Source organism: Halichoerus grypus, chromosome 9 (genome assembly GCF_964656455.1).
Source record: "Halichoerus grypus chromosome 9, mHalGry1.hap1.1, whole genome shotgun sequence".
NCBI lineage: Eukaryota > Metazoa > Chordata > Mammalia > Carnivora > Phocidae > Halichoerus > Halichoerus grypus.
Genome location: NC_135720.1, coordinates 90,368,381 through 90,440,469, shown reverse-complemented (window position 1 = coordinate 90,440,469; position 72,089 = coordinate 90,368,381). Strand labels below are relative to the sequence as shown.

Below are 72,089 nucleotides of genomic sequence, written 5' to 3'. Positions count from 1 at the left end.
TTCATACTTTTTTGAGATTGAGACAAAAAAAGAAGGTGGGAGGTGACATAGGTATCAGCATCCAAATTTTACATTATATTCGTTTACAAGTAAACGAATATAATGCTCAGAGATGCTAATTAACTTGACCAAGGTCACACAAGTTATTTGCGAGTCTCCAAACCAAGATTTGATTTTACATCTTTTTAACTCTATAGCTAGGGCTCTTTTCAGCAAGCCATTCAGCCTCCACCATGTACTAACAACAGTGAGGATAAAAGCAGGATTTTGCCTTTAATATTTGGAATAGTAATGCAGTAATCATGAATGTACCTGGGAAGTTGCAGAAAAGATTTTTTTTTAAAAAAACATTGAGAAATACTAAGAGATTTCAGATCAAAGAAAAGGTACTCTTCAGGCCCAACATGTTTGGGAATTCAGTATCTTTCAGATTTTAGAAAGAAAAAAGGGTATATATACCATATATTACAACACACTTCCAATAGGATCTAGATGGCACCCCATTATCAAACACATTAATATTTCTGTGGTAAAGCATATGAGTATTCACACTAAGTAGGATAAATAAAAGCTATAAAAGTCACATGTCGGTTCAGTAGTTTTCATTGCTCAGTGAGTTCAGGTCAGGTCAGGTTTTGAGTTCCTAAAATACTTCCTCTTTTCATTGCTTTTTGGATTTCCTAACCACAGGTAAGGGACATGGACTTATACTATGTCCTGTCTCACCAGGTGAGGGAAATACTCATGATAAACTGATTATCAGAACTGACCTTCCACTAACAGAGTGAAGACACCACATATGCCAAGTTTGTCCCATAGAGCTGGCACAAGCTTGTTTCCTGTTTGTGACTCCATTACAGTCCATTATGTGACTCAATTGAATTTAAAAGTAGGCCATGAAAATGAAATACAGGTCAGTCTACTAAAATCCAGGTAGGCTATTAAGTAATTCATGTGTGACTGTTCTAATTCAATGCTAAAACTATACTTAACTTCCAAGTTTTACACTTAACTTGCAAATAAACAATGGAGAAAATTAGGAAGTACTATACATAGATTATTAGTCCCTGAAATTCAATCATTAATGTACCATTAAGGTACATCCTGTTCAGATTAAAGACATTTGTTATATCATCCTTTACTTTGACAGATGGATATGAAATAAACATTCAGCATATTACAATTCAGCAAACAGGGAGCCTGGCTGGCTCAGTCAGTAGAGCATGCGACTCCTGATCTCAGGGTTGTAAATTCAAGCCCCACATTGGGTGTAGAGAGAACTTAAAATTAAAATCTCAAAAAAATTAAAATAAAAGGCGTTGATTAAAAAAACTAAATAAATACAAATAAAATAAAATTCAGCGATCATTTCTACCTTGTAACTGTGTAAACCTAGGGAGTGATTTAATGTGTTATCTGTCATTTGTTGAGGATCCTCTATATCTGGATCTAACATATTCTAAAACTACAGATAAATTTGCAAGTAAGCTTATAGTCACCAAAAAAATTAACCACTAACTATCTTACATCGTTACACTCTGGTATTGCATTGATATTTTTCTCTCCTGTTCTGTGTCTCTTTTTATCTTCAGTGTTCCTTGATTCTACAACTGAAACTATTTTCCATTAGATGTTGTATAATTCTTATTCTCAAATGTTGAAATACATTGGTCTTGATCCTCAGGAGATTTATCAATTAATATTGCAAAGAACTAGGAAAAAATAGTGAAATACTGAAAATGGACATAGACATCTAAAAATGATTTTGGCATAATTGTTTCCCTTAATAAATTTGTGGCCTGTGCTTATGGCATCATTGTCTGCTACTCTTTTTGATTTTTTGCCTTGTAAACAGATAGTAAAGAGACCACATAATTAGACCATGTGTTGTAGGAAGTATGCTGCATGAACAATCCGTTTTAAAACTGAATAAGAAATATAAATAAATAAATAAATAAATAAATAAATAAATAAATAAATAGCAAGAAAAGAAAAAACCAGAAAGTAATTTTTCAATTACTGCCTAGAAAGTAATTTCTGGCTTGTCATATCCTAACATAAAATAAATCATTTTTTTTATCGGTTCTCAATTCAATTTTTTCCCCAATCTAATTCTGTACTGCAGAAGCTCATGTGGCATCAGGAAGATGCAGCCGCCCTCCTGTGTAGAAATGCACAAAAGTAGCTAATTACATCAAAAACAGAAAGGACATAAACACCCCCCATAAAAAGGGCAAAAGACAGATGGCTAAATGCGATAACGAAGTTCTACAAATATTACCATTAATCACATTAGCCACCAAAATAATTTCTTTCCTAAGGGAACATCGTTTGGAAACAAATAGCATATATTTTAGAGAGTGCCCCTTGACCTGTATAAATTGAAAAATAAGCAGATGTGCCTGCCCTTTTGCTACCTCCCCGGCAGTAATTTATTAACAGTTTCAATTATGTTCACGCACTTTCTGGCTCCACAAAGCCTTTTGTTGCTTTTTCCAGTATCCGTACGCAGAACGAATTCCAAATAACCTTCACCAAATAAGTAACTCTAAAATTTATCTACACGGGTGTTTTGTGGAGCACATAGAGACAGCCAACGGGAATCTTATAATAAAATGTATTAATCCAATTCTCTGATTATTCAGATAAACTAAGTGGTCCCTGAAGAGTACTGAGCTGTCAAGGACAAACACTCCGTGAGTGGCGAACTCCAGACTAGAACTCTAGTCACTCCACTCCCCCTCCAGGGCTCTTTCCCACGGGCTCCCGCAGATCGTGTTTCATATTGGATCACAACAAGTGGGTAGAACCTTTTGTTAAAGAGGCAGTTAAGTCTTTGTCTTCCACACGGGGCTCTTCAGTTTCTTCATCACAATCCTACATTTATGCCTTTTTTTAATTTTATGGGGTTTTATATCACATTTTCTCCAAGGCATTTCAAGAGCTATACTGCAAATTTAAACTATTGTTTCTGTTATTGATTTGAGTTTAGCTGAATTATTTACATAATTATGAGTAGAAGAAGAGGTCCAGAAATCATATCCACCATACGAGTGGAATCACCACCACTTATCTGCTAAAAAAATTTTTTCATCAAAGAACAGTTATATATAATATTGTAGTAGTTTCAGGTGTTTAATATAATGATTCAACATTTATATACATTATTAAATGATCACCACAATAGTCTGGCTATCATCTGTCACCATACAAAGTTATTACAATATTATTGACTATATTCCCTATGCTGTATTTTACATCCCCATGACTTACTTTCTAACTGGAAGTTTATACCTCTTAATCTTATTCACCTATTTTGCCTACCCTGACTCTTCCTTTTCCTCTGGCAACCACCAGTTTGTTCTCTGTATTTATAAGTCTCTTTGTTTTGTTTGTTCATTTGTTTTGTTTTGTTTTTTAGATTATACTTATAAGTGAAATCATATGGTGTTTGTCTCTCTGACTGACTTATTTCACTTAGTATAATACCCTCTAGTTCCATCCATGTCATTGCAAACGGCAAGATTTCCTTTCTTTGATGGCAGTAATATTCCATTGTGTATATATACTACATCTTCTTTGTCCATTCATCTATTGACGGACACTTAGGTTGCTTCCATATCTTAGCAATCATAAATAATGCTGCTAGTGAGAGAAAAAAATGATAAACAATAAATCTGTGGGGTAGATCATTCTCATTAGGAGACCCTTGTTATAACTCGGATGAAATAAGCTGAGGTGTTGTCAAATGCCAGAGTTCTTTGTCACTCTCACCAAGACTGTTTCCATGACAAGCTTTTGATAAGAAAAGAGAACCGTGAGAAGCGCTTTCTCCTTGAGGTAGAAAAAGACTCTATAAATTGAGTATTCCCCCAAATTTACTACTTCTATTAGTTAAAAGAACACAATAGTACTATAAAGTAAAATAGTATAACAACCAGAAAACAAGTATTTGCTCATATATTTATTCAGAGTTGCTATTCCTTAGACAGTGGGAGCAATACCATAATACTGTTTGCTGTAGAAGATTCAGTGCAATGGGTCTGCTTCAATTGCCACATGGGGGGTTCAAACATAAAGGTAGTTACATGATCTCCTTTAGAAGAGAGAGTCAACTTTAAGAAACAGCCTTAAATAAGGGTCCAGGGTATTTATTTTATTTCACTGTTGATTATATGCTTTCTCAGGTATTATAAACAATACGATGTTTATAAGTGAAATCCCATATCAATCTGCAATAAGCCCCCTCGAAACAGGGCCAAGACATCTTATCTGCCTAGAGCATTCTTTGTCTGAATTTTTAGGGATCGTCCACTTCTAGCAAAAAATGTTTTGTTGTCATTCCCAAGTTTCCAAGATACGATTATAAAAATAGCAAAAATAAATTAAATACAGAAAAGGTAGAATTTTACCAGTAGGTTTTTATTTTGATTTACAAAGTACACAGAGGCCTGGGGGACATATTAACAATGTACATTCATATGAAAAGTGATTTCATATTCAAGCCCAGTACCTTCTGAAAACTGCCACAGCAGACGTATTCCTCTAAAAGGACATCAACTGTGGCCTTTGTTTTGCCTTGAGTTAATCAATGGGAAACTTTAAGGTACTATACGTAAAAATATTTTGAAAAACATAACCATTATAATTTTTATTATATTTATTTATGTCCTACCTGTCGCAAGAAAAATATAGGTGAGGTAACTCATAACTTTAAGAAATATAGGAACAAAATGATTAAGCAGAAGCCTTAGAAGCGATTACACTAAATGAGTTTCAGATTCCTGGCAGCCAAAGCAAAAGAGAAATTCAAGATGTTATTTTCTTTCCTTCCTTTTATCTGATAAGAGAAAGTATACAAGGATGCCTGGGTGGCTCAGTCGGTTAAGCGTCTGCCTTCGGCTCAGGTGATGATGCCAGGGTCCTGGGATCGAGTCCCGCATTGGGTTCCTGGCTCAGCGGGGAGTCTGCTTCTCCCTCTCCCTGCGGCTCCCCCTGCTTGTGCGCTCTCTCTCTCTCTCTGACAAATAAATAAAAAATCTTTTTAAAAAAAAGTATACAAATTCATGTGAAAAGATATATTTGTCTTATCCTGGTATTAAATCAGAGGAAGAATTATATACAAATGACAAAATAACAGATGTTGAATATTATAATGGACAAAACTCTCCATTGCAATTGTTACAGGTACCACAGAGGCACTTTCCATATTAGCATTTCTGAAAGTGGAAAAAAAAATCAAGATAGCGAGATTCATTTATGAAAGTATCATCTCAGAGAACTAAATTAGTGGAATTCAGCCTTTCACAATCTCTTGTCCTAACTTGATTCAAGGATTTGGCTTGGAAAATCAGCATAGAGCAGCATTTCTGAAAGCGTGATCTGAAGATCCCCTGAATCAGATAATTCCAGGTTCTTTTTCAAACGTGAAGATTTCTGGGCCACACTCTAACACGACAGAATCTCTGATTCTGGAATTCAGGAATCTCAATTGTAAGTAAGTTTTCCTAGTGAATTGTATCCTTGTAGTGTTTGGTTATTAAACATCTCTCAGGATCAAACCCACCCTTCTCTGTGCGGCTTTGCGATGCTGCAGCTGAGTCTCTGTAACCAAATTTCTTCTTTGCTACCTGGCTCGCTGTTAGGTTCTGCCGATAGGGGGCACTAGAGGGAGCACGGAAACCGGGTGCAAGGAGATAGACCTCGCTCCTAGTTTGCTTACTGTTCCCGTCGGTGTCACCTGGCTGCCGCCTTCCCCCCAGCAGTTCTCATTGTTTCCAGTAGAAGTTGGTTCCATTTTCCACTTCATTTCCATCTCACAGAACCAGGCCAGTGGTGCTCGTTTTGAGCACCAGCATCTTCTGAAGCTGGGTTCCAGCTCCACGGGGCTCTCTGAGTTCCTGAGGCACCAGCACCATCCAGGCAGCTTCCTCACCTCAGAAGTCTGGATTCCTCCTCCAAGCTTCTACGTCCTAGCAGCCCAACCTTTTCCCTTTGCTCCCTCAGGTCTAGTGGCGGCAACTGCTTCCTGCAATTACTGTTAGGTTTGTTCCTTTTCAACCTTTCAGTCCTCCAATACCTATATAACCAATTCCCTATATGAATTCTCTAAATAACCGGTAGGATTTGTTTTTCCTGAGTTGGACCCTGACGGATACCAATGTTAAAATTTGAGTTCTACCCTAGACCCAGGAATTGCGTTACTTTGGTATTTATCCAAAGGACACAAAAATACTGATTTGAAGGGGCACATGCACCCCAATGTTTATAGCAGCATTATCAACAATAGCCAAATTATGGAAAGGGCCCAAATGACCATCGACTCATGACTGGATAAAGAAAATATGGTACACACACACACACACACACACACACACACACACACATAGTGGAATATCACTCAGCCATCAAAAAGAATGAAATCTTGCCGTTTGCAACGATGTGGATGGAGCTGGAGTGTATTATGCTAAGCAAAATACGTCAGAGAAAGACAATGATTTCACTCATATGTGAAATTTAAAAAACAAAACAGATGAACATAGGGGAAGGGAAAAAAAAAGAGGGAGATAGAGAACAAACTGACAGTTACTGGAGGAAAGGTGGGCAGGGGATGGGCCAGATGGGTGATGGGCATTAAGGAGGGCACTTGTTGGGATGAGCACTGGGTGTTTGTATGTAAGTGATGAATCACTAAATTCTACTCCTGAAACCAATGTTACACTATATGTTAACTAACTTGAATTTAAATAAAAACTTGAAACAAAAAAAAATTTGAGTTCTTGTGACTTGAAGGATTAAGAAGGTGACAACATATCTCTTAGCCAAGAGATCTCTCACTTATCAATTGTTTAAACTCTTATTTTGGTAGCAGTAAATAAAAGACTAGTACCAAGAGCTTCAACTACTACATATTATTGCCTTAAGAAATTTCCAGAAGCTTTGGGTTCCAGATGAGCACATAAGAAAGTTGAAACTCTGTTATTAAAAATGAAAATCTCTCACACAATCTTTCCCAGATTCAGAGCTAATTCAGTTTTATATAGGAGTAGCCCACTTATGAGCCTCGGAGCAGGACAAAAATTTTTATCAAAAACAGATTTTTATTCTTCCTAAGGGCTTTCATAGGAAGCACTACTTGCATTATCTGCAAGACAAAGACCATATATTTAAAGCCACCCATGAAGTTATGCCTAGAAAATTCTTCAAACTCATTTCAATCATCTTTAGTAGGGTACTGCTTCCTCCTGAGCTTGTTGCTCCCTAACACACCTTATGTATGGATTTCCGCCTCCTACACTGGCTCAGGCAGTTTTCTCTGCCTGGAAGTCCTCACTGAATATACAGATATCTAGAGCAGTGTACATAATGGGAACTCAACACATGTTGGAAATGGCTTTCATTGCCTTCTTTCTACATTAAGCCTTCCTCAGGACTATTCTGTTTTGAACTGCCACGGCAGTTGCATTTCACACACAGCAAAGGTTATCTTTTGAATTGCTTGTAGACACGTACAATCTATACATTCTTCAAGAACGAAGCCGTATGTCATATATCCATGTATCCTTACAATGCCTCAAAGACATTGCATCGAATAGTGACTGATAACATTTGTTGAGTGAATAAATGAACCATAAATAGTCATCTACATTTTTAAGGAGCCAATCGTTTCTCCTGTACTATATGGTAGGTATCTCACATTCTTTTACAAATGCAGAAGATATAAGCAATATCCAATGTGTCTTATACTATGTCCACAGTGTTATAAAATAATTGTTCTCATTTGTCTAAATCTGCGTACATTAACTGTTTAAATTTGGGTGCCAATTCTGTGGACCTATTTCCAGTTTTAATCAAGGAAACTAAGGTTCTGAGAAGGTAAGTGACCTTGTCCAAGGTCATGCAACGAGACAGTGATATTCTTGGAATTTGACAAGGGCTCTTTTCACGCACATTACCCAGTCTCCTGGGAAGCTGGTGCTTAGACAGTCATGATGATGGTGAGGAGCTCACCTGACAGATTGTTCTTCCTCTGCGGAGACTCGCTTCAACACCAGGAACAACTTGAAAGGAATGACTCACAGTTCCCAGCAGCAGTGCCAGTTCATGTGCTAGGATTCTGACCACAAGTGTAATGATCAGGCCAGGGAGTCAGATTTCTGCTGGATTTAGAAAAGCATCTATGTGTTTATGAAAGGAACACAATGGGCTGGTGATAGTACTGCGGCTCTTGGAGGATCCCCATCTGCCTCTTCAGCCCAGCCAGGAGCATGGCTATGGGAGGACCAAGGCAGGCAGCAGAGAGGTAAGTGTGGCTCCCACGTCCTCCTCCCTCCCATCTTAAGCTAGAGTGGTTGTTGGGTAGCCCAGTCCTCTGTGTTGTTTCACAAAGTCTAGTGAGCCATTGAAATTCTTACTGGTCCATGAAATGTCAAACACACCAGCAACATAAAGGGACACAGTGCAGATAGTGCACACTGAATATATTTTCCTCTCCTGTTGAGCTCTCTGAAAAATAAGGTTAATATACACCTTTGGCAGCACTCTCAACGGAGGACTTGTAGTAAAGAACATGTTTTATAAAAACTGTGTTAATAACTTTACAGAGCTTTCAGATAATTTCAAAAGGTACCCACCCAGGTTCCCTGGAGTCTCAAAGAAATATTATAATCAGTATCTACTCTTCTTCTACAGAATATTTGATACATAAGATGGCCTTATTGCAAGACAAATATTAGATTAGAACAGCGATCAAACTGGGTAAAACTTAATTTCCGACATCATCAGTTCAAGTAGGCAATGTCTCTCAAACTCGTGTCAATTGCCCTGACAGTTTCACCTTTCTCACCCCTGCCCCTCCTTCACCTGCTCTTGCCTCTCTTTTCCTAACCACCCGGTCTTCCCTTTTTACCTTCCTCCCTTCTAATTCTCCCCTACTTCTTTCATTTTGTGGAGTAGGGACTTAACCTTAAAGAAATGGCTTTATTTCCTGCACTTTCTTTCAAGCCTGGTCTAAGCAGCCAGTCCTGTTTGCAGAAAATAAAAGTTAGAAAACTAAGTTTTGTGACCCAAGGGTGGAGGGGCGAGTTATGAATGCTACTGCACAGCCCATCGGCCCCGAGATCATGCCATCAGCAGAGAACTAGGTCCGGTTTTTCTGAGTAATCCCTCATCCACACACATCCTATATTGGTAAAATATGTGCTTCAGGGGAGTTGGCAGGATCTATCAGAGGGCTCAAAATTATAAATTAAGTGTAAAAATATGTTAGCAGTTACCAACAAGTTAGTGTTTCCACTCCTAGAGAAATATTATATTTTGCCATTATAAATAATTATGTACTTCGGCTTTTCACCATTATTTAGATGCCTTTATGGGATTATGAGCAATATTTCATTTTCTGACAAAGAGAAAATTAGAATCATGAAGATTAACTGTTGCTGGAGATCGGGCAAAGATAATAACAGTATAGATTCCTGAAAATGAGCAGATAGAAAATCAATGCAAACAAACTGGCAGAAGGAAGTCAAATTGGAATTATGCAAAATGATGTAACGATGAAGTGCGATCATTAAGATAGTCATGAGGTTAATTTACTTAACACTCTTTTTCATCCACGGGAGTCAGCAGATTATCCCAAGGTGAAGAAAAGATATAGGTGTAACCTTGTAAGAGGAGAGCTGTGGGACAAAGCTACAGACAAAACCAGCCTGAGAAAAAGGGCACAAAGGCTAAATATTGAATTTATATGGTGTTGCTGGAAGGCAGCCAGGAAAGGTTTGCCCTGCCTTTTATTACCGTCTAATAGTCTAAATGGATGGCCCAAGAAGATCCTACAGGTTACCTTGAAGACCTAGGCACCCAGACACAAGATTGCTTCATATGGGCACTCAGGCTGTTCACTGCACAACTCCAGGGGGCGCCATTCACATAGGCTACAATGTGAACAGAGGCCCCTGAATCTGTGAGATGTGGAGGCCCTTCTGTGATAACCTGCTGGAGTCATATAGAATAAGAGAAAAAAGTAGGATATAAAATCCTACATAAAATATGATAATAAGGGCACCTGGCGGGCTCAGTTGATGGAGAGTGTGACTCTTGATCTCGGGCTGTGAATTCAAGCCCCATATTGGGTATAGAGATTACTTAAAAATAAAGTATGATAGTGATTTTTTTTTCAAATAAAACATATACATAGAAAAATGACCAGAAACTATATCAAAATAATAAAATTTCTGGAGGTAGGCATGAATTCACTTTTTCTTATTCCTAATTTTCTGTATTTTCAAATTGACCAAATTAGCAGCTTTTTTTTTTTAAAGATTTTATTTATTTATTTATTTATTTGACAGAGAGAGAGAGCACAAGCAGGGGGAGTGGCAGGCAGAGGGAGAAGCAGGCTCCTGGCTGAGCAAAGAGCCTGATGCAGGACTCGATCCCAGGACTCTGGGATCACGACCTGAGCCAAAGGCAGACGCTTAACCGACTGAGCCACCCAGGCGCCCCAATTAGCAGCTTTTTTTTTTTTTTTTTTTTTAAGATTTTATTTATTTCCTTGACAGAGAGAGACACAGCGAGAGAGGGAACACAAGCAGGGGGAGTGGGAGAGGGAGAAGCAGGCTTCCCGCCGAGCAGGGAGCCCAATGTGAGGCTCGATCCCAGGACCCTGAGATCATGACCTGAGCCGAAGGCAGACGCTTAACGACTGAGCCACCCAGGCGCCCCCAATTAGCAGCTTTTTAATCAATTAACAACTTTTAATACATTAGGAGCTTAAAACATCCAAATTGATACTATTTATAGCTTCAATGTTATAAAGTGTCAAAGATGTAAGGATTAGAATGGTTTCCACACAGACGTAAAATCCTGTAGAAAAACTGGGCACTATTTTTCTACATGTGTTTACATTTTAACTAGTTTTGCATTTTACACTATTCAGTAAAATTTAAGGATCAGCTTTGCTTTTCAAAGCCCTGATTTTGAAATTTAAGGATTAGCTTTGCTTTTGAAAGTCCTGATTTTATTACAAATACTAGAGAGCCGGAATGCCGTACATCCAAAAACGAAAGGTTTGAAGCACAGTTCCCTCAGCTCCAGTGTTCTCTCAATGCTGCTTACCTCTTGGGTTGGCTTCAGTTCAGACCTCAGACCTCCCCCAGCAGCTGGGACCACATGATTCCTGATTCACAGCCAATGGAAAGAAAGACTGTCCATCCCTAAACCAATGACAACCAAGATGAGAGGATTGGCTTCAATTAATCAGGATTACCCTGCACCAGGGATCCTTAATATCACTGTTACACAGAGAGGAATGGGTGGTATTAAGGACAAATATAGGTTTTGTGAGGGTTAGAATTTATACACTCTAGGAGTTCTCGTTTAGTAAAAAAAAAAAATACAAATTCCGGGCACCTGGGTGGCTCAGCCGGTTACGCGTCTGCCTTCGGCTCAGGTCATGATCCCGGGGTCCTGTATCGAGCCCTGCATCAGGCTCCCTGCTCCACAGGAAACCTGCTTCTCCCTCTCCCACTCCCCCTGCTTGTGTTCCCTCTCTCGCCGTGTCTCTCTGTCAAATAAATAAATAAAATCTTTTTAAAAAATTTAAAAATACAAATTCATTATGAAAATGAACATTTATTTAGAATTTTAAAAATTGCAAATTTTTTAAATGCAAGGTGCCATGGACATCACCAAATCTAGAAAAGAGAACATAATTTTTTCATTAACTTCCTGACACATTTCCATTACACCTTTTTTACAATTTTTTGGCCACATACTGTTTGCCTCTTCCTATGACAAGTGTATAATAGTTCATAAAGAAAAAATAGAAATAGAATTCAATCTTTCCTCTGGCATATATAATTTGAAATTCCTTTCATATTGATAATTTCAATAACTTACTTCTAGCATCACAATTAGTTATCAGTGATGTTATACAAATTTTCAGGAACGTTATCAAACTTAGGTAGGCTTCTATCAAATTCTTTTTTTCATATATGGTTATAAAACTTGGAAGAATCTTTCACAGCCTAGCTTCTGGATTTGTACCTCTCAAATTTTAAATCTCCTCCACTACCCACACACTATCAGCACCAGGCACTACAGGACCTCCTCATGGTTCCATACAGACATCCTGTGCCTTGGGTGCACAATGGGTGATTTGTGGAAGCCATTTTTACACCAACACAGCTAACTGTTCATGGGAGTAATTGCAAACCAGGTAAATATGTGCCATTAAACCCAAATAAAAATATTCTATATTCACCATATCCTCGATTGGATCTCAGAAATGCCCTAGGCTACTGTGCATCACCCAACTGAAGGGCAAGTGTGATGGAGGGGAAGTTGGGAGAGTGAATCAAAAATCAGTCCTAACAGATGAGAGTTAACATGACCATGTTAAACCAGTATCCAGGTCCAATAACAATGCAATCTGTTTGAGAAGTGATAAAAAATATTGTCTAGGAAAAAAAAGTACACAATATGTTTTTTGTTATAATGATTAACTTACATGTGTTTCTTAGTTAACTAGTTAATAATTGATTAATGTATCACATTCCTGATGTGGTTTCCCATCCAATGGCATGAGGGAGGAGGAGATAGACATAGAAATATATCACCTTGACTTTGAAGAACTAGTGACCTGATAGGGGCATCAAAATTTACAAGCATTCATTTTCTGCTTTAAAATACTTGATAGATTAAAAATAAACAATAAAATAAATATATGTTGGCATTATGAATATCTTAATTTTATATTATACACATTAATTACATGAAAAAATAAAGGCTACTATACAACTATTTGAAAATGAGTTTGGTTGGAGATTCACACTGACGTTGTGGAAGAACAGTGCCTACCCAACTTTAGTGTGCATTGTTTCATCTTGGATTCAAAGCTATTTAACATTTTCATCACTTGTGTGGTTGATGGACTAGAGCGCATGATGATTAAATTTACAGATAATAGCAAATTGGAATAAGTGGTTATTACTTTGGAGGACAGGATTAGAATTCTAAATGACCTTGCAAAGCTGGAAAGTGGAGTCATATAAATAGACTGATGAGCAATTGTGTTGAGAAATGTGTGAGGAAGTACACTTAGGATTTTTTTTAACTACACAAACAAAATGTACCAATTTCTTGAACAATCATTTTTTAAATGCAGAAACCACTATCCGTCACAAATTGAATACACATCAGTAAGTATCGCAATTCCATTTTTAAAATGCTTCATTTTGGAGGTGGTTTAACAACAGTGTAATTGGAAGGGAACAGAAAATAATATATTTTCCCTATACATCTGCTACCATGCAATCTCTCATGGGTCAAGGTTTACTTCAATTCAGGAGAAAATGATTTTCTAAGGGCATTTGACTACAGAGCTTCTGCATCTCTTAGATTTCTCCACTGGGGGGACGGAATGTCGGAGTAGTGTCAAGGGGGCCTAAAATTGGGGTCTGTTCAATCCGTACTTATAAAACATTTATACATAACATTGTACCAAGTACTATAGGCAATAAGATACATAGGGCATATTGTCTCTGGGCAAAGGAGGATTTGAAAGGATTAAAAACACAGTAATAATATGCATTTTCTTCCTTAATTAAATAGTAAATAAATTTCACTTATTCCATAATTAAAATTGGTGGCATTTGTCAGTTATATCTGTCATTACGATTTCTCCAAAGTTAATGTTATGAGATCAATTGGATGTTATACAAATAACTATAGAAATATTTATAAAAATAAGTCTGATACCCAGAGCAACATCACAAACAGACTTAGAGTAGCTTTGATGAGTTATCACAAGGACTGTGCCCCACACATATCAAAGGATCAGAACGCTGACAGACTCCAAAACATTATGGTGAGTTAAAAATCAATACATGTTTATTTTTGGCACAAGTCATTTTATTACTCTGCTTTGCTGGTATTTGAAAGTCAGTCGCAAAAGTTTAAGGATGTCTCATTAACTTTGCTGAGAGAGTGAAATACACACAAAAAAAATTGGTTTACAACAGTGGAATTAGAAAATATCTGAATCCAGGAACCCCATAGGAAACAAATCACTGTTTATATTTTATCCACATCATTTTATCCAGTTTTAAGCTATGAATGATTTACAACGTTCCCCCCTGTAACATATATGTTTGCTGTGTTTTATCCTCAAGGATAAAAATGCCCTAAAGAAATTTTCTACTTTTGGGTGCCTGGGTGGCTCAAGTCAGTTAAGCATCTGCCTTTGGCTCGGGTCATGATCCTGAGGTCCTGGGATCGAATCCCGCTGCCTCTCTCTCTGTCTCTCATGAATAAATAAATAAAATCTTAAAAAAAAAAAAAAATGTTTTCTACTCTCTACAAAATAAGCATCAAGAAAAAGCAACTGCAAGAAAAAGCAACTGTAATTTTTATTATATTACTTATATACCTTTTTTTAAGTCATAATAATAAATTTGAAGTTTGGGGTGTACAGTTTTTAATAGTCTTAGCTATCTGTACAGGGTCCTTCTGTAACTTGAAGTCCCCCCCAGAGCACTCCAGATTTTAAATTCTCCTCTGAGCAAACTCTGTGACTATAACTCTCAGGATTGGTGTTACTACTTCAAATGGCATTTTTAAAGATTGTATTTCTACGTTATTACAAAAGGTCGCATATCAATGAGTTAGTGGGAGTGCCTTCGGTGAAGGAGGAAGGAATGGGAGTAAGAATTGCAAATTAAGGTAAAAAGTTTAAAAACTAAAATGAGAGGAGCTTTCATGGACTGATGATGAAAAAGTGGAAGGAAGTATGGAGAATAATGTTCTTAATCATTCTAAAGTTTAAAGAGTATTTCTTTAGGGGCGCCTGGGTGGCTCAGTTGGTTAAGCGACTGCCTTCAGCTCAGGTCATGATCCTGGAGTCCCTGGATCGAGTCCCGCATCGGGCTCCCTGCTCGGCAGGGAGTCTGACCCTCCCCCCTCTCATGTACTCACTCTCTCTCATTCTCTCTCTCAAATAAATAAAATCTTTAAAAAAAAAAAAAGAGTATTTCTTTAAACATTTTATTTATTTATTTGAGAGAGAGAGTACACAAGGGGGGGAGGGGCAGAGGGAGAAGCAGACTCCCTGCTGAGCAGGAAGCCCAACGGACAGATCCCAGGACCCTGGGACCATGACCTGAGCCGAAGGCAGACGCTCACCCAACTGAGGCACCCAGGCACCCCTAAAAAGTGTTTTTTAAAGGGAGGGTGGCATTTCATGGGTGAGACAAACATTATCTAACAGCAGTTTTCAAGTTTTCACTAGGGAAGTGGTTCTCAGAATGTGGTCCCTGGACCAGCAGAATCAGCATCCCCTGGAAACTTTTAGAATTGTAAATTATCAGGCCCTATCCCAGACCTACTGAACCAGCAACTAAGGGGTGGGGCCCACTAAACAAGTTTTGACAAAGCTCTAGAAGTGATTCTATGCATGATAAAGGTAGAGAATCATATTAGTAACACCTGAGAGCTTTTAAAACTACCAATACCCAGGCCCCTTCCCAGACCAACTATACCAAAATCTTCAGGGATGGGGCCTTGGCATCAATGTGGTTTTCAACACTCCCCGCATGCTTCCAATGTTGGGTAGAGAATCTGCCTTAGAGAGCCCTTCTTCAACCCCAGAGAAAGGAGCCAACTGGCTGAACTCCAAAACTAACCCTCCTTCAACAAGATTAGTCAAATCTTGAACCCGTTTACTTCTTTTTCAATGACATGTTCTTAAAAGAAATTTGAAAACCACAGGTTGAACAGAGTCAGGATTGATTCATTCTATTAAAATCCATTAACATCTTTGTCAGTAGATCCTAACCCCAACAAAATAAGGACACTGCAGCTTCATTTCATGAAAGGAAGAGAGGAAGATGACCATCCTGACCCATGGGGTGCAGTGAGGACACCTCAACAGCCAAGAATCTGGAGAAAGGGCCACAGCCCTAGTAGAGGGGAAGGTAGGAGAGATTCCTACCATAGGAGTATGAGCAGGCCCAGACAAGGATTTAAAAGAATAAAAAGCAGATAGGGTGTCACACACAAATCTCATTGGCGTCAATCAGAGTTTGCCTGAGGCTAGCCTTGTACAGCCAAATGGAGATTAGTCAGATACAAAGATAAATTAGCTCTGAAATTATTTTGCAAATAGTGGGGAAACTTTTTAAAATTTCCTGACATTAAATATACATGCAAATTCCAGGCACTATCTCAGCAGAACTGTGCCCAATCATCTCCATTAAAGGTTCCTCAGAACAGGAGCTGGGGTGTTTACTAATGAAATGATAGATTTTTCAAGAGATACTGTTTGTGGGACGCCTGGGTGGCTCAGTCAGTTAAGCATCTGACTTTGGCACAGGTCATGATCCCAGCGTCCTGGGATTGAACCTCATGTCGGGCTTCGCACTCAGCGGGGACTCTGCTGCTACCCTCTCCCCTGCCCTCCCCCCAACCCCCCTCCCCAACACTTGTGCTCTCTCTCTCTCAAGTAAATGGATAAAATCTTTAAAAAAGAGAGAGAGAGAGAGAGAGAGAGAGATGGTGTTTCCTGGGTTTCAGTTGGAAGCTGGTATTAAGGGAAAGAGAAACTCCCAGAACTGTTCTATTAGTTTTCTCTATGACCAAGATTTCAAGAATTTATACTGGAGGTTTAGCAAACATTGTTAGAGGAATCTCCATTCTTCATAAAAAAGAATAGACATATAAAAACCAAGACAATAACTTACTGATTAAATTATAAAAGATGAGTGTTGAATATTCTGAGTTAAAAGAAATTAGACAGAAATTAGATTGGTTTAACTTTCAGTTGAAGACACTTAGTGATGAAGTTACATGTCCCAGTATTTAAGCTGTGGCATTATATAAGCAATACATAACTTAAAAATTTTTGAAATATGGTTCAGACATATAAAATACTGCAGATACCAAGTAATGGCATTCAAAAAATAAAAATAGAAAAAGAATAGTTGGGGGTCTCAAGAGTAAAATTTCTTATTTTTAAGATAGCCTCAAAATGTGCTTTAGTTTTTCCCTACAACAATAAGTTCAAAAACTTTAACTGCCCCCAGAATCATCTGGGAGCCTTGATAAAACAGATTGCTGGGCCTTCCTTCCTCCAGAGTTTCTGAGTTCAGAGTTCTGGAGTGCAAAATTTAAGTTCTCTGGTGATGCTATGCTATTGCTCTGAGAACCACACTTTGAGAAGCACTGATTTAGAATACTAATTAAATTCTAGCATGTGCGATTTGTTTAAAATCACATAACACATAAGATTTACAAAAAGATAAAGAATAAATCAATAAATATACCTGACCCACCACCTAATGTAAGAAATTAAACATTACAGTTGAGTTCCCCTATAAATCTTTTCTGGATTCTATTCCTCTTCAAACTTACCTAGGGGTAATCATTATCCTTCATGTTTAATCATGATTCTTTATGGTCTGCAAAGAACTGCAAATCAACAAGAAACAGGAAAGGTTTTTTGTTTAAAAATGCAGAATATAAATAGGCTATTTTCAGAAGAAACTCAGAAGATAATCAGCAAATATATGAAGTCATGTTTGAACTTGCTAATAATCAGAGGAATACAGGGATTTTTAAAAACTATGAAATAAGACTTTACATCCATTTAATGGGCAAGAATTAGGAAGCTGGGTAATGCCACGTGTTTGAGGGTTGGAGGGTTGGAGGGTTTAAGAGGGAGACAGGAATGTCTGTGACTATTGGTACAGCCTTCTAGAAAACAATCTAGTTTCTTGGTTAAATCAGTATTGGTATATACGCTGTGCCCCCTGCAACTTAGGTCCTGACTATCTTTCCCTAAGAAAAGAGACCTGTTTATAAAGATTGTGCTGAAAGTCAGAGACAATCTAGTGTCTATGATTGGGGGGTAGATAAACAAAATGTGATAGAAGCAATTACCCCCTTGAACTACCATCCTGCAATTAGAAGAAACAGAAGATTACATGTACACATAAAAACGTAGATAAATCTTAAAATCTAGTCCTGGTTTTTAAAAAGATGCAAAATGAAGGGTGCCTGGGTGGCTCAGTCAGTTAAGCATCTGCCTTTGGCTCAGATCATGATCCCAGGGTCCTGGGATCAAGCCCCGCATTGGGCTTCCTGCTCAGCTGGGAGCCTGTTTCTCCCTCTCCCTCTGCCTGTTGCCCGGCCTACTTGTTCTCTCTCTCTCTCTGTGTCAAATTAATAAATAAAGAATAAAAAAATAAAAAGACACAAAATGAGATTTCTATCACAATACCATATGTATGTATACATATTATTTTATTCTCTAAACTGTTTGAGAGTAAACTGCAGACATGATGCCCTTAACCCCTTATTGTCCTAAACCCCAGAGTCCTGAAAATGAGAATAAGAACATTCTCTTACATCATCGCAGACAATTATCAAAATCAGGAAATGGGCACTGACACGATTATATTAGCTAATTCACAGACACTCATATTTTTTCCAGTAGTCCCAATAATGTTTATAGCAAAAGAAAATCCTGGGTCCTAGACTGTCTTCAGTTGTCATGTCATGCTTGCTTTAATCTTGACAGTACTTCAGTTATTCCTAATTGTTCAGGACCTTGATTTTTCTGATGAGTACTATAGTCCATCCCCACTTATCCACAATTTTGCTTTCTGGGGTTTCAGTGTCCCACATTCACCTGCATTCCAGAAGCTGATGATCCTCCTCTGATGTACAGTCAGAAGATCACTAGTAGCCTAACCCCACATCACAATGCCTACGTCTTTTATTTCATTTCATCCCAACACAAAGGCATCTTATCATTTCACATCATCACAAGAAGAGTGAGTAGAGCACACTAAGATATATTGAGAGAGAGATCTCATTCACATAATTTTATTACAGTATATTTTTATAATTGTTCTATTTTATTATTGTTGTTATTAACTTCTTACCGTGCCTAATTTATAAATTGAATTATCTCCTAGGCATATTATGTATAGGAAAAAATAGTATACACAAGGTTCAGTACTAGCTGCAGTTTCACGCATCAACTGAGGGTCTCAGACCATACCCCCACAGAGAAGGGGGGACTACGGTACAAGCAATTGATTTTAGGATACGCCTCTGTTTGGGTTTGTCTAATGTTTTCTCAGGATTACATTTGGGTTATACATATTTGGCAAGAATACCCCTGAAGTGTTGTTGTTTTCTTCTGTGTGCATCCTGAAAGGAGGCACTTGATGTCAGTTTTTCCCATTACTGATGATACTAATTTTGCTCATTTTGTTAAGGTGGCAACTACCAGGTTTCCTTCACTAAAGTAACTACTTTTTCCTTTGGAATTAATAAGTGTCTCTGGTGGGATACTTTGAAACTATAAATATCCTATGACACATCAAATATTCACTCACTAGTTTTAGCATCCACTGATGATTATTTCCTAAATTATTATTATGATAGTTGCCAAATGGTGATTTGCTAATTCCATTTCTTCCGCATGTACTAACTGGCATTGTACAATAAGGAAGATCTTTCTCTACTCCCTCAAATGTTTATTTAAGTACAGTCTCATGGATTTTCATTTTATTCAATGGGTTATAATCTGTTACAATCCTTACTTATTTTGATACCAAGTTGTCCCAGATTTGGCCGGTGGGAGCCCCTTTAAGCTGGTTTCTGATTCCTGTTTATATCTTTCCTTTCATCTTTGAACCCTTTTTAAATTTCTAGCTCAAGATGTTCCAGACTCATTTTGTATTTTCCCAGATTCAGCCCAGGAACCATTTATTTCTCCAAGGAGACCTGCTTCCTTTCAGAGGAGAATGCTTTTCAGAAACCAAAATCTGGACATTAGGTGTGCTCAGTATCCAATCCAATATCCCAGCCTTCCCATGTTCCACACTTGTAACTCCTCTTTTCTGGCAGTAAAAAAACCTGGTTCCATTATACAAAATATATTTACTTATTTTCTTAATTCAGGAATATTCAGAAAGTAGTTTCAGAGTACTGAGATAATCAAGGTTTCTAACTACAGTTCAGTATTTATTTAGAGTTTTCTGTGTTTGGGAAGTGTTCTTGAGGAAGGAATAGAAAAAAGATAATAGCCTCCTTGGCCCAGGAGGTGACCCCATATAACCCTGTTTCCCCTGCTGTCACAAGATCCATACATCTAATTGGCTCTTGATAATTATTTAATAAGTGATCCACTAGTTTTTAAAATTTTTTTAAGATTTTATTTATTTATTTATTTGGAGAGAGAGAGAGAGAGAGAGTAGGCGGAGGAGCAGAGGGAGAGGAACAAGCTGACTCTGCGATGAACACGGAGCCCCATGCGGGGCTCAATCCCACCACCCCAAGATCATGACCTGAGCTGAAATCAAGAGCTGGATGCCAAAGCGGCTGAGCCACCCAGGCACCCCATCCAAGTAGTTTTTTAAGACTCATAAGCATTTGGGGCGCCTGGGTGGCTCAGTAGATTAATTATCTGTCTTTGACTCGGGTCTTGATCTCAGAGTGGTGGAGTCCAACCCGGGGTCCAGCCCCGGATCCAGCCCGGGCTGTGGCTCCACACTCAGCTGAGAGTCTGCTTCTCCCTCTGCCCCTCCCCCGCCCAGCTGGTGTGAGCGTGCGCATTCTCTCTCAGATAAATAAAATCTTTAAATTAAAAAAACACTCAAAAGCATTATGGGTTGAAATAAAGAGTGATTAAAGAAAGAAAGATTATTCAAAAAGATATTGCCAGAAATAAGGGTTTTTAAAAGTTTTGGATTAAAGTGGTAATAGTTGACCTTCACTTGTTTAGTTCCAGGTATACAACATTCATTCCATTCCATTCCGTTGAATACAACGTATTCAACTTCTCTATAGGGTCTGCTGTGCTCACACAAGTATAGCTACGTGTCCTCATATAGCACTATTACAATATCATTGTCCATACTCCCTATGCTGTATCTTTCAGTCCCATGACTTACTCATTCCATAACTGGACCTGTATCTCCCACTCTCTTTTTTTTTTTTTTTTGTATTTTTTTTAAATTTTATTTATTTATGAGAGAGAGAATGAGAGAGAGAGAGAGCATATGAGAGGGGGAGGGTCAGAGGGAGAAGCAGACTCCCTGCCGAGCAGGGAGCCCGATGCGGGACTCGATCCTGGGACTCCAGGACCATGACCTGAGCCGAAGGCAGTCGCTTAACCAACTGAGCCACCCAGGTGCCCCTCCCACTCTCTTTCACCCATTTTGCCTATCCCTTGACTAACCCACCCTCTTCCCTCTGGAAACCAGAGACAAACGTTGACAAGATTTGAAGGCTTAAAAAAAACTTTTAAATTGGGAAGTAGTAATTGCACACAGCAAACAGACAACCCACAGTGATTGCTTTTTGAATCTATATAATACATTCAAAACAAACGGCTCTGTGTGCCTCTTCCCGGAGAGCTATCAACAGAGGTGTGAAAAAAAGTTCTTTAGAGATAATGTAATCAACAGGAGAGGAAAGATTTGCCCACTCCTTCAGGATTATAAAAGGAGTTGAGAGAGGCTTGGGTGATCCACTTGGAGAGCTGAGAGTGCAGCCACAAACTGTGGAACTTCCTTCTGATAACTGACCCAACGGACCCCAAGAGAACACCTTAAATAGAAGGTGAGTGGACCCACACCAACCGTTGTGTTAAAGGGCCCAAAAGTCAAGCTCCTCAGCCCTTAGAAACTGTTAACAGTGCTTCTGAGGAGTGAATCTGGGATATAGGTGTGGGTGGGGGTTTATTTCTAAACATATAAAATGTTTGAATTTAGAACTGTGTACATGATTACTTTTTCTATCAAAAAAAAGAGTTTCAGTTTGTACAGAAGGAATCTGATTGCCAGATTACACATGTGACCATATTTTACAGACCAAATAATCAGGTCAGTCAGTAGGACAAATATGTGACATCAGACCTACCCCAGATAATTGAGGAAACCATGGTCACAAAATTTTTATTTTGATTATCCAAGGATTATCAAACTTTGAAACCAGGTCCAGTATGAGCTGTGCCAAGTCATAATGTAATATCTGGTCATTGGAAGCTTAAAAATCAATTTTTTTATAATTAAAAAAATCAGTCTGATAATTGAAAGGTGGACCACAGTTAATTTCTTATAACCTGAAATTAATTTTGCTTTGGGAATCTAACTGAACATACTTGATCATAATTACCTGGACCTTTAAAAAAATGTTGATAGAGGGGCGCCTGGGTGTCTCAGCAGGTTAAGTGTCTGCTTTCCGCTCAGGTCATGATTCCAGGGTCCTGGGATCTAGCCCCACATCAGGCTCCCTGCTCGGTGGGGAGTCTGCTTCTCTCTCTCCCTCTGTGGGATTCCTACCTACCCGCTCTCCTCTCCCCCCTCACCCCGCCCCCAACTTGTGCTCTCGCTCTCTCTCAAATAAACAAATTAAATAAATAAATAAACGTTGATAGGGTTCTTCTTATATATGAAAGCAGTACAAGCCACGTAAATAATTGGAAAAATAAAGAAAAGTATAAAATAGAAAATAAAATGTCCATAATTTATACAGCTTCTAAAGTAGTCACTATATGCATTTTGATATATTTTTTTCCAGACTTTTCTTCTATGTACATACAAATATTTTGTTTCAAAACTAGGATTATGTCATATAAAGTTCATTATCCTTAACATTGCTTCATGACCAAGACCTCTTTTCAGTGAATACTCTTGGGAAATGTGATATAAATAGTTGCATAGACTTCTTCATACAAATTTACCAGATTGTAATAAATTGGTCTGCAAAGTTCAAAGTAGTAAGGAAAAGGTATATCTTAGAATACTGATTAAATTCAAACCGTTTTTCTCCTCGAAGTATACTATTCAACTTTAAACTTACATATTTTGCCTCGTCAAATAAGCCCCCAGTAATCGCGCCATACGACTTAGTGTATGCAGCCTCTTGATGATATCAAAGCTCTATTTTAAAAGGTACTGTTTGTTACTCAAGTTTGAGTAGAACCTGCTGTGGTAATTGAATGGTTTGCACACACAGTTTAGGTCTCTGCTCCAAAGTGAAAACCAAATGTCAATGTGCTTCCTCCTTATAAATAACCAGTTACATGGGTGACCTAAAAATAGAGTTCTTGTTGGCAAAGACAGGTTAATGACAGCCAGCTTGGAATCCTGTCATGTAGCACAGCTATTTTCGTGCCACAGTGTAGCTAGATTTGTCAATCTTCTCTGGCCTTTAGCACAGATTTTAGATCTTACTGCCCCAACTAAGGAACCACAGCTTAGGAATGTGGAGTTTACTAGTGAAGAATTGATTGCATTGTTTCTGATTAGATCAGGAGGGAATTAGAATTCCGTGTTTTTGTGTAGAAGAGCAAGAAAAGGTAAAGCATGATTTAAAATTCACAAAAGGTAGTAGGACAAGGGAAAGGAAGAAGAAGTTATGGTGTGAACAGGTAAGCAGAACTATTGTCCAGCTTGGGAGTGTAATTGTAATGGGATACAACTAACTTATTTGACTCAAAATATTTAAAAGGTAATGGTTACAGTTGTTTAAAGAAGAAAATAAGAATAAATAATAGCAGGTCATCAAAGTTAGTGATGTCATACTCCTTGGCCTTATTTTAAGAAACTTATAAGCACAGCTGGAAATTTCCAGTCATCAATCTAGAAACTTTCATAGACCATACTTTTTTTTTTTGTAATTCAGTGATTTACATTTTTTTTAAAGATTTTAATTTTAAGTAATCTTGGTACCCAACATGGGACTCGAACTTACAACCCCAAGATCTAGAGTCTCATGCTCTACCAACTGGGCCAGCCAGGTGCCCTTAAATTTTTTTTAAAGCAGAATACTGGAAGCACAAATATTCAGATTAACAGATGGCAGACTTCTCAGCAGAGGCAATAAAAAGACTTTACAGTTCTTCTCACCAGAAATGTATTTAGCCACAATTCAGTCTTGCAGTCTTTTTTTTTTTCCAAGTACATTTCATTATAGTAGAATTTTTCTCTATTCTTGTCAAGTTTCTGATCCCTCTGGAAAACTCAACACATATGAAAACCATTTATGTTCTTTTTATCCAATTACCATAATACTGGGAGTATGTGGTTCAAAACTTGGGACCCAAAATTCTTCTATTCTTTCTTCTAGACTCTAGGCCCTCTTTAGGAATACCGTCACGACTTCACATCCACTCCCCATTCCAACTCCCCAGGCAGAACTAGGCATCACCCAGCAGGGTTCCCATAGCATACAACAGAAAACCTCCATTGTACCTTTTATTGCATGGTACTGTAGCTGTTTACATACGGGTCACTTTTGAGGACAGCATCTTTGTCATGGTTGCATACCCACCTCTTAGACCAGTGCATAATAAATGCCAACAGAAATTCTTGTCAGAATCCTGTAAGAATAAAATTGTTTCTAGGGGCAGTGTGGGCAGTTCTGAAATACAAGGTGTGGTTTCTGCTAAAGATGTTAACTTGTGGTTGATATTAGAACAGAGCCAAGCAAAGCAGCAATTATTCCATGTATTCCTAGAAAACTTTACCCCCATTTCTTTCAATCTCTTCACTCCCAGAACAACTGCTGTTTATTTCTACTAATAGGAATAGTGCTAACTGATCCTCCCTTCTTCCAAGGAGAACATAGTTGGCTCAGCAGAGAGAATGGGCTCTATAGAAACAGTAGAGGCTGTCGAGAGAGGTGGAGGTAAAAAGTATGACTCACCATGGCAACCATCTCCATCATTAAAGGACTGAGTCAGAGTTTTCAGAGTACAGACAAGCACCTTGGAAAAGTTCCCTGGAAATCAGAGCATTTAAGAGCTGGGTTTTCTTGTCACAGTCATTAGAGTAGATCTAGACCTAAAGGAGGTAAAATCCTTGAAATTCCTGTCAGCCAGAGTGTCCCCCTCTCTCCTGTGTCTCTAGATACAGATTTGTAGAAGTAGCATGGGGCCTGGGTTACCAGAATTATTACTACTGCTGCTGTAGCTGTTACTGCAATCAGAATTTTTGGAACCACAAAGAAGCTTGCATGCCCCACTGCACTAGAAATGGATGACTTTGTCTCCTTGAGTAACATACCTACCTTATATTACCAAAGGTGTGCTTCCACTCTGCCTAGCAATGATGGCTATCTTGGCAGCACCTGAGAGGTTTTAAGATTCACGGGCCCCACCTTGCAAGTATTCAGGATCAGCCTAGGTGTCTCTAATGAATTTGGGACCCAGGGCACCAGAGAAGATTTGAGCCTTAGTTAAGGGACATGTGGATTCTGAAAGTATGGAAAGAATAATGAGTCTGGGAGCAGTTTTCAGTTTTGACTGGCTCATTTACTAAGTGTGTTTTAACCTCTCCGTATGTAAGATGGGATAGCAATTCTCCTCCCAATGCCTTGCTAGAGTAGGTAAGACATGTGATCAGATAATACAAAGGAAATTATTTGGGGAGTTAAATTGCATGGAAATGCAAGGTACATTCCTGTTAGGAGGACTTTCCCCTTGGCTCTGAGATGACTACCACTACTTGTGAGCACTTGGATGAATCATTTATCGTCTCCAGAGGTCTGTTCTCTGAGGTATAATTGGGTTATCTCCCAGGCCTTTCCAGTTCTATCTTTACATGGCTCTAAATTTCTTTCATCTTCTTATATTTGGAAAAACTCCTTCCTCCAACCCCTTGCTGCATTTCCTGCCTTTCATCATTCTAACAGCTTTGGAATCTCAGTGCCTCCAAAACAATGTGCAGATATAAACACTTCACCATTTCCCCCTTACCATGGCAGGCAGAGAGAGAGGGAGAGGCTGAGCCATGTAGTTAGAGTGCTTGGAAAAGAAAAAAGCCCCTTAACAATGAAAGATTATAATGTATAATTAGAAGTCAGGGGTCCAAGAATAAAAAAATAACCAAGAACCGCAAAGGGCCATTTTTAATGATTACCATAATATCATAAATTTTGTGCATGGTTGCAGGATAAAACTCTAAATAGTATGCAACTACTCCCCAAGATATTTGCCATTATGAATTAATCCCTATATGTACAATAGTCACCTGCTGGGATTTTCCCCACTCTAAAAGGATGTAATTTAAAAAAAACTATTAGAAATATTGTGAGATCTGGGGGCACCTAGCTGGCTAAGTCAGTAAAGCATGAGACTCTTGGTCTCAAGGTTGTGAGTTTCAGCCCCATGTTGGGCATAGAGATATAAATAAATAAATAAATAAATAGCTGAAATTTTTTTTAATTTTTAAAAATTAAGAAATAAAAATATTGTAAAATGTTCTTAAACAACCATCATTACCACTGATTGGTCAGCAATTTTCAGCATATATAAAGATTACCCAATAGCCAACTGAACATGTGCCATACTCTTCCCAAATAACTTTAATATTAATTAGTATTTCTTTGGTACAACCAACAAAATAAAGACAAAGGAAATATTTCCCTTAAAATTCCAAAAAGTTATCTAGTCTTCATTTCACATTTTGCTAATCTACAAGTTTAATCACACTAATACAATATAACAATTTTGAAATATTACAATAAACTTGCTTTAGCTTTGCCATGTTAAATAATTTCTTAAGTGCATGGCTTCTGTCTGGCTTATAGTACACAAATTGGAGATGATACTAGAGGGGAAGTTAAGTCTAGAATTCTCGATTCAAAGGCTCTGCCAAAGAGATCAGCATGTCACTATCACTTTGGGTGAATCTGTACTGAATCAATAATTTATTCCTGAGTCACTGATACTGTTTGTCAGTTCTTTTCCCTTGTTATTCATTTCAAGGAATAAAAAGTAAGATTATTCTAAACAGTAATGTAAAAATGAATTACAGTATTTTAGGAGAAATTCTCAAACAAAGAAAAAATAAAAATAAAAAGATAGCAAACAATCTGTCCTCTTGGGTGATACTATCCAAGATAAGTCAGCCTGTTATCATCATCACTTTCTTGATTTCACCTTCTAATCTCATTATCTGCTGCCAGATCCTATTTCTCAGGGTTTCTGTGCCTACCAAACACCAGCATTGTCCTCCAAACATCCTTAAATCAAGCACAAAATAATAATAGCACAAAACACACTAGTTGCTCATTAAATACCTACCATGTGCCACGTACTGTGTTAGGCACAGGGAAATTAATAGGACATGGTCTCTGCCTTGGAGAGCTTCATGGGATATGAGGGAGATAGATGGAGTTTACAAAAATGATTACCATTATGTAATAAAGGCTGCAATTGAGGTATGTACAAGGTACTATGAAAGCACAGGGGATGGAGTATCTATGTTGATGGGGAGGTTGGGAAAACTTCGAAAAAGAATTAACTTTCAGGGGTGCCTGTGTGGCTCAGTCAGTTAAGCATCTGACTTCAGCTCAGGTCATGATCTCAGGGTCCTGGGATCGAGCCCAGCATCGGGTTATACTCAGTGGGGAGTCTGCTTGTCCTTCTCCCTCTGCCCCTCCCCCTGCTCATGCTTGCTCACTCTCTCTCAAATAAATAAAATCTTTTAAAAAACAGAATTACTATTCAGGTTTTAGAGGAAGTAGAAAGAAAATTTTCCAGGTAAAAGGAATTGCAGACCATGGCAGTCTGAGAAAGCATGGTATATATTTTTTGGAAATCACAATTGGTTTCAAAGGCTAGAAGAGTAACAGTGGAGAAGAAAGTAGGGCTGGTAAGGCAAAGGCATGATTTGGAGTGTCTTAAATATCTTGCTAAAATGTTTAGACTTTCTCCAAAACTTAATGGAGGGCCATTGGAGGATTTTAAGTAGGAGAATGACAAAAATACAGAATGGATTAGGTGGAGACAAGACTAGAAGTTATTCAATTAAGTTATTTCTTTTTTTTTTTAAGATTTTATTTATTTATTTGATGGAGAGAGACATAGCAAGAGAGGGAAGACAAGCAGGGGGAGTGGGAGAGGGAGAAGCAGGCTCCCCGCGTAGCAGGGAGCCCGATGCAGGGCTCGATCCCAGGACCCTGGGATCATGACTTGAGCCAAAGGCAGACGCTTAAAAACTGAGCCACCCAAACGCCCCACAATCAAGCTTTTTCAATAAAACTTATTAAATATTGTTAAAGGAATTAAGGGAGGTGGTAAGAGAGGAGAAAGAGGAGACTGACAGTAAAAAATGGAAGAAAGGGGATAATTTCCAAGATATTTAGTAGATAGACTCAACAGAAATCCTTAGCCAATCAGACAGAAAGGAGGAAAAGGCAGGAGTCTATTATGACTGCCAGGTTTCTGGCTTGGGAACCTGAGGGACAGAGGTGCAATTTACTGCTATTAAAACAAAGTAAGATGAACAGTTCTCATGAGGGAAGGAAAGAGATTATTGACTCAGCTTTGACCATGTGGAGTATGAAGTACTTGGAGTTAATCCCATAGAAATATAGATCTGAAACTCAGAGAGAAGTCTTTACTAGAAGCATATTTTAGTTATCATTGAATGTTTGGAAGGTGAGACCAAAGAAGTCCTCTCTAAACGGCTCTGAGACTGTAAAGTGTAAGGGAATGCCAGAGAAGAAATAAATATTCTTACAAATACCAACACCCGTAGGGCAGGAAAGTAGAGGGAGACAAGCCATCTCTGGAGCTCCCAGAGACATAGGTAAAACAAGAGAGTTTCGAAAAGGAAATAGAGATAAGGCATGAGTTTCTTCATCTGGCAAGTAGGTTCTCAGATAATGCTCATAAAGTGTTCATCACGAAGCCAGCATGTAGTGAGTACTAAATAAATATTGTAGGATGATTAGGTTTGAGCAGGACATAGCCAAGGCAGTAAGACTCTATGGCAGTGTGAAGGATAATTTGCTCCCTTTGTTCCCTATCTTAGTAGAAAGAACACAGGAGGCAGGCGCCTGGGTGTCTCAGTTGGTTAAGGGTCTGCCTTCAACTCAGGTCATGATCCCAGGGTCCTGGGATCAAAGCCCACATTGGGCTCCCTACTCACCAGGGAGTCGGCTTCTCCCTCTACACTTCCCCTCTGCTCATGATCTCTCTCCCTCTCTCTCACACTTGCACTCTCTCTCTCAAATAAATAAAATCTTAAAAAAGAAAAAACGAACGAACACAGGAGAACGGTAACTGGGTGGCTCAGTGGATTAAGCAGCAGACTCTTGATTTTGGCTCAGGTCACGATCTCAGGATTGTCAGATCAAGTCCTGTCTCGGGCTCTGTACTTGAGATTCTCTCCCTCTCCCTCTCTCTGTCCCTCCCTCCCCTCTCTCTGTCTCTCTCAAATAAATAAATAAAATTAAAAAAAAAAAAACAACACAGGAGAGATGAGTCATTGCTATTCACAATGTCTATTAGTGGAGAATTAATTAGTACAATTTCATCAAAATGAACTCATATTTACAAATAACACACTAATAAAGAAAAATAATCTTGTAACTATAAAGACTCCTTTGTAACAAATTTTTAAAGCCATTCCAAAGTAATTAAAAGGATCATGATGACACTTGTAAACAGCAGGGAATTAAATGGAGTTATTTGGGGAAGTAATAATGTATAAAGCTATTCCACAGAGTTCCATTTCCATCATTACTTTTAAAACAGGGAATTTACTTTACACAATGAATATTACATAAAAGGAAAAAAGCTTAAATAGCAGTAAAAAGTAATGTAATCATTGGTCTGTAAGTTGCAGACATAGTTTTCCTGTCATCATTGTAAATAATATTTTCTGTCTCCTTTTGAACTCTGTGGAAGTGTGCGACAGTAACTCTAAATTGTCCTGACTGGTGCACACCAATGTAGTAACAAAAATATGTTCATATATTTGTAAAACCACAACAATAGTTCTTAATTAAAGCTTACTGAAGGAAGCTGAGAAACAGTATTAGTGGTTTCTTTCTTCCTGATGATAGCAACCCAGGATGGACAGACTTAGAATAAAAACATTTTTAAAGATCATGGAGTGGTGGGGTGCCTGGGTGGCTCAGTCGTTGGGCGTCTGCCTCTGGTTCAGGTCATGATCCCAGGGTCCTGGGATTGAGCCCCGCATCGGGATTCCTGCTCTGCGGGAAGCCTGCTTCTCCCTCTCCCACTCCCCACTCCCCCTGCTTGTGTTCCCTCTCTCGCTGTGTCTATCTCTGTCAAATAAATAAAATCTTTAAAAAAAAAAAAAGATCATGGAGTGGCCTCATTCACAAAAGACTAAAGAAAGTACTCACAGTAATGCTTTTTATAATTAATTTCCATAATTTTCATGTGTCAGAAAATTTTAAAATGCTTAAAAATACAAATCTAATTTTTAAAATTAAATTTAATAGGCATAAAATAACCCTATCAAATTGCTTGCTCTCAACTTCTATACTTACCTCTTCTATACTTGGCACCAGTTCACAAACTACACTTTGAGTAGCATTGGTCTAGAGGACAATTTCTCTTGAAATATTCATGAGCATGAGAGGTGGGGTTTTTAGTAATTTACTACATAATTATATTTTATGATTCACTCATACTAAACTCTTTAGAAAGATGGCATATAAACCAGAATGCAAGTTCATTTGCTATGGGATAATCCCTTCTAGGATTAGAATATGTGGGAATCCAAATTAACAATTAGAAGTTTGTTGAGGGGCGCCTGGCTGGCTTAGTTGGAAGAGCATGTGACTCTTGATCCTGAGGTCATGCGTTTGAGCCCTACTTTGGATGTAAGAGATTACTAAAAATAAAGATTGTTGAGCAAAGAACCAGGGCATAAGAAATAACAGAAGAAGAAGGAGTTGGGGGGCGGGAAGGGAAGGAGGAAGGGAGGGAGGGAGGGAAGAAGGGAGGGAGGCAGGGAGGAAGAGAGGAAGGGAGGGGGGGAGGGAGGAAGGAAGGGAGGGAGGGAAGGAGGAAGGAAGGAAGAAGGAAAGGAGAAAATAACCTTAAAGGGATATTTCAAGGCAAGGAGAGCAGCTTGGCAGAGTGGTGGAGGCAGGGACTCTTCCATTCAAGCCACTAGTATTTGAATCCCAACTACATCATGTAATACTTGTGTGACCTGAAACTTTGTGAGGCTCCATGTCCTAATTTTTATAATAGAGATAATATCAGTGTGGAGAGATTTATAAAAAGATTAATACAGTGCTTAATGCAGTACCCAGTGCATAGTAAGCATTCAATAAATGTCAGTTGATATTATTAATACCATCCTATAATAATATATATCTCTACAACAACCAACATGCTTATGGTATACAGATTCCATGCTTCTTCCCTAGACAAAGCTGGATAAACCCTGACAACCGTCAAATCTTCAGCCTTTACTCTTCTGTGTACCTAGTCATCATCTTCCTTCTGTTCTCACAATCTTCCTCTGGACAGATACAAAAAAATTGATTCTGTTTCAATTTACACATTCCAGGATGACTTCCCTTAGATCACATTCAAGTCAATTCAAGTCACATTCAAGGAGTCTGCTTCTCCCTCTCCCTCTGCCCCTCCCCCCCACCCCCCCACCCCCGCTCCTGTGCTCTCTCTCTCATATAAATAAAAATCTTAAAAAAAAAAGAGAATATTGGATGTGATTAAATTCCTTTAAACATTCATTTGCTCTCTCCCCCCATTATAAGAGTGGCATTTTGGCAAAGAAATTAGAAAATACAGAAAAGAAGAACAAAACTGTTCATCCCATCTCTCAGTCACACCTGCAAAGCACTTAAATGTCAGTTATAACATGGTTAATATTTTGGTTTATTTTTTTTTCTATTTTTAACTTGCATTTTTACATAGTTGTAATTATACAAATTATATAACTTGTATTGTTTCTTTTCATTTAACATTACAAAGTAAGTATTTTCTCCATGTTAAAGTCATTAAAGGGTACTTCTTAATATCTGAAGAATATGACATTATGTAGATGTTTCATTATGTAGATATCTCAAGTGATATCACCTACTATGCATTGGTTCTTTAAAGAATTTCTGAGTCTGATTTTTCTAACAAGTTCAAGAAAAAAATGCAAATGTGTATTTAGCACAGCTTGGAAAGCAATAAGGACACAATAAATTTTAGCTTTTATTTATTTATTTTTGAGAGAGAGAGAGAGAGAGCAGGGGGAGGGGCAGAGGGAGAGAAAGAATCTTAAGCAGGCTCCATGCTCAGCATAGAGCCCAACACAGGGCTGTCTCATGACCCTGAGATCATGAACTGAGCCAAAATCAAGAGCTGGATGCTTAACCAATTGAGCCACCCAGGCGCCCCATGCTTTTCTTCCTATTATAGTTATCTATCAGGAGTTTGATTGTTCTCTGAAAACTTAAATATACAATTTTTAGGAGTTCCTACTCTACTATGTTCCTCAAAATCTTCAGAAATAGTGCCTTTCTCCAAGCATACTTTGAGTACCGTTATTTCTTTTAAGCTTCTAGTGTGTTCCTCACATAGTGCTAATGAAAATGATCATGTGAATTATGGAACTTTATGTCAGTGTGCCACCACCATTCAGCACCATAGCATAAAATAGGCTTACAATAATGACCTTATATCCTTGTTGGGACATGAACAAAAATTTTTGGAAGCCATGGGGCATGTTGTGATTCGAGTCTTCTCAATTCTATTTCTGTATCTCTGATCTAGCCACTTTTGTCCCTTTCTGCTGCCCTCTGATAGTCAACACCATCATTGTTCCCCATTTGGCAAGATAGGAAACCTCAAGTCTTTGACCCCATCACACTAATTCCATTCTAGGACTCCCTCCAATCCATATTCCACAGACTAGGAAAGGTTATATTCTTAAAAACATGTATTTCCTGTTATACAGCTGTTGCTCATCATCCTTAAAATAAAATCCATTCTTACCAAGGCCTACAAGGACCTGCGTGATCTAGTCCCTGCCAGATCTCTCCAGGCTGACTCCCAGCTTTCTTCCCTTATTTTGCTGCAGTTCCTCAGGTCTTGCATCTCTCTGAACACCAACAAACTCTTCCCACCTCGGTATTTGTTTTGTCATCCCTCTCCTCCTCTCCCTCTCTCCTTGATTCATTCTTGTCATTTAGGTCTGGGTCTCCTGGGAGGTACCGCCCCCAACTTCCCTGCCTAAAGTCAGTTGTCCCACCACCTAGCCTGCTTACCTCTTTCACAGCACATATTACAACTTATAATTATATTCTTTGCTTAGTCACTTGTTATTTTCTCTTTCCTCGTCTGTGTATAAGTTCTATTGGAGGCAAAAACAATGTTTACGTTGTTCTTCATAAGACAGCAGAGTGCCTTGTATATGCTATGCATTTAACGAATAAAATATGTGTTGAGGAGGGAGGGGAAGATCAACAGCCAAAGCTATGGGAGTAGGTGAAAACCCCAGGGAGCAGGCAGAACGGGGCCAAGAGGCCCTAGGACAAAACTCTAGTAAACACCATCGTTAAAGGAGCCTGCCAAGAAAATTTAGGAAAACTGGGAATGGGATGTCCCCAAAAGGATTTTAGGTGAAAAAGTAACCTGATCATATCCAAACAAATATTAGTTGAGTATCTACTATATCTATTGATATGTCTGAGGATTCAAGAGCCATATAATGACAACTGTCCTTAAATAGAAGAAATCTTAAAATGCTTCTATACTAATTTTCCTTTTTTTTAATTGAAGTATAGTGGACACACAATGTTACATTAGTTTCAGGTGTACAACATAGTGATTCTACAACTCTGTACATTATGCTATGCTCACAAGTGTAGCTACCATCTGTCACCAAACAATGCTATTACAATACCACTCACTATATTACCTATGCTTTACCTTTTGTCCCTGTGACTTATTCATTCCATAATTGGAAGCCTGTACCTCCCATTCCCCTATACCCATTTTACCCACCAACCTCCACCTCCTCCCCTCTGGCAACCACTAGTTTGTTCTCTGTATTTATGGGCCTGCTTCTCTGCTTTTGTTTGTTCGTTTGTTTTTTAGATTCCACATATAAGTGAAATCACATGGTATTCATTTTTCTAGGACTTACTTTACTTTTTTCACTTATTTGGTAGCTTCCAATGAAAAATGCACTAAGATAGCAATGTTTGTCCAACATGCCCAGTTTAAAAAAAAAAAAAAATTGTGTTAGAGTAGGAAAAAAAAGTATGACTACTTTAGCATTTAGTTAAATAAATGTTATTATGTTTGCCGGAAACTGTTCAAGAACATTTCTCCTTATGTAAGGCTTACCCCCAGTAATGCTGCTTAGGTCAGTGTCTGTCAGGATTATCTGCAGCCTAAATGCCAACTCTGTAAATTAAACCTGTCAAGTGACAGCTTTGCCATAGCATGCATAACCAACTTTTAAAATTTATTTATACTCCATTCCCTTTCTCTGGCCAGATTAAATTCTCCTTTCCTAAGCCATTTTTTTACTCACTCCAGACTGTGGCATAATTCAACATGTTCTAAACAATTATATGGAAACTACAGCTCTTCTGATTTCCAATTCCCAAATGACTTTCATTCAGACTTCAGAATAGCAAAAGAAATTTTTCAGAGTTCACTAAATGTAACAATTTTCTTAAATTCCTCCAGGTAACAGTGTATGAATCAGTCATAATAATGGCATGCTATGAAAATGCTGTGAATTATTATAGGTTCATAATAAGTCCTTTATTCAGTGTCCCAAGGAAACAGTTCATTTCAACATGCAAATGGAAATATTCTTTTGACTAATCTGTCCATCACGTTGTAATGTGCATGCTGAACCTCCACAGAAGTAAATACTACAGTAAGTGGCAGGATTTCTAAGGTGAAAACACATTTTCCTCTGATATGAAGACTTCCCTAATCAATTTCCAGGTTTATATTTAAGTGGATTAAAATTAGTCATGGAAAGTAGACAGAAAATGGACATAATAGGGATTAACTGGAGAGAATTATTTTCTTAAATGGACAATTTTTTTTAAGTTGTTTGAAAACTGCCTTAATTTTATTGAGAAAACATTACTTCTAGTGATTGGGTTGGATGACTTAGTAAAATTTTTATTTCTGATCCAGCAGGATTCATTTATCTAAAGATATTTACATCTTTAGCACCCACTTGGGTCGGTAACTGGCAGTTTCTACGTCTGACATATACAAAACACAACAGCCCAAGTATAGCTATCGGCCTATGGACTTTGTCCTTGAAAAGCCTGTTGTGACAAGCTTAATTGCTTGTTAGAGATCTCTGTGTTTAAAATTCCCACAAGTAGCACTGCTGTTTGGTTTCATTATTCATCAAACTAATTTAAAAGATTTGATATCCCCATCACAAGAAAAAAATTTGTAACTATGTATGGGGACGGATGTTAGCTAGACTTATTGTGAGGATTATCTCACAATATATACGAATATTGAATCATTAGCTTGAACACCTGAAATTAATATGATGTATGTCATTTGTATCTCAATAAGGTAAGTACACAGAAATATATAGATATAAAAAAAGACTTCATAAAACTTAAATCAATGTCTTAAGAGATGAAAACTTTTTAACGTAGAGCATTAGTTTTAAGCATTTATGCTGACAATTGTATGTTCACAGAAATGTAAATGTGCTCTACATTTTTTAACATTTTTTACAATCACACAAGAAGATTAATTTTAGATATAAAACAAAATAGGCTGTTCTGTAACAGCAAAAGGAAAATAAACTTTTACAATGTTGATAGGGACTGTGTTGTGTCCCTGAATTTTTAGGAAATACTTAAGATTGCCCTCTGCACTCGTATCCAGACACCCACTGGGGTATTTGCTTCTACTAAGTATAGTTGGCATATTATTATACTTTGCAGTCTACTGTTTGTTTCTGGGTTAGTATTGACACATTCAATCTTTCTATCATTGCAATGATAATATACATACTATATTAAATGCTTTTTTTTTTAATTAAATGCCTTTTTAATCAGACTTCCTCATAACCCCAAATCATCATTCTGTTTTGCTGAGAAAAGTAACTTATAGCTGGGCATCTTGGTTAGTAGGAGAAGTCATCTTCCATCTCAGGGCTTTTTCTGGAGCTTAGAGCAAGCATTAGCTTTCAGCATTGGGTTTTCTTACCTCTGGATGTCTGGACCACTATTTGCAAGCATGTTGGCTCAGGCTGGAGACCTTCTGCTAATAAGTGTAGGTGCTGATGCTCCAAATGCAAATCTGTGGAGGTTAGTAGGTCTTCAGGCCACAGGAATCTCTGCACCCATACTGGGATTGACTACTGTTCTCTAAGAGTCAACACCTTTAGACTATTGGGCTGAGTAGACCAGACACCCTCAGCACTGCAGTGAACCACCATGGCACAGGACACATATCAACATGGCAGCTGCCAGAGTGACAGGCCCAGGGCTACCCTGAGAGAATTTAGCAAGCTGGTCAGCAAGACCATATTTGTATCTGGTTTAAAGCGTGTCCTTTCTCTCAATAGCAAAAGTTTTCTCTAGTTTTTCATCCTTGAACTATGTCCTTTTCAAAATAGAAGAAGATGGTACCTCATCTGAGAGGCTAAGACCTCTGGAAGCTGATTAATGCACTTGTGAGTTTGAACCCAGCTTTTAGAGCTTGGTGAGCATCGCTGACTGGATACTCCATGTCAGCACTACTTGTGGTAATTACAAGATGTGTGCATCACAAGGCTTGCAACTTGTATCACAAGTTCTACAAGAAAACTGGCTAATACTGATTTGGCTCTGCTTACCAATTGTTGAATTTATATCTTGTCCCAGCAAATTCATTTTTTGAAAAGTCATTACATGAAAAACTTTCACCACTCCAATTAGCATCACTGTGCTGACCAACTTTTGGAGTGAGAGTAGCTGATTGGAGTGAGAGTAAACTGATAAATGTTTTTTAGCTACACTAGTGTTTATGTTGGTCAAGGTTTTGTTTATTATGAAGTTAATTCTGCCCATGACACACCATTAGTATTTTCTCCTAGAGTGCCATCAATATTTTAACTTTATCAAAAGTTTTTGTCATATAGAAGTTTTTAATTTTTATATAATGAAATCTTTTTCTTTGTGTCTTGAGTTCCCTGACCTACTTAGGAAGGTCCCTCCCACCCCAAGATTTTTTAAATATTTTTTTGACATAGCACTTTAAGATCTTTACTCCATTTAAAGTTTATTTGTAAAAGGACATTGTTTCTCAAGTTCTTTAGTTTTCCTTGATTTAGATGGATTCAAAAGTTTCCTAAGCAAGTAATTTCTTTAAAATGAAGATGATTTGGGGGTGCCTGGGTGGCTCAGTCGTTAAGCGTCTGCCTTCAGCTCAGGTCATGATCCCAGGGTCCTGGGATCCAGCCCCACACTGGGCTCCCTGCTCCGCAGGAAGCCTGCTTCTCCCTCTCGCCCTGCTTGTGTTCCCTCTCGCTGTGTCTCTCTCTGTCAAATAAATAAATAAAATCTTTAAAAAATAAATAAATAAAATGAAGATGATTTTACCTTTGCTTCTGTAAAAGCCTGACACAATTCCTTTTTTCAAAAGTGCTTACTTTGTTTACAGAGTATATGTTTACAAGAATGTTGAATAACTACCCAATCACTCTAAATAGAAGTACTAACAAATCCTAAAAATACTGCAGTACAGTGACTGAGAACACCATTTGATCCCTAAAGCCGTCTCCAATCTACTGCTCAGTGAAAACAGCAAACAAAAGGCCTCAGTGTTAGTAGAAAACCGAGTTCTTCAGAGCAGGTAAAAGTCCTGTTTAGTCCTTCCATAAAGTAGAGGAGAAAGGGTTTCCAGATTATAAGTGACAAAGTTGGCCTTGTGTAGCACAAAACAATCATGATAAGGCTTTACTTCTTAAAGGCCTAAGTTATGAAAACAGTGGAGCAACAGAACTGAAAATGAAAAAAAAAAAAAAAGGCTTTAGCTTTGACGCAAAGAATGACAGCAGTCCTTGACATAACCAAAGATTCTTAATTTTTAAAAACGCTTCCTTTTAGCAGTGACTAACCTTTCATTATCTGTGACAACTCATCAAGTGAGCAGCCGTACAAAGGATGCATGTGATTTCGAAATGCCACAACTGAGCCAACTGCAGTTGCCCGCGTATGTAGTATGGAGGCGTGACCAAAAAAGACTATAGGGAGCACGGAGCTTTATCTGCCTCACGAGGTACTCTCCCAGTCTCCCACAGCAAAAGTTTCTCCCCGCTTGAAAGTGCCCCCGGCGACAAGTATTCACCTTGTCCGAGTCTAGGGCCGTGGTATTCAAGGTGTTGAGTCACCGGGTACAGCGGTCGTGCGACATAAATATTATTTGATGACGGAGATCGTAGTGGCGCAGGTGCCAAGGTAAACCGCTGGCAACGATGACTGCGGTTTGACTTAAGGCAGAATAAAGTAGGGTCGGGACTGAGCCACGGTTCCGGCCCTAAAGGGATTGCATTTTAAGTTGAGGCAACTTCAAAGCTCCCCATGTGACATGTGGCACTCCTCGGCGGTTTGAACTATGAGAGCCAGGGTTTCCGGCGTGATTCCTTCCAGTCGATAGATTGCAATCTTCGCCCGCTCCCAGCCCTCCCCTACCCCAGGCTTGCTCAGCCCCTGAGTCCCTCCACAGCCCCTTCCCTCCCCCGCCCGGGAGATGCTACGACTCCAGCACTTCGCCATTCATCAACCGGTTCACACCGGCAGCGGCCGCCGCGCGGTGACGTCCGCGGGGGGCGGGCTTCCGCCCCCGCTCGTCGGCGCTCGGCCGGGGGCCCCCGGCCACAATTGGTGGCCGGGAGTTCGCACGTCGCGCCGGCTATAAAACGGAGGGCTTGTGACGCAAGGGCGCCTCGGCGCGCGTATTGGCTCCCCCTACTGCGGGCCGGCTGGGCTACGCGCTCTTCTCGGAGCCGCTCACTGCATGGTAGAGTCTGGTGCCCCCGCCGCCGCCTGCAAAGCCGCCGCCGCCCCGCGACGACCACCGCTACCCCCTGCCCTGCAGCCGCCGCCACCGCCGCCGCCTGTGTCGCCGCCGCCTCGGGACCGGCTGTATGATTAGGCCACAATCTTCAATGAGTAAACATATTCCTGTGAGTATCCGTCGCACCGCCGCCTCTGGGGCCGGGGCTCCACGACCGGCCCCCCCATCCCCACCGTCGCCTTTGTTCGGAGCCCGGCGTCCGCTCCCCACCGCCCCGGCACGCAGTTCCGGTGGGTCCCTGGCAGGAGGGGGCCGGACTACGGTCCTGTGGCCGGACGGTGGGGCTGGCTGCGGGGAGGCGCACGCTGGGGTCCACGGGGCTGCGGGTTGGCGGTTGACTGCCGGGGGCACCCGCTTCCTTGTCCCTGCCGAGCCGGGGGCGGCCGGGGCAGTGCGGCCGGGCCTGCGCGGCGGGTGTGGGCGGTTTCGGCCACCGCAGCGGGCCGGGCGGGGCGGCACAAAAGCCGCTTTGTGACCGCCGCCTCCGCCCTTGGCCCTCCGGTCTGGCGCGCCTGTCCAGGGCCCGGCGGGCTCCGCGGCGTCCCGAGGCCCCTTTGTTTGGCCGAAAGAGAGCGGCCCGCCTGGGAAGCGGGAGACGTGGCCCGGGGTGGGGCAAGGGCTGCGCGTGTCACTGCGGAGCCGGATACGGGGAGGGCGCGGCGGCGGGGTCGCCACCAGACCCGGGCGGGCGTGGGGTAGGCGGGGCGGCCGGCGAGGCTGATAACGGTCTCGGCCGGGAGGTCTCCGGGCTCGGGGGCTGGCACGGGACAGGAGCCTGGTGCAGGCACCCCTGTGCTCCGCGGCCCGGACCGGCGCCCCAGACAAAATGGCTTCGGCGTCCGCGCCTGACTGAAGGCGCGGCGCGAACCCGTGATTGCGGCGCGGAGAGGGGGCGCCGCGGGCGGGCCCCGGCGCGCACCGTTGCGTGCGCGGAGCTGCGGCCATCGGGGGCTTTCCGCGAGCTGCACCCTTGGCGGGGGCTAGAACGACACTCTGCTAGGTGAGGAGACCGACTCCCTGCCCCGCCCTGCGCCCTTAGTCTCCACCTGGTAATTCGAACTGTTCCGGATTTAACGCCCCACTTCGGGCTCTGGATAATGGGAACAAGTCGAGTCTTGTCCTTTCTCTGGGGCAAGTCGGTGGAGAAATGGTCTGGGTCTGAGCGCCTTGGAAACTGCCAGGACTACTGTTGCACTGAAGCGAAGGAGTCCACGGCCGGGCACCAGTATGCACTTTCCCTGCCAATCTTTGGGGCCCTGGATGGCGCCTTTTAATCGGGGACTATTTAGAACTGTTCCTGAAATCATTGGTGTAATATGTTGTTGCCTGCTTTTGGCTTGTGGCAACAGCAGCCGACCAGAGCCAGAATTCTGAGGTTTATCTTCTGTCCGTGGAAGCCTTCTACCATTCCAAGAGTATTAAGTTGTTATTTGCACTGTAGTTGGAACCGTCGACCTGCTTGGGATCCAGATTCTGAGGCAATGCTTCCTGTTACTCTTTTTATACGAATTTTGTTCGATGGCAGTAAATCAGTTGAAAACCAAAAAGCTAGGTCGTTCCCAGGAGTAAAGCAGCATTTTACATATCCTCTATAGTAGGTGCATTACTTAAGGTATAGTAGGTCTGGAACAAACTTTACAACGAACTGTTGGACAGAGTGGTGGTTATACGGATTAATTGCTTTGACTCTGCAATCTGACAAACTGACTTAAGCTTCTGCACAGAAATTGCTTTGTTCCCGCCCCGCCTCCCGTGTATATTATTGTGATTATATGGAATGATAGATGGGAGGGGGAAGAAATGCCTTGGTATTTCTGAGCTGCCTATTGTGGATAGTTTTTCCTGTGGCAAGGAAATTGGTAATGAGGGAATGTTAAGAGATGTTAGGTAGTTGGGGTCACTGCTCTTTTGGTGGAAGTTCCCCCCCCAGCCACTGGATGGCTCCACTAAGTGAGTTATTTCTGTTGCTTTCTCTGCTTCCTGATGAACTTGCTTATATGAAGAGATACAGCCAAAGTCAGTTGTAACAGGAGTTTTAGCTGTTAAATGTGGAAGTCGTGATGTGGAACACTGTCTTTCTCATACATCTGCTTTCAATTGAAAAAAGATAGTATCTGGAAATCAGAACACTAAGCCACGAGTCATTGCACTTAACAGCTTTACAGATGACTTCTTTAATTCATTGTATGTCATGGAAAAGCTGCCAGAATTCACTTTTTTATTCTAAGGAAGTAATATTTAGGATTTGAGGTGAAAAGTATAACTGAAATTATTTTCCAGATTATTGCTGTGTTCACTGTAATAGAGCCAAGTTTACTTAATGGTAGTCACTAATGTTTTAACCCAACTAGCAAATACATGAAGGAATAATCTCTGAGGGCTCTTTTGAACAAATTTGGAATAATGAAAGTCCTCTTTCTTCTGGGACAACTTTGTAAGAAATGACTCCTGAGGCTACTTCTTTGTTTTGACAGGAAAATGAACTGGGTTTTTGACTTGCTGTTTTTCACTGATCTGCTAGATCTCCATATGAATTCTTCAAAATTAGCAAAGTTGTTCTAGAAACTATAGCATGGTGCAAAATGCTATTTAAAGGTACAAACTGAAAATAGTTTGAATTTAATTTTAAGATTTTGAAATGCTTAAATATAAACTAAGGGAATCTTTGGTTAAAAGATTTTATTTGGTAATTTGCCCTTGAGAATACATACAAAGTGTTTGGGGCAGTGGCTGGCATTTGGTACTCTTGTTAACCTGTCAATTTTTCTTATTCCTCTCTTTACTCCTTAGCACACACAAGTCTTTTTTTTTTTTTTTTAACTTTATTAATGTTTATCCTTGTAATATTTCATATAACAAGTTGATTAACTTCCAGAGACTCAGATAAGGAAAATCTGTTAAAAGGGAATTGTAAATTAATAGGTTAGGGATCAAATGAGATAGTGTACGTGGAAGCATTTGGAAACCAGTTTCTTGTCTTCCTCTTAAGAACATATTGGTTGAAGGGCGCCTGGCTGGCTCAGTTGGTAGAGCATGTGATTCTTGATCTTAGGGTTGTAAGTTCGAGCCCCACGTTAGATGTAAAGATTATCTAAAAATTTAAAAAAATATTAGTTGAGTCTTTAGAGGAGTAAGTAAATTATGCAAGGACTAACAGCTTCCAAAGTTTTCATGAAGTTTACAATATGTAAAAATATTTTCTAAGCTGGAAAAATCAATATAGAAAGTGGTAGATTTTATAATACTGTAAAGCCACCAGCTGTTTAAAATGAATAATTAGTAGAAGAGTATGTGTAGGTGATACTGTCTAAATGTAACAATGGTATTCTTTGAGGGGTCTCTGTATTAGGTTAGTAATTTCAATTTAAAGTAATCTATTTGTGAATGCTTGTTTTATGGTTATTGATTTAATTTGTAATTACCCTTATATTTCTGTGGTTTAAGTAAAAGTTGAAAAGGTGGCTTGGGCCCAAATTTGAAAAGACAGTTGTGCACTTACATACTACAAAAGCATAATATGTTCCTTTGATTTGGGAAACAACTTTTTTCTTCTCTCTCTTTTTTTTTTCTTTTAAACAGCAGTTCTGTGGTGTTCTTGGTCACACATTTATGGAGTTTCTGAAGGGCAGTGGAGATTACTGCCAGGCACAGCACGACCTCTATGCAGACAAGTGAACTGTAGAAATTCATTACTACTCCACCAAGAAGCCCCCATAAGAGTGGTTAACCTGGACACAGAAGTGTTGAATTGAAATCCACAGAGCATTTTACAAGAGTTCTGACCTGGATGGGGTAAACCTCAGTGCACTTCCTTTCTATTGCCTCAGTATTACTGGATTGAAGAATTGCTGCTTCTTGTTAGGAGGTTCATTTCATTTCTCATTACTCCCAACTTCATACTCAAAGCACTGAGAATTTCAAGTGGAGTATATTGAAGTAGACTCAGTTTCTTTGCGTCATTTCTGTATTCAATTTTTTAAATTCTTTCATAACCCTATTGAGTGTTTTTTAACCAAATTAACATGGCTCGAATGAACCGCCCAGCTCCTGTGGAAGTCACATACAAGAACATGAGATTTCTTATTACACACAATCCAACCAATGCGACCTTAAACAAATTTATAGAGGTAAGGCTTGATGCTTGTTAATGTCTTAAACTGATTGCAGTTTAATGGTGAGGTTTTTTATCAAACAGAATAAATAGTAGTTTAGAAAAATTATGTTGGTATGCCTACAGTTGAATTTCAAGAAATGAAATATCAGTTTCTTTAGGTTACAGAAAATTATTTTGTACATTTCAAAAAAGGACATGTACTTGAATTAGTTTGGATTTATAATAAGATCATCTAGTTGTTCATGCCTCACAGTTTATTTAAATCTCTATGAGGTCAGTATAACAGTATGATTCTCACTTATAAGAAATTTATAGAAGGAAGACTGCCACTTAGAGATTGTTCATATATCTGCTTAGTCTAATGACTAATACCGTAACCAAAGTTAGTTAATGTCTTGGATCCTATTTGATGCTTCGAAGCCCATTTTTAGCTACTAATTATAATTAGTAATAATGGATTATGAGTCTTAAAGCTTGTCGTTTTAAATGATGTGGGGTTTTTTACACTGTACTTACAGGATTTTAGAGTCTTTGAATATACCTTTAAGGTTCTAAATTACCATGTGTACTGCCAATGAGCAAAAGTTTAAGTCGTTAATGTAATCAAGTCAAGTTAGATTACTTGTAGTCATGAGTGATTCCTTTGGGTTCTATTTACCTTTGTCTCTGAATTGCTTCTCTCTTTTGTTAGTGCTTCATTTCCATCTAGCCGGTGTTACCATGACTATAAACACCTTCCATGTATGAAGAGCCACAAGATTCTTTTTTTCATTTATTAAAAATATATGTGATGTTTAATATTCCTCTTTTATGCTATTCTAGTGTTGTCATTTAAAGCAGGATTTCACTTCCCAGAGTTGAATTGTGAATGTGGGTGGTGTGAAAAAATAATAAATAAATAAATAACAAGATTTCACTTTCCTGTTAAACATACATAGGTTATACCATTCATTCCTTGATTTTCTGTTAACTAGCAATACCTTTTAAACACTTGGTGAGCAGTAATAACATGGTTATAAAAACTTCATTAATTATTTTTTATGTATGTTTTATCCAGGAACTTAAGAAGTATGGAGTTACAACAATAGTAAGAGTATGTGAAGCAACTTATGACACTACTCTTGTGGAGAAAGAAGGCATCCATGTTCTCGTAAGTGTTTAATAGTTCTGTGTGTTTGATACTGTGCTACAAAATGACCAACTTCGAAAAGCTTGATTATTTTTTTAAGTTATTACGAAAGTATGCAGAATCTTAATTTCTAAATAAAGATGAAAGCTAAGCAAAGCTCTAAAGTAATGAGATCTTTATGAAGATGCGGAATTTATTTGCATTTCATTGACAGTGGGGTTTCATACAACACATGTTTAAGCATATTAAAATGCTTTTGAAGACATCTGAGTGGTAGAAATTTAGAAGTATTAGTTGGCATTTATATTAAAAAAATCTAAAATGTTTATTCTTTTGACTTAGGATTGGCCTTTTGATGATGGTGCACCACCATCCAACCAGATTGTTGATGACTGGTTAAGTCTTGTAAAAATTAAGTTTCGTGAAGAACCTGGTTGTTGTATTGCTGTTCATTGTGTTGCAGGCCTTGGGAGGTAAGGGAATTTCTTAAATCCATTTAATGGTATTGGTCTTGATTCTAGTAAAAACTTGATTTTGAGTCCAGGAAAAATTCAGTTATCACTTTGTGAGTCAGTTTGCTTTGTTAGGTTACATATTAAATTAAACTTAAAAGTAGGTGAATATAATAGAATAACGTATTCCAGTACAGCTGGAACTAACAAATGCTGTAGTTGTAATTTACACTTGTCTCTGTGGGCACAGTTACTTATAGAATTAATTGTGTGTGCTAGGTTATATCAATGATATTGGAATCATTGTCCAAGCTCATTGTGAAAAAGAATTATGAATCATTTCTAAGGTGGTTTGCGTTGCATATGGTGTACTTTTGATAGCGTTCTTGATCCTGGAGATTCCGATTCAGTGGGAATTCATTACCCAGTAACACCCAAATATTCATATCCAGATTTGTAAGTCACTATCACTGCCCTCCATCCCCACCACCAAAAAAAAGTTCTTTTCTAGTGGGGAAAAGTAAAATGAGCATTGATCGCCCTGGGGGGTTTGGCATGCAACTGTGTCACAGTCTCATTGATAAACAAAAAAGGAAGCAAACATTTCCAGAAGATGTTTAGGAAAAGGAGTTCATGACGTTTAAAAAAAAATTTTTTTTAAATAGGAAGTATTTTTCACTGCTTGGATTCAGAAAAAATTATCTGCATTTATCAAGGTTTACCCCCTTAAATTTTTTTAAGATTGACCTCGAATAATACAAGTCTTAATTTCTAGATTCATTTGTAACAATTAAGGGCATAGTTTATTTTTGGTTCTAGGTAAAGGCCTGAGTTTGGTAGGGAAATGCTGATGCTTTATTCATTTTTTAACAAGAAGTCAACATTTACTATAAGGTATTACATAGGAAGGGTGGTAAATAATAGTAATTTTGGGTTAGGAAATGAAAGTTTGGAGTGTTGAATTTTCCAGGATTTGATTTTGAAAAAAGTGATTTATCAAAATTCTTATCCTACCAGAGCCCCAGTGCTTGTTGCCCTAGCATTAATTGAAGGTGGAATGAAATATGAAGATGCAGTACAGTTCATAAGACAGTAAGTATATAATGAATTTTATTTTCATTTCTTCATTGTCGGTGGATTTTATTACTACAAAAACAGTTTTTCCCCCACAGCCCATCTAACCATTACATTCATTTTTTAAGATAGTATTAAAACCAGGAAATAAGATCTTATTTACACTCCTTGTAAATGCTCGTATTACAGAGATTCTAATCAATAAGTTGTCTTTCTCAGATCTCATATACGTGGATATATAAATTTTGACTATTGTAACCAACACTCAAGATTTAGGACTTTTTAGTATCCTTTTTCCATTCCACATGTATGCCTATCCATAAATTAAGCATTAAGTCGCAGCATAATCAAAAGATAAATTGCCACGAGAGATGATAATTGTCTATAGCATGGTACATGGTAATACCAGGAGTTTGCTTTAGTAACTTCATCTTTTGTTTTTCTTCATCTAGAAAGCGGCGTGGAGCTTTTAACAGCAAGCAACTTCTGTATTTGGAGAAGTATCGTCCTAAAATGCGGCTGCGCTTCAAAGACTCCAATGGTCATAGAAACAACTGTTGCATTCAATAAAACTGGGGTGCCTGATGTAATTGCCTTGGAAGTGGAACTTGAAACAGGACCTAATTTGTCATACATACTAGCCAACATGTTGGCTTGGTGATTAAGTCTAATGAAGCTTCCATAGGAGTATTGGAAAGCTGTTTTATCAGGCCACAAGTTTGACAGAATTGCAACCTCTATGTTTGGGTTACGATCAACCTATTTGGACACTTAGCAAAACATTTTTGCTTTACAGCATTTAAAATGTGCTTATCACTTGTACCAATTGACCTTTCCTGAAATCATGCAGTATTGAGTTATGTCTTTAAATCTATTCCCATGCCAGAATCTTATCAATATATAAGAAATTTAGAAAGATTAGGTGCCAAAATACCCAGCACAATACTTGTATATTTTTAGTATCATACTGAATAAAATCCCAGGAACTATGAACACTCTGGACCTTATGTGGTTTATTCCTTCAGTCATTTCAAACATAGAAATTAGGGCCTATATGGTTATTTGCCTGCTCACTTTATGTTTACATCTCCCACATTCATACCAGTATACATCAGGTTTGCTCAACTTTTTTTTTTTAAACCAAGTCTTACAATGATTATTTCATGTCTTTCTACAAATTTCATTTTGTGCTGTTATAGAAAACCTCCATTTTGAAAATCTACGTTGTACAGAAGCACATGTCTTTAATGTCTCCAGACAAAAAAGCCTTACAGTTAATTTTAATGTTTGCACTTTGGGGTGCAACTTACAGGGAGGGCCTGAAAAAAGAACGGGAGGGGGCTATTAAGTATTTTTAGTAAAATGTTGCCTTTGTCTTGTGCAGAACATGTAGAATATGCTCTTTAATTTAGTAAATATTTTTTTAAAAGGTAGAGATGCTTTGTTATCGTAGCTAAAACAATTCTTAATCATAAAATTTCTGAAATTCTTGTAATTTTTTTTCTTACTTATCTGAAGTTGTTTACCAACTTATTTTTGTTTGAAGTGTGATTTTTTTTTCTTCTCTTCCCAACCTCTCTTGCAAAAAAAAAAAAAAAAGTGGGTTTCTGCTAATGAATTGAGCAGACATCTAATATTTTATATGCCTTTTGAGCTGTGTAACTTAATATTTGGATACTTGATAATTTGTTTTATTATGTAATTGATAAAATGGTGATGTGTATTAATGTTAGTTCAACCATATATTTATACTGTCTGGGAATGTGTGGTTATAGTTCTGTGGGAGAAATAATTTGTCAGTGTTCACCAGCTTGTAAAAATCTAGTGCGAGAGCTTAAACATCTAAATAAATAATGAAATGCATTTATCATCATTGAAATTGTTTGGCTTAAAGTTAACTTATTTTGTAGAAAATGATAGAAATGAATTATGCTTCACTTAGTGCCATTTGAAGTATGTCCTCTTTTTTTTTAACAAATGAAGGATTAAATGAAGTTGACATTTAAAAAGCCCTTTATCGACACAATTTGTTACAGTCATGAGAACTGCTTAATATTAAAAGTACTTTCCATTATAGACTTTGATTTTTAAAGGTTTAAATAATTTTGAACCAGTGTACTATGCTATATTGAGAAACTGTAGAGGAAGGCCTTAATTTGAAGTTCAGTTCCACCAAACAGTAACTTGTTTTGGGCAACTTCTGAGCCCATTTTCTTATTTGCAAATAATGGATGCCTTTATAGGTTTTGATATTTGAATATAATATTTGGCACATGAGGGCCTAATAAATGTTAAATTTCTTTCAGTAATCTAAAGTGCTTCCTTTGCATAGCTCATGTTAATCTGAAAGGGACAGATATCCTTGTCTGATTTTTTTTTTTAATAGGTAAAACAGATTCAGAAAAAAATGGTACTCCACATTGTGTTTTAAAGATTTTGCTTCCATCTCTTTGTGCCAGTTTAGCACCTAATATATACCGTTTTTGAAACTTAGAGCCAAGACAAAGGAATAAGGAGGGGTCCCTGGGGACCCTTAGTTCTTTAAATCTTAGCTTTCGTAATTGGGACTAGTTATTTAACCTGGGTTTTTTTGTTGTTGTTTTGTTCTTTTTTAAATGCAGCCTGCCCCTGAAGATAATGTGATAATTTTGTGTAATTGATAACAGTGATAATTGCTACTATCACACAGCCCATAAAACAGCACTTGTTTATTGAGAGGACGTGCCATCATGATGAATGAAACATCTTGAGTTTGAAACATTGTTGGTTTGCAGTATTGGATGTATATATATGGTGCTTAAAATCAATTTATAAACCTCATCTGTACAGTATACAAATGATGAAATTTGCTTTTTATCCAAATATTTTGTGTCTTGTAAATATGACTATAGAAATACCCATTATACATTCTGGGAGATTCCTTATATCTAATAAGAAATAAAATAGAAAAAATGAGTTGAGATCTTGAATATAAGAAGTTATCAGATGGTGTTTGAAAATTTGGTTACTTGGTTTTGGATAACAATTTCCATCAATAGGATGATATAAATAGTGACTAGTTGACTAGGCCTATCTATAGGAACCATAATGCTGACAAGTAAGTAATGTGATTACTGAATCATAACAAGAGAATGCAGTCCTTTAGTTGAAAGCAAAACCTAGAGACATATTGCCAGACTAACCAATTAATATAGCTATTATGATAGCTACCATTAAGGATCTTTTTGTCAGGTAATTTTCATAATTTGATTATCTTAAAATCCTGTATTTTCCCAATTTTATACATAAGGGCTATAAGCCTCCAGTTAGGTGACTATCTGATAACTAGAATGCAGGGATTCAGGGTACCCGGGTGGCTCAGTCAGTTGAGTGACTTGCTTTCAGCTCAGGTCATCATCTTGGAGTTGTTGAATTGAGTCCCCCCTTCTGGCTCCACGTTCAGCAGGGAGTCTGCTTGAGATTCTTTCCCTCTGTCGCTTGCCCTACTCTCAAATAAAATCTTTTTTAAAAAAAATGCAGGGAGTCAAACATGTGACTACTACACACAGCTATGATGACATATGCCTGACCTTTTTAATGTAATCATTGTTAAAGGTTTTAGGAGTTCTTGAACTGCCTACGGAACTCATTTTCTTTAAAGAAGTGTGAATACCATGTGATTGTGTAAATTTCTTCATTTAGATTGAACCTTTTCCTTTTTTTACAAGACCCTTTTTGAAGTAAATCAGGATAGGCTAAGATAATGCTGCAGAAATAACCAACCTTGAAAATTATTTAGATATTCCTTACTTAAGCTTCATAGCCATCCACCCAAGCTGATGGAGCATCTTCTCTCTAGAACAGTGCTAGTTGTGACAAAAGGCCAAAAGGGCTTTGATAATTAAGTTCTTGACTAAGAAGTCATAACACATATCCAACTCATTGGATAGAACTGGTTACATAGCCACCAGCACGAAAAATGCAATCCTACTGTGCTGAAAAGCTAGAAATTTACAGCAGTAATTGCTACCACATCAGAGTTTATAAACTTACTCACTTCTGTTTTTTATTTTTATTTTTTTAAGTAAGCCCTATGCCCGTGGGGCTTGAACTCAACCCTGAGATCAAGATTCACATGCTCTACCCACTGAGCCAGCCAGGTACCCCTATAGTAAATTTGTTTTTTAAAGAGTATATCCACAGTAACATCCCACATAACTGAAATATCAAGCATAGGGGATAAAGTTCCCAAGCAACCAAAATAGATGTCATGAAGTTTAGACATCCAAGTGTGTGCTTATTAGGGAATCAAAGGTGCTTATTTAAGCCTATTTAATCTTATTTTAGAGTAACTTTAGCCAGCATTTGTAATTTGGTTTCCTGCCAGACTAGAGGTAAGATGCAGAGCATGGGGAGAGAAGCACATGGGCAAGATATACTTGCCAACCTGATATTGAAAGACTTGGACTATGAAAACTAAGCTGAATTTAAAAAGCGCAGCCATTTGGGACACATCGATGCTATGGACTAACAGCCTTAGGCTTATATACCTCTGTAGACCTTCAGCCCATCAGTGTTTCACACAGAGCACAGAACAATTACAGATATTTATAATGATTGCCCTTCATCATCAAAACTATAAACCATTATATTTGGCTTTGTATGTTTTAAGGCAAATTTTATAATCTAAAATGTTCAAGGGATGTTCTTAGGAAAATGGTGCCATGAATAAATAAGTTTGGCAAACACTGACCTAAATTTAGATATTATTTACTGCTAATGCCTTTACTGTGTTAATTTAAATTTTTTATCTTTCCAAGAGTACAATATAATAATATAACTATTGAATAAGTCAGCTCCCCGAAGGAAACAGATGGTACATTCCCAGTGGTCAATTGAGAACATTTAATAGAGGGAAACCAACAAGGGAGACTGCAGTAGTGTTACCATCTCCAGGCCTAAAGAGGCAAGGAAGGGGGGAGCAGTTGACAATTGGACAGAACAGCTAAATGGAGAGGACCGCCTCACAGAAGCTGTGACTCTAGTAGGAAGACAGCCAACTAACTCGCGGCAATCCCGCAGAAGGGAGGGGAGAGAGCCAGGAATAAATAGCTATCTCCATTTCCCCATCTCCTTTAATGTCCTGCTTACTCCCCATTCTCCTTCAGCCCTCCTCCCCTTAGCCCAATCCAAGAAGAAGGCAGGGCAAAGGAACCTGGAGTCTATGATAAACCCTTTGGGCACAGAGCAGAAGGGAGACTAGCAGAGAGTGGGAAACAAAATACTCTGTACAGCTGTGGGTTCCTTTTTTTCACAGATGACTGGGACTACAGTATTCTGCAGAACGTGTTTTCAGAAAACTTGACATCCATTTATAGATATACAAACTAATACATATAAACACACTTTTTAAAAAGTGACAATGGGGGCGCCTGGGTGGCTCAGTTGGTTAAGCGACTGCCTTCGGCTCAGGTCATGATCCTGGAGTCCCGGGATCGAGTCCCACATCGGGCTCCCTGCTCGGCAGGGAGTCTGCTTCTCCCTCTGACCCTCCCCCCTCTCATGTGCTCTCTCTCATTCTCTCTCTCAAATAAATAAATAAAATCTTAAAAAAAAAAAAAAAAAAAGTGACAATGGAAGAATCTACATTAATAAGAAACAGCTCGTTCATTCAATTTCAATTTAATCAAGTGTTGATTTGGGGGGGAGCAGAATATAATTTCTCCAAAAAAAAAATGGTAAGATCAACAACATAATGTCCATTTCACTTTTGATTTACTAACTGTGATCACGGAGTCGGTCATTTTTGCAAAAATACTCCAGGGCTTTTTCCCAAAGATCCTTATCAACCAGTTATTCAGATAATTTGTCTTGAAGCTACTATGGCATGTACTATGGCAACCATATAAATTTTCTTTCTTCCAATTTTTAATTGATTTAACTCTACCAGAGACTCATCTAATAACTTTTGGGGGATGCCTGGGTGGCTCAGCAGGTTAAGCGTCTGCCTTCAGCTCAGGTCATGATCCCAGAGTGCTGGGATCAAGTCCCACATCGGGCTCCTTGCTCAGCAGGGAGCCTGCTTCTCCCTCTGTCTGCCGCTCCCCCTGCTTGGTGGTGATTTGAGAAGTTCTCCAAAAGCACTTTCATTGACTCCGAACAATACTGAAACTTAAATTTCACTTGCATATGTTTACATTGTGTTGTTGGCTACACTGGCAAAAAAAATGACCAGCAGATGGGTTTGGATGTAATTCACAATGCTAATGTTAATTAGGGAGAAATACTTGTAGACTAATTTTATAAGTGGATGTTCATCAATGAAAATACTATATTTTGCTTCCCTAGAACTTAATTTACATAGGGACTCAAATAATGAATATACAGCTAAAAAGAGCCCCTAGTTCGAAGGAATAATCAACAGTTCAGCTTCTATTCAATCTAATGAGATCTGGATAGGTGTGACTCACTCTAATTCTTTTATTCAGTCTGTGTTCATCAAAAACCTACTAGACTGTGCAAGACTGTTGAATCACAGATCTGTACCTCTGAAACATAATACAATATATGTTAAAAAAAAAAAAAAAGAAGATAGCAGGAGGGGAAGAATGAAGGGGGGGAAATCGGAGGGGGAGACGAACCATGAGAGACTATGGACTCTGAGAAACAAACTGAGGGTTCTAGAGGGGAGGGGGGTGGGGGGATGGGTTAGCCTGGTGATGGGTATTAAAGAGGGCACGTTCTGCATGGAGCACTGGGTGTTATAAACAAACAATGAATCATAGAACACTGCATCAAAAACAAATGATGTAATGTATGGTGATTAACATAACAAAAAATTTTTTAAAAACTACTAAAACTGGGTGATGGACATTAAGGAGAGCACATGATGTAATGAGCACTGGGTATTATATAAGACTGATGAATCACTGACCTCTGCCTCTGAAACCAGTAATACATTTATATGTTAATTGATAAATTTAAAAAAACCTACTAGAAGTTTTCACACTAGAAGCCCAGCCAAACTGTTGATAAGAACTTCACCAATAATTCCCATTTCTTGTCAGCCAAGAATTCAGTTCAGCCTGAGGGAAACCAACCCATCAGTTGGTTTCTGTAATTGTCATAATGCAAAACCTATAACATGACAATACTTAACGACTATTAACAACTAGCCCCACCTCCCACCCGCACCCTCCTTCAACATACTTAAATACCTATTTCTTTCTCAAAGGACAGGGTTTCAGAGAAATCTCTGCCCGGGGATTTCCCTAATTTGAATTCAATCATTAAAAAAATTAGCATACTAAGGGTTCCTGGGTGCTCAGTCGGTAAGGATAAGGGCCTACTCCTAATTTCGGCTCAGGTCATGATTTCAGGGTTGTGAGGTCAAGCCCAGAGTCTGGCTCCGTGCTCAGCCAAGGGTGTTTGAGATTTTCTCTGTCCCTCTTCCTCTGCCCCTCCCCCACTCACACACATTCTAAATAAATAAATAAATGAACGAATAAATAAATAAATCTATATTTTTTTAAAAAGAACACCTTTTTAAAAAATTAGCATAGTAAAAAGCATACTTACAGCCATGTAAGACAAATTGTTCTGTTTTTACTAGTTAGTATTTTATGACTTGTTATTATGTTTGCTGGGATTTATTCACTTATTAAATGCCAAATGCGATTATTAGATGCTTTTTGTCAGTTCAAAGCATACATATTCTTCTAGGTAAGAAGCACTTTTTCTTTTTAAAAAACAGTAGAGATTCTTCTGGTTTGTTGGCAGGGCTAAGGGCAAGAAGAGAGGCAAAATTCTCCTAGTCTTCAGAGAGCTATTGAATTTTTCAATTAACTAGAATCAGGAAATTGTTCGTTAATTCCATAGACGTTCATTGAATAAGCATTATGTACCATGTATTTGGCACTGAAGACAAAGTAATGAGGACCAACTTGGTCCCTGCCTTCATGGAATTTAGGCTAGAGATCAAAATTTAAACTTGCACTTTTGTGTATAGCATAATAGTGTATCTAAACAAAAATAACCTCTCCCTAAAGGTTCTGGATTGCAAAAGAAGTATATTAAACTGCTTCTGTTACAAAGGTATATTCAAATAATTTTCATGGGTAGCTACCAGCTGAATGTCATTAAAACACAGATTCAAAGAAAGCAAATATTTAAACAAACATTAATGATAGCTGGGGCGCCTGGGTGGCTGTCGCTAAGCGTCTGCCTTCGGCTCAGGTCATGATGACAGGGTCCTGGGATCGAGCCCCGCGTCGGCCTCCCTGCTCGGTGGGGAGCCTGCTTCTCCCTCTCCCACTCCACTGCTTGTGTTCCTTCTCTCGCTGTGTCTCTCTCTGTCAAATAAATAAATAAAATCTTTAAAAAAAAAAAAACCCATTAATGATAGCTGTAGTTATGCCTCATCCATATGCTATGCATGATGATTACTACTGTCAGGTTTGATAGGGCTCTTGGGTGCATCTAAATACTCAAACCGGGGCGCCTGGGTGGCTCAGTCGGTTAAGCGTCTGCCTTCGGCTCAGGTCATGATCCCAGGGTCCTGGGATCGAGCCCCGCATCGGGCTCCCTGCTCCGCGGGAAGCCTGCTTCTCCCTCTCCCACTCTCCCTGCTTGTGTTCCCTCTCTCACTGTCTCTCTCTGTCAAATAAATAAATAAAATCTTTAAAAAAAATAAAAATAAAAATAAATAAATACTCAAACCCATCTCAAAAGTGCAGCTCAAACAGCAAAACCTCAACAGGATAAACTTCCAACTTGGCATTGAGTTGCTTATCTGGTTGCACATACAAATCAAGTTGTTCCTTATGGAGAATCTAAAATTACCAACAATTTCTACTTGAAAAATGATTCTGCCTACCAGTTCTACCTCCTGATGGATGAAAAAAATGACTGACTGAGTTCTGACTTAGTTTTAACAACTCTGACAGTACCATCAATGAAGACTCTTTTTCTGACTGTTAACAGAGTTCACAAAGCTAAACAGTACCCCATTCCTTTGAAATTGGGCCTTGGGGTGATCTTTTTATCCTATCTGAAAGATACAAAAATAAATTCCCAAACCCAATAGGAAGGAAAATAGGGGCACCTGGCTGGCTCAGCCAGTAGGGACATGCAATCTTGATCTCGGGGTTGTGAGTTCCAGTCCTGAGATTACTTAAAAATAAAATATTTTTTTAAAAAGTAAAATAATTTTTCTAGCCCTTCCAGCATTCAGTTTCTTTCACCTTTTTCTACAGTTTTCTTATGTTTTTAGGTTTTGCTCAAAATAAGCAATTCCTTTCTCTGAATTATAACTTTAATTCTTTTAAAGATTTATTTTATTTATTTGAGAGAGATGGGGAGCACACAAGAGTGAGGAGCAAGGACAGAGGGAGAGGGAAAGAGAGAATCCCAAGCAGATTTCCCTCTAAGCATGGAGCCCGATGTGGGGCTTGATCTCATGACCTGAGCCAAAGTCAAGAGTCAGACACACTGACTGAGCCACCCAGGCGCCCTAAACTTTAATTTTTGAAAGTAAATAATAATATGAGAAATTTTTAGTTATGTTGAAACTACAGTAGTCAAGTGGTTTTTCTACCCTACCCTTATTCACGAAGATGGTGATTCTCAAACTTAAGCCTGCATCAGAATCACTGGAGGGCTTGTTAAAACACAGATTGCTGCACCCTATCCCCAGAATTTCTAATTTAGTAGGTCTAGACTGGGATCTGTGTATTTGAATTTCTAACGAGTTCTCAGGTGCAGCTGCTGGTCCTAGGAAAACCCTTTCAGAACCACTACTTTAGAAAAAGCTATTCAAATGCATAAGGAAATGGGAATGTTGACATGGATGTATTATATGCAACCTGAACTGTAGCTTCTGTGGTAATCCAGAGGACTTGCCATTTACCAAGGCATTAAGAAATAGGTTAGGGATGATGACACCACTTTCTATGGTGAGCTCTGCAGTAGGTGTCTTCTGTGTAGAGGAAATAATATTGCAGGATACCACAAAGGATTTGGATCACCCAACTCCAAGGCGAAAAATGAGATCTTGGAGTGTTAGAGGTCAGGTGACAGCGCTAGATTGTTAGAGATACGATAGGTGAAATTACTATAATAAGCCACAGAGATGTAATGGTAATTAGTGTTAATTTGTTTCTGGGTTCTGTGGTGGTGATTAGTTCATCATGGAATCCCTAGAAATGAAATAGATGGACAGCTTATAATGTACCACCTGACACCCATACTTTTCCACTAAGTATGGGTCTTCTGGCCAGAAAACATAATTCAAGACCCTGTAGCGGGATTCATGATCTTTTCCAATTCCCAAATCTAAGACAGTTCAGAGTCTGAAAGGACTTTGCCACTCTTCTGCCAGTGTTTATGGTGAATTTTCTTTCAAGCCTTCCCTAGAGTCTGTTTAACGGTTGACTTTGTTCCCTTTGGAAAGGGAAATATCCAAAACTTCTGGGACTTATACTAGACAATCACTTGAACTTACACTGAAATCGGACATACCATTGTGGTCCACCAGTCAGGGTATGGGTTTATGAAGGTCAGAGAATGGATAGAAGCTTGACCAAAGCCCATAGAACAGTGGGTCAATATGGTAGCCAGCTTCTAGGATAGCCCTAATGATCCTTATCCCTTGTTATGTATTCCCATTAGTGGTCCCATTTTACATTGTGCCAGGGTTTGTCTGCATGACCAATAGAATATAGCAGAAGTGATGGTGCATCACTTCTGAGATTAGGTTATAAAAAAAACCTGCAGCTACATCTTGGGCTCTGCTCTTGGGGAAGCCAGCTGCAACGTCCTGAGGACACCCAAGGAGCCTATAGAAAGTAAGAAAAGTGAGGTGTTTAGCTGCAGCCAGAGGAACTGAAGTCAGCCAACAACCCCTGAGTAAACTTGAAAGCAGATTCTCCAGCCTTCTGATGACTACAGACACCCTGAGCCAGGGCCACCAAGCCAAGTAGCCAAGCTACTTCTGGATTCCTGCCCCACAGAAACGGTGAGATAAATGTTGCTTGTTTTAAGTTGCTAAATTTTGAGGTAATTTGGTATGCAGCAATAGATATCCCTGATACAGCAATACCCCGCTGGGTTATTTGGAGCAACTGCCTGATAGAACATCATTTCATCCAAATATATTTCGTTGTACATTGCTAAATGATCATTTATCTTTTTGAAACATACCTCAATATTATATCAGACCTAACAATTGGCAATAATTGCTTAATATCATTAAGTATCCAATGTAGCTAATCACTGTTCAAATTTCCCTGATTGTCTCATGAATTTTTTTTTAAGATTGTTCAACTTAGGATTCACATAAATTGCATACATTGCAATTGGTTGGCATGTTTCTTTTAATTTATAGATTCTCTCTCAATTACTTTTTTGTCCTTTGTAATTTATTTGTTGAAGAAATTGGACTATTTGGCCTATAGATGTTTCTGTATTCTGGTTGTTGCCAGCTGCGTTCACATGGTAGCATTCAACATGCTCATCTGTGCTTTTGTATTTTCTGTAAATTGTTAGTGATAAAGATTCATTCAAATCAGGGTTTGTTTGGTTGGTTTTGGTAAGATGTCTTCATAGGTTCTCCTTTTAAATTCTGAACCATGTGAATATATTTAAAAATAAATATACAATTTTAAAACCAATTTTCTTTCTGTAAGATAAAAGCAATCATGTTGCTTAAGTCAAGTATAGTCTGTAACTTCTCCAATTTGCAGACACTGATTAAGCATGATTTCATTTTAAAAGGTGAAGTTGCTCGCCAATCCTTAGAGAACTGGTCTATCAGAAGTGATGATGCTAGGGGTGCCTGACTGGCTCGGTCAGAAGGGCATGTAACCCTTGATCTTCGGGTTGTGAGTTTAAGCCCCACATTGGATGTAGAGATTACTAAAAAAATAAACTTTAAAAAAAGAAAGCTATGGGGCTCAGTAGGTTGGGCGTCCAACTCAGGGTCCTGAGATCAAACCCCCACCATGGGCCACCTCCAACTCAGTGGGTGTCCCCTTCTCACCTTCTCCTTCTCCATCTGTCCCTTCCCCATTTGCATGCTCTCTCCCTCTCTCTCTCTCAAATAAATAAATCTTTAAAAAAGAAAAGAAAAGAAAAGAAAGCTATGATGCTAATGAGTGACAGAGTAAATAAGCCAATACTTTAGATTTGGTACATTTCTGGAATGTGCTTTTCAGTGACTAATATTCTTAGTAGCTGGATTTGATCCTAAAATGAAGGACCCTATGTGTTTCCTTTCCTTCAAGTAACCTGCATATTGGAACACATACTTTCTTACACTCAAAGTTATACCTTTTTTTTCTTTCTGCGGGTCTTAGCAAAAGCATATTTGGCAAAGAGATAGCTGGACTGGGATACTCTGATCAAAGTCAACCTCAGAACATCTTAGCATTCTATAGTTTCTTTAACTGGAATATCACCTCATCAAATCTTTGACAAGGCTAGGTGAAATTTCTGAAAATCACTTAATATTTTTCCTGATAAGGGATTTGTCTATTTATTTATTTGTTTGTTTGTTTTTAAGATTTTATTTATTCATTTGAGACAGAGAGATACAGAGAGAGAGAAAGCATGAGCAAGGGGAGCGGCAGAGGGAGAGGGAGAAGCAGATTCTTCGCTGAGCCGGGAGCCCGACATGGGGCTTGATCCCAGGACCCGGAAATCATGACCTGAGTCGAAAACAGCCCCTTAACAGACTGAGCCACCCAGGTGTCCCTGTATGTTTATTTAGATTTTTTTTAATGTTATGCGCCCCAAAAAGGAACAGTTATTTATTAAGCCCTGTGCAACATAGTCTGGTAGCACATTCAAGATGACTTTAGTTCAAGTAACTAAGGAATGGAAGAATAGCTGTCCTATTAACTGTCCTAGAGTTAATCAAAATGGAACATATGCTTCAAATAACATATAAAATATGGTAGTGCTTAATGATTTTATATGATGCAAATGATGGTGATTTTAGTCATATTGCTGTCTATTCTGTAGATCAAACTCTTTTTTTTTTTTAAGTAGCCTCCACGCCCACATGGAGCCCAGTACGGAACTTGAACTCATGACCCTAAGATCAAGACCTGAGCTGAGGTAAAGAGTTGGATGCCTGACCGACAGAGCCACCCAGGTGCCCCTCTATCGATCATCCTTAAATGAGATAGTAAAAAGAAAATTTTTTTTTAAATCCTGGGTCACCTGGTTGGCTCAGTCAGAAGAGCATGCGACTCTTGATCTTGGGGTCATGAGTTCAAGCCCCATGTTGGATGTAGAGATCACTTAAAATAAATAAAATAGAATAAAAAGTCCTAAGTCACTCTTGATTGTCTACCCTACAGGCATTTCTACCTTCTTCCTTGTACAGAACTCTGATTTTGTCTGCTGTTTTGTTTTGTTGCTCCAGAGAATGAATCATGTTTGAGCCAAGCCATGGGAGAATTTTACAAATACCAAAGCATAACCCCAGAGCAATTAAATCAGAATCTGTGCAAGTTGGGCACAGGTGAAAGTATGTTCTAAAAGCTTCCAGGTTATCCTATGTGCAGCCAGGACGCAGGAGCCCAGGTCTAAACCAATTATGGCAATCCACTCCATTTGTCAGTGGCCAGAGGGAGGTACCTGATACTGTTCTGACTGAAGACTTAAGGAAGATTCTGCTAAGGCTTTCCGGTAAAATTTTTCATCCCTGAAATAGGAGAAGAATATAAAGAGAAAGACTTTTAGGTGCCAATACTCCTGCTTCTTGCTTGTGGTAACGTCATGTGAGAGCATAATGGTTGGTTGTAGTGGCCATTTTGCAGCCAAAAGGAAAGATACTATTGAAGCAATAAAGACAACAGAGCAGAAAGATCAAAAGATTCCAAGTGTATGAGTAGGAAAACAGAGCCACTGTAAATATGATGCAAATTAGGGATTTATTATGATAATTGGACCTTACACAAATATAAGAAGAGTTTCAAAAGTGAAGGTCTGGTAAGGGAGTCAGAGAATCAGAAAAATAGGCAAGGTGTGAGTGGGCAAACTAGAGCTGGTAGAGAAATCCAACACACCAAGCTCAGCTGCTTGCCAAAGTGGGACTGCAAAGGAAGAATTCACGGAGAGGTCTCTTCCAGCTGTCACCGTTAGGAAATAGTCGCCTTTGTGTAGCTACACACGTCCAGTGTAGGTCAGGGGCTGCCATTGGTCAGCAGGACCAGTAGGTGGCAAGAGAGGCAAGACACTGATTTGAGATAAAAAAGGACAAGGTAGGACTCACTAGGTACTTCTACCATCACCCAGTTTGATGGCAATGACTCTCTGAGCATAACAGCTTCAATTTCATGCACTTTCCAAATCCCATACAAAGTCTTCTTTTGTCCAATTCTAACCTGGAACCATGTGGGAAAAGGGATTCTGGGAAATACAATTCCCAATCTTAGCCAAGAAATGGAATAAACAAACAAGTTGTAATCCTTCTGGAAAGTCTAAATGTAATGGTTAAAATCAGTAATATAGACAAATTTGGATGATGATACCAGCTGGCTATCTTTCAAACCCTTGCCTTTCCCAATTATTATAAATTAAAATCAATTTCCTTAAGCTTGGTAGGTCCATGCCTCTTTTTGACTAAGTTCTGGTACTTCTCTCTTATACAGATAAATCAATAATAAGCACAGACTATAAACAATAATGAAATAAGGACAAACATTCAAAAGCTAGGAGGAATTTTTTAAATGAAATAAATTAAAATTTAAAGAAGCAGATTGATATTAAAAATAAAGATTGATTAAAAATTAAAAACACTCAGTAAGTGGGAAAATTAGAATGGGTGGGAAATTAAAACAGGAGGCCTCTAATTTTAAAGCTACATGGTAAAATAGAAGAATACAAAAAAGGAACAAGAAACAGCATACATTTACATAAGGATATTAATTAAAACAGTGTGAAGTTAACTTGAAGAGGATGAATAGAATAAATTATAATTAATTCAGATTTTTAGAGGCAACCGACACTAAGAAAAAGTTAAATTGACCCCACTCTAACCAATGTAGACAACAGTTCTATTGGAGGCTTTAAGAAGTCCTCATTATGCCAACATGTCTATGTTGAGTATTTTTGCAAGACCCACACACAGTGTCCGTGGCTCTCACAAATTTGTGTGGTTTGAAAAACTCATAACTCATAAAAGAAAACAGAAGATAGAGGAAAACTACAAAACTTATAGCAAATATTTTTACTTTTTTTTTTGGAATATTGGCTAATGAATGGAATAAGTGGATTGATATCTACACACAATATTTATTTTAAAATTATCTTCCCCTCTGGGGCTCCTGAGTGGGTCAGTCGTTTGGGCTACCCACTCTCAGTTTCTGCTCAGGTCGTGATCTCAGGATTGTGAGATCAAGCCCCAAGTCGGGCTTCAAGTCCCAAAATGGGCTCCGGGCCCCAAGGTGGACTCTGCTCAGCACAGTCTGCTGGAGATTCTCTCTCCCTTTCCCTCTGCCCTTCATGCTCTCTCTCTCTCTAAAATAAATAAATAGGAGCACCTGGGTGACTCAAACGGTTAAGCATCTGCCTTTGGTTCAGGTCATGATCTTCAGGTCCTGGGATCAAGCCCCGTATTGGGCTCCCTGCTCAGTGGGAGTCTGCTTCTTTCTCCCTCAGCCCCGCCCCCCACTTGAGCTCGCTCTTTCTCTCTCTCTCTCAAATAAATAAATAAAATCCTTAAAAAATATTAAATAAATAAATCTTTAAAAATTAAAAAATAAAATTATTTCCCCCTCAATACATTTTAAACAAATATTTAAGAATATTGGTTGAAAGTGACTGGCCCAAACTATAGCTTTATTTGAGTGGTAAACTAGCTTCAAACAGGCACTGATGGATCTGCCATGCGACTCCTTAGAAATCTATCTAGCACTTTGTACCAATTTTCAGACACACAAGAATATATTGTGTGTAACCCTGGTCGCCCCCTGGAAAGGGAAATAGTATCCAAAGAACAGGAATGAAAAGGAAACTTTCACTATTGTCCCTGTATGCTGTAAATGTTGTACCTTATGAATATGTTACCTATTCAAAAACAATTTTAAAACCAAACTTTTCAGATTTTCAGCTTCTGCTTCTGAAATTGACAACCACCTTAAGGAAGAAAGCAGTCTCAAGTGCCAGGCTTACCATTCTTGGCTTCCCTCCTCTCTTCCATCTTGGTCCACAAAGTTTTACTTCTTTCGTTGCTCTCTCATGCCTTCAGATTGACTTTCTATCAACCTCAGCATGTATTTAGTCAGGGGGCACCTGGGTGGCTTAGTCGTTAAGCATGTGCCTTTGGCTCAGGCCCTGCTCCCAGGGTTCTGGGATCGAGTCCTGCATTGGGCTCCCTGCTCAGTGGGAAGCCTGCTTCTCCCTCTCTTACTCCCCCTGCTTGTGTTCCCTCTCTCGCTGTGTCTCTCTCTGTCAAATAGATAAAATCTTAAAAAAAAAAATACATTTAGTCAGAAGGATGAACCAAAATGGTCTAGTCTATCAGTACCTGAAGCAGAACTTTTCCGATCCCCTCCCCTACCCCCACCACCTCCCCACATGTACTTGAAGTGGCAATATTGTTTCAGTTTCCAAGTTACCAAGATTTAGTAAATACAACATGTTAACCAACAAGTGTTTAAATTTGTTGTCTCTAAAAATAAGATAAGAACAAAGGACAATTGTTCAATTCCATAGACATTTATTTGTAGCTGGCATTCACTTTGTCTACTGTAAGACAGGTCCTCTATCAAATGTTATTAATACACCATTTTACTTCATCTTCATAATCACCTGATATTTAGCATCAGTCATATTTTACAGATAAAGAACCCCATCTCAGAGACATGAAATAATATTTTCTGTGTTTCATAGCAATGATCGATAGAACTTAATTCAAAGTAAGCTTCAATCTTTGAAGTGGGTGATACATTCTACATTTTACCAGCCTCTGCAAGGCACTGTACTAAACCCTGAATCAAAACAAGCAATAAGAGCATTAAACAAACCAAAAAAAAACAACAACCTGTCAACGGTGTCATTTAGTTTGATATTTTCTATTCAAAATTTGTCAATATATTGAAGATACCATTTTTGTAAGATGGGAGTTTGCCATTAGGAGAAAAAACTATCCTGAAGAGTAAAAAGCACCTCAAGATGGAAGTATTATTTGCTCTTCTTTCATCTCATCACACATGATATTTCCATACTCATAATAAAAGGTAAAATCCTGAAGGTGTCATAGAGGGGAATGGGAGGTATCATCAGTTTCACACATTTGTTTCTCAAACCTGCTTCTGGATATTGCCTCTACGCTATACTTGTAGGGTCTAAGCTGGTTTCTGTCTTCTTTACATAGTAGCTGAAGTCCCTTGGTCCCCGGCTTCAAACTCATTCTTCCTCTGGTTCCCAGAACCACTGTCCAGTCACTATCTTCAAGCATTGCCAGTTCTAATTTCTGACAAATCCCCTTTGACACTTGTCTGCTAGAGTATTTTATCAGTTTGGGTCATCCTTGGCTATATCTCTCTGGCACCTTCTTAGGTTGTTTTTTCTTGTTAGTCCCTTTCCAAGATCTGGATTCATGACTCCGAGTCTCAGTGACTTCTACCATGATACCAAAAGCCTGCCTGCTGGAACCTCTTTATATCACTCACTATAGACTTGATGTTCTTGCCCTATTAACTATCTGTATCCCTGCCCACCAGCATTCCCATCCCCCACATGGTGGTCAATCATTATTCCACTTTACTCTCTCCTGCAGTGAGACACCCACTGGGTTGCAGGTACCTTTCCTTAGGCTGTTGAATGAAGTTGCTGCTTCTCAAAACTATGTGAAGAATATTTATCTCCTGGATGAATAGATTGAACTATGCCTATTGCTTTAGAAATAAACATTCATTTAAAATATTCTTAAGCCTCTTACTACTGTTAATGTTATAGGTTCTAGTAACCAGAAAAACAAAACAAAACAAAACCCCAAGACCTAATCATAATCACCACCCTTTTGGAATTTACAGTCTGCTAAGAGAGCTAAGCTCCCTAAGGAGGCAATGGAGGGCAGAATGGAAAAGTGCCATAGGAGAACAGATGAAGTACTATGGAATTAAAAAGAAAGAAAAATATTTCTTCCAAAAGGAAGAAGCTGGTATGACTTAATGAGAGAGAAACAATTTCTGTAATTAGAGCTATCAAAAGAGAATTCCTTTGTCTCCGAGGATGTGAGCCCAAGAGCTGCTAACACCTATTTTCCCAGCCTTGGGGAGGAAGTCAGTCTTGGGAGTGGTGTGGGGATCAACAACCAAGGAGAAACAAACCAAGAATTAGGGAGTGAGGAAGAAAAAGGAAGAAAGGGCGGGAAGGAGACCCTAATGACAGTTGAGTCTCTGGTTCCAGACACCTCTGAGGCTAGTTGTATTGCTGATCTTGATAGGATCTATTTACACAAGCCAACAAATTCCTTTTTTTTTTTTTTTTTTTTTTTTTGCCTAAATTAGTCCCCTAAACTGGGATTTTCTGACTTACAAATAAGAGTTATAATGAACCTATAATGAACCTATAATACTCTGGAAATTTACCAGTTACTAATTACATCTTAGTTAACTAATCTTAGTTAATACTTAGTTATACTTTCAATCTTAGTTAAACTAATGTTTTAACTTTTTTAATGTTTGATTTGGTCATTTTAAAGTTAATTTTTAATCTTTTTTCCTTGGAAACTCTCCTTTCTAACCTTTCTTTGAAGGTTGTTATTCCACATTTGAAGGATGAGAAGTAACAATACAGAGAAAGAAGTCCTTGGGTAGAGGCAATACCTCAAAATTAAACTCGTTCTTTAAGTATACAGTGGCTAAAAAACTCAGATAAATAGGCTAGCATTTTGAAGACAGTGCATTAACTTTTATACTGAAAAGAAAGCACCAAGACTCAAAAAATGAAGTTAACTTTGAAGCCGAACTCTAGAAGGATATGAGTTATAAGACCACTTTACAAAATAGGTTTATTTCCCATTTGTGGAATAACAATGACTCGAATGCAAGGGTGTGCAATATTGGTGCATTTTCCCTGAACACTGTTTTGATGATGAGATGAAAGGGCCCAGCTGCTTCAGACTGCTTCATTTATTCAACACACATTGATTGTTCCCTCTTGATGATAAAGCACAGCCAGGGACCAGAACAGGGGAAAGAAGAAATTGGTACTATTAAATCTGAGAATTCAGGGGCTGGTAACTGGTCCTACCCTCTCTTCCACATGTTCCACTCATATATTGTAGTGTAAAAAAAACCACCCCAAAACTTAGTGGCTGAAAGCAACAATGATTGCCCTTATCTTTCATGGTTTCTGTGGATCAGGAATTCAGAAAGGGCTTGGCTATCTAGTTCTGAATACAGCTGCAGTCAGAGCGTGGGACCCGTGGAGGGCTAGAGCAGCTGGGGGCAGGTCAGGCATTCGTCCTTCCAAGTAGTCTCAGAGTTCCTCGTGTCCTTCAGTGGGTGTTGGTTTAGGCCTCCTCACAGCAGGGCAGCCTCACAGCACTTGAACTGGTGATATGTGCGTGGCGCACCCTAGCGTGAGCATCCCAAGATCATAATGAACATGTGTAGCATATTTATGACCTCTCCTTGGAAATCCCACAGCATCCCTGTGTCACACACTTTGGTTAAGGCCTGGGTTGTCCTTAATACTGTTTAAACCAGATTTCACCTTCACTTTATGAATATGGATGAATGAGTAATAAAGCAAATAAAAGACACAATGTGCTTTGTTTCAGGTGCTACAACCCACCAGTGATAACCATGTCCATTGTAAAGTGTCTGTAAACTCCCACCAATCCCATCTCTATTCCTATTTGAAAGCAGCTGGAAGTAATGAGTTTTGTTTTGACAGAATAGAGACCTCTACGAACCATAGCAGTCATTTTATAGCCTATGTATCTGATATTCCTATTTCCTGGCACATATTCTATAGACAAACCATGGTAGATGCATGGCATTTTACAGCTAACAAGCATAAAATTATATCATTGAATAAACCACATTTTTATTAGGAATTTCATTTTTTCATTGGTTTCTGAATGTTCTTACATTTTCAGAAATACCTTATAATGAAATCATTTAAAAATTATCTCTTGGGACATTGTTTAGCTATCTTTTTATTTTTCATTTTAAATTAAAACACTTCACACATATCAAAGAGCGTGAAAATAAAAAGGCAACTAATGAACAACAAGATTGAACCAAAGTTAACATCTGACCACATTAGCTCCCCTCCTTCCCCCCCAAAATAAGTTACAAATAAAATTTTTAAATGAGTCCCATATTCCTGCCCTCCCTTCTTAGGTCTGCCATGTAAGAGACTGTACAGACGTGTGAACATTGTAGTTACCATGAATGTTGGTCCAGAGGGTCGTGCACCTAGAACACAATTATTCATGGCAGTCCCAGAATTACAAAATTATTGGTTTTCATTATAATCCTAATTTTTATACTTTTACTACAGGTAAGGACAATGTATAAATGTTCTTCATGTGCTGGTCTTTAAATTTTTCCATTGATGCTATTATATAATTAATTTGGGATTTGCTTTTTTACTTACTTTAGTTAATAAATGTGTCTAAATAAGTATTACTACTCTATAGTATTCCATTGAACAAACCACAATCTATCCACTCCTTTGTGAAAGTAGTTATATCTTCCCCCAATTTTTCCTCTACGAACATGAGTGCTACAATTAACATTCTTTTTTTTTCCCTTTATTTTTTAAAATGTAAGCTCTACACCCAACATGGGGCTTGAACTCAGGACCCCAAGATCAAGAGTTGCATACTCTACTAACTGAGCCAGCCGGGCATCCCAGCAATTAACATTCTTGAACATGTATCCTTGTTCACATAACTGTGAGTTTCATAGGGAATAAATATACTTAGAAACAGAATTGTTGGCAACTAGGCTATGTAGATCCTGTATATTACCAAATGTATCTCTGAGGTAGACTAGGCTAGTATCAAATGGACCCCAAAATGTAATACTTTGACTCAATAGGAGTTTACTTCTCATTCACCCAAAAGTGGAGAATGGCATGTGCTTAGACCTTCATGGTTACTTGAATGAATACTAGGCAACTTGCAGAGTGGGTTGAGTGATGGGGGCTCTGCTCCACACAGCTGTTCAGGTAACCATGCTGTCCGGGATTCTCCCTTTTTTAACCTGCGGCTTCCAACTTTCCCTGTGCATTGCCATCCCAGTTAGCCAGAAAGGGAAAAATACATGGAGAAGCACATCGCTTTTAATCCCATTCTAATAGTAACACTCTACATCTAACTGCAAGGGAAGCTGGGAAAGTTAGTATCTAGTGTGTCCAGGAAAAAGAGGAGATTGGATTTGGTAAAGACAGCATTCTCTGCTTCCTTCATTTTCCAAAGTAGTGGAAATAAGTTTTATTTCCTCCAGGAGTGCACAAGAATTTCTATTCCCTCACACTCTTATGTGACAATATGTGATATTGTCAAACTTTTCCATTTTCTCAAGATAATGGGTATGCAATAGCCTAGCATTGTGTTCTTAACTTAAATTTCTTTGATTAATGGTACAGTTAACATTTTCACATGTTTCTTTTGTCATCCATTTTTCCTCCTCTGTTCAAATCAAGTGCTCCATTTTTTTCTCTAGCTTTTCCTTATTGATCTAGCAGTTTTTCCTAAATTCTATCGACCTATTATAACTACTTTGGCTATACGAATTGTACAGTTCTTCTAGTTGGTGGATGTCTTTTCACTTGTTATTGTGCCTTTTGTCATACAAAGTTTCAAATTTTATTGTAACCCTGTTTATGGAGTGTGCCATTTATGCCTTATTTAAGAAATCCATCCTTGCCTAGATGTAATGAAGGTATTTTCCATGTTTTTCTTTTGGAAGTTTTATATTTTCATTTTCCATATTCATCATCTATTTTTATCGAATTTGTTTTTGCGGGGGTGGAGTTGGCAAAAGATTCTTTTATACCCACATATGGACAGCTGATTGTTCCAGCATTTATTGAATAGTCCAACTGTCCTCCACTGATTAATAATACCACCTCTGTCATAAGTCAAAATCCATGTACGTGTGTGTCTGTTACTATATCCTTATCTCTTTTTATTGGTCTATTTGGTTATCTAACTGGTTGTAACAAGGGCATGTTTTAAGTAATAATAGATTTCTTGTAAGACTTGATAAATGGTAAGGATAATCCTCCCTCTTGTTCAAAGTTGTCCTGGCTCTTCTTGGCTTTTTCCATTTGAGTTTTAGAATGGGGTTTTCAGGTTCCATTGGAAGTACAATAGGAATTGCAATAACTTCACAGATTGATCTGAAAAAAAACATCATCTCTATGATAAGATTTTGGTATTGTTTAAGTGTCTTTTTATTGTGATGTGGGGTTAAAATTTTAAACTGTGCATTTGTCAATGCCCATGATCTGTACAACATAAAGTATGAACCCTAATGTAAACTATGGACTTCAGTTAATAATAATATATCAATATTGGTTTATCAATTATAAAAAACATACCACACTAATACAAGAAGTTAATAATAGAGGAACCTGTGATCCTGGGAGTAAGGAGACATATGGAAACTCTCTGGGCTATCGGCTCAATTTTCTAAAATTGACCTAAAACTAGTCCAAAAAAATCTTAAGGGAGAAAAAACCTATAAGCTATGATATCTGACGTTTAGTAGTTGTGGAATTTTTTTTTTTTAAGAGAGAGAGAGAGAGAGAGAGAAAGAGTGAGCATGTGGTTTTGGGGGGTGCGGAGAGGGACTGAGGGAGAGGGAGAGAGATGATCTTTAGCAGGCTCTGTACCCAGCACAGAGCCTGATGCGGGGCTGAATCTCGTGACCCTGAGATCATGACCTGAGCCGAAATCCAGAGTCAGGCACTTAATCCACTGAGCTACCTGGGCGCCCCAGTAGTTGTGGAATTTGAACAATGTTTTGTGGAGTTTTTTGTTTTAGTTTTTCTCTTGCTTGTGTCTTTATCTGTGTCGTAGCGGTTATAATAGTGGTTACCTGAACAAATTATTGTAAAGATTATGTAATGGGTGTAAAGTTCTTAACATGGTGGTTGGCAAATTGGAAGAGCTCAAAAGTCTTGTAATGTAGGCCCAATCACTCCTCTCCTCTAATAGCCTAACATCCCAGCTTTAGATTAACCTCTGATTTAGTCCTTAGCTGCTTCATTCATTCATTCATTGGAAAAATATTCTGTCCTGGACATTATGCTAGGCACTGTAAATACAGAGACGTAAATTTTCTGCCTTCACATAATTTATAGTCTAATGGGTGAGTGAGAGAGGTAAACAGACAATACGGTATAGTGCCACAGTATCATGAAGAGCAACGCCTGATAGTCCTTCCATGTTCAGTTTCCAGGATTTTTCTAACCTCTGAATCTACCTGGGCTTGGGACCCAACCTTCTTTGCTTTGGTCTGCCAAGCCCCTGACTGAATGTAGGCTCTGACAGAACACTGCATTTAGAAAAGTCTCAGGTCCCAGTAACTCTACCTAGACCCATCACCATTAGCAGTTGGTGTTCCTGATTGATGGACTGCTTTCCTACCAAGAAGAACACACTTCATGGATTTTACTGCTCTTAGAAATTAACATCTCCCTCCATGACTCTTAGAAGCCAAGGCTTGCCAACCACACTGCCTCTGTTTCCCTAATCAGGCTACTCATGATTGTTTATGATGAGCATAAATTAAATACATTAAACACTTTTTGTTTCGATGTTAATAGCCACAACGTGCTAAGTTCTTCTTACCTAATATATCAACTTTTACACTGCAATACAAGTTTACGTAAAAAAAAAAAATCAATGAAGTTGTAAAACTTCATTATAACTGTGTTATCACTCTTGACTTACCTTAATCACATAAAACATATGCATTATGAGGAGAAAATGTTAGCCCCAACCCTAGAAATGATCTCTTTTGTACCAAGAGAGTGGCAAAGTTACTGGATTTTTTAAATTTATTTTTTAATTATTATGTTATGTTAATCACCATACATTACATCATTAGTTTTTCTTTTTTTAAAGATTTTATTTATTTATTTGACAGAGAGAGACACAGCGAGAGAGGGAACACAAGCAGGAGGAGTGGGAGAGGGAGAAGCAGGCTTCCTGCTGAGCAGGGAGCCTGATGTGGGGCTTGATCCCAGGACCCCGGGATCATGACCTGAGCTGAAGGCAGACGCTTAACGAATGAGCCACCCAGGCGCCCCACATCATTAGTTTTTGATGTAGTGTTTCATGATTCATTGTTTGCGTATAACACCCAGTGCTCCATGCAGAACGTGCCCTCCTCAATACCCATCACCAGGCTAACCCATCCTCCCACCCCCCCTCTCCTCTAGAACCCTCAGTTTGTTTCTCAGAGTCCATAGTCTCTCATGGTTCATCTCCACCTCCGATTTCCCCCCCTTCATTTTTCCCTTCCTGCTATCTTCTTGTTTTTTTTTTTTAACATATAACGTATTATTTGTGTCAGAGGTACAGGTCTGTGATTCAACAGTCTTGCACATTTCACAGCGCTCACCATAGCACATATCTTTGAGATCATTACAGCAGGTAGCACAACAGTTCACTTATATATTCGATCATTTAAATATCTGACATTTGGGGGGGCGCCTGGGTGGCTCAGTTGGTTAAGCTTCCGACTCTTGGTTTCAGCTCAGGTCATGATCTCATGGGTCCTTAGACCAAGCCCCAGGTTCGGCTCTGTGCTCAGCAGGGAGTCGGCTTCAAGATTCTCTCCCTCTGTCCCTCCCCTTGCTCTCTCTCTTTATTTCTCTCTCTCTCTCTCTCTATTTCAAACAAACAAACAAATAAATAAAATTTGGCATTTGGGGGCACCTGGCTGACTCAGTCGGTGGAGCATGTGACTCTTGATCTTGGGGCTGTGAGTTTGAGCCACATGTTGCATGTAAAGATTACTTAAAAATAAAAAATAAATTTAAAAAAATCTGACATTTGGTTTATTGTAATGTTATGACTGCTAAGTAGTAATTACTCCAGAGCACATTATGAGTTCTGAATGTCTTTTTATCCTATAAAAATTGTTCAGTCGTGTTTCCTGCTTCTTTTTGTTCACTGGGTTTCAGTATCACCCACAATGCCCTCAAAATACTCTTTGGTTTCTTAAGAAACTAACATAGGAAGCAATCAACAAAAACTATATGCATAAACCAAAGAAACAAATCTGATCCTAAATAAAGCTAATATTTGCCCATATTTCCACTAACAAGGAATTATTAGAAGATTGCCATAAAATTTGAAAATAGAGTAAATTTCTTCTGTTCTTGCATGCTTTTAATAGAGACCAAAGCTAAACATCTTCTAAAGTTCAAATGTTTTCTATACATGCATTTGTGTACATAGACATATATACACATAGGTGTAATACGAAATGTAATATAAAAAATAATATGTACATACAATTTATTTAGGAAGAATATATATTATTCTCATATTTCAATCAGCAGCATGGTTCAAATATTTGCTTGTTTTAAGAAGTAACAAATAAAAAACTAACATATGAACATGAGTTTGCTGTCTTAACAGTTTTTTGGAAATATTAGTTAAAGATTTCTTCTTTCCTGATACACTGCTTTCGAATATGATTTTCTAAATCTGGTAAGAATGCTTACTTAGGGATGCCTGGCTGGCTCAGTCAGAAGAGCATCTGACTCTCGATCTCCAAGTCATGAGTTCAAGCCATCCTGTAAAGATTACTTTTTAAAAAAAGAATGCTTAGGGAGCCTGGATGGCTCAGTCATTAAGCGTCTGCCTTCGGCTCAGGTCATGATCCTGGAGTCCCAGGATCCATCAGGGACTAGGCAGGAAGCCTGCTTCTCCCTCTTCCACTCCCCCTGCTTGTGTTCCCTCTCTCGCTGTCTCTCTCTGTCTCTCAAATAAATAAAATCTTTAAAAAAATTTAAAAAGAATGCTTATTTATTTTGAGTTCATAAAATTATCTTCATAAAATAGTGGTGGTAAGCGCATGAAACATAAAATGACTTTGACTTAGCAAATGTTTTGTCTTACTGCAATATGCAGTTCATTACTTTTAAAAATTGTAATGATTTCTGGGGCGCCTGGGTGGCTCAAGTCGTTAAGCAACTGCCTTCGGCTCAGGTCATGGTCCCAGGGTCCTGGGATCGAGTCCGGCATCGGACTTCCTGCTCCGCGGGAAGCCTGCTTCTCCCTCTCTCACTCCCCCTGCTTGTGTTGTCTCTCTCTGTGTCAAATAAATAAATAAAATCTTTTTTTTTTTTTTAAGATTTTATTTATTTATTTGAGAGAGTGAGAATGAGAGAGAGAGAGAGAGAGCACATGAGAGGGGGAAGGTAAGAGGGAGAAGCAGACTCCCTGCTGAGCAGGGAGCCCGACGTGGGACTCGATCCCGGGACTCC

At 38.7% G+C, this 72,089-nt stretch overlaps 2 protein-coding genes across 3 annotated transcripts; both read left to right on the top strand.

The window, feature by feature from the left end:
• Positions 1–38,754: 38,754 nt before the first annotated feature.
• LOC144379072 (uncharacterized) lies at positions 38,755–42,765 on the top strand. The gene is made up of 2 exons (XM_078055181.1): positions 38,755–38,969; positions 42,440–42,765. Exons 1-2 carry the CDS (start codon positions 38,931–38,933, stop codon positions 42,533–42,535), a joined length of 135 nt encoding a protein of 44 aa, XP_077911307.1. The 5' UTR covers positions 38,755–38,930; the 3' UTR covers positions 42,536–42,765.
• On the top strand, positions 42,540–47,508 carry PTP4A1 (protein tyrosine phosphatase 4A1). 2 transcript variants are annotated; one of them, XM_036102745.2, is made up of 5 exons: positions 42,540–42,987; positions 44,032–44,124; positions 44,446–44,576; positions 45,573–45,647; positions 46,082–47,508. In XM_036102745.2, exons 1-5 carry the CDS (start codon positions 42,883–42,885, stop codon positions 46,197–46,199), a joined length of 522 nt encoding a protein of 173 aa, XP_035958638.1. In that variant the 5' UTR covers positions 42,540–42,882; the 3' UTR covers positions 46,200–47,508. The 2 variants fall into 2 exon arrangements, with proteins under 2 accessions (XP_035958638.1, XP_077911306.1); XM_078055180.1 differs by having other exon boundaries at positions 42,849–42,987; positions 46,086–47,508.
• The last annotated feature ends 24,581 nt before the right edge of the window (positions 47,509–72,089 follow it).

What these genes read in the sequence shown, in the direction of transcription:
- LOC144379072 (XM_078055181.1), top strand. Translation starts at nt 38,931, where the DNA reads ATGATTAGGCCACAATCTTCAATGAGTAAACATATTCCT. An exon ending in CAATGAGTAAACATATTCCT is followed by an intron (nt 38,970 to 42,439) that starts GTGAGTATCCGT and finishes TCTTTTAAACAG; the next exon opens with CAGTTCTGTGGTGTTCTTGG.
- PTP4A1 (XM_078055180.1), top strand. Translation starts at nt 42,883, where the DNA reads ATGGCTCGAATGAACCGCCCAGCTCCTGTGGAAGTCACATACAAGAAC. An exon ending in AAGAAGGCATCCATGTTCTC is followed by an intron (nt 44,125 to 44,445) that starts GTAAGTGTTTAA and finishes CTTTTGACTTAG; the next exon opens with GATTGGCCTTTTGATGATGG. An exon ending in TGTGTTGCAGGCCTTGGGAG is followed by an intron (nt 44,577 to 45,572) that starts GTAAGGGAATTT and finishes TTATCCTACCAG; the next exon opens with AGCCCCAGTGCTTGTTGCCC.